The sequence below is a fragment of the Dermacentor andersoni genome, chromosome 2 (genome assembly GCF_023375885.2).
Source record: "Dermacentor andersoni chromosome 2, qqDerAnde1_hic_scaffold, whole genome shotgun sequence".
Classification (NCBI taxonomy): Eukaryota; Metazoa; Arthropoda; class Arachnida; order Ixodida; family Ixodidae; genus Dermacentor; species Dermacentor andersoni.
This window is the reverse complement of record NC_092815.1, coordinates 171730931-171803019: the sequence shown is the minus strand read 5'-3', so window position 1 is coordinate 171803019 and position 72089 is coordinate 171730931. Positions and strand designations below refer to the sequence as shown.

Below are 72089 nucleotides of genomic sequence, written 5' to 3'. Positions count from 1 at the left end.
GCAAGTGAAACGCTTTAAAAAATTGTATGCACAATGAAGGGACGAGGAAGAAAAATTAATTAAGAAAACAACGCAGTGTTGAGAGTGAGCGGACTGATAAATCCTGAAGCACATGTTGCTGGGCTGGTCGGTTCATATTGCTCAGTAGACCATAAAAGAATTATGATCGCATAGCGCAAACAAGGAAAGACGGAAGGGGACAAGTGGAGCTCTCCGTTTGTCCTCTTTCATGGTTCCTTGCTTGCGCTAAGCGACCATAATTATTTATGAGTGCTCCCCTTGTCCCCTTCCTCCTTCCTCGCTTGCGCTAAGCGACCATAATTGTTTATGGTCAACTGAGTGATAACTGAGTAACAAATTTGAGCTTATTTCTATGTGAGCACAAATTAGTGAGATGCGTATTCGTTGACGAGGTTCGTCTGTACGTTGCACTATTGCGATATCAATTATACGGATGCTCGGGACATGTTCACGCCATTGGTTCTGTCACGGTGCTGTAACGACTTCGACGGTGCATACGCGGCCTGCGCGTGGAGAGCTGAGAGGTCTGCCGAGACACGCGAGGCGCCCAGTGCGTTTGGATGCAAAGTCAAATCGACTCACCGTCGAACTCCACTTAACCAGCTCTGAAGCAAGCTGTGTGTTACTGTTGTTGTGTTACTCTGCAGGAAAGCTGGGGCAGCGTTCCACCTTCCGCTGCTGGCATGAACATTGTGCGTTGGGCTGGGAAGAGTCGTGTACATGAACACGGATATGAATTTCATAGTGGAATGGACAGTGCACTTCTAGCCGCAAATGCTGATGGTATTTTTTTTTTCTCGTTTCAAGTCCTGCACCATGGAGATGCGCCAATAGTGTACTTCGCAATGTCTGCGACGCGGCTGGCGGTGAGAGGAACATTGAGGAGAACGTTAAACAGCCTTCATTTCCCTTTCAGTGAAGCATCCTGGTGATGATGCGACGCAGCCTGCTTGAGTGCTGTCATTGGGAATTCGGTTTTGAGCGTTTTAATTAATGAGAAAAAAAATGACCGTGCAAATTATTCATCACTGAAATATGGCACAACTTACTTGCGCATTTTCTTAGCCTGTGAACCTTGATCGTTTGTTCTGACGTAAGATTTTACCGTCTCCACCTTGGAGGCCAGAAAGACGGTAAACGCTTATGACATTGTCCAGCATCTCCGTTTCCGTGGTAGACACCAAGTAGCATTGTGACCAAAGGTAGCTCTCAGTAACCAGGGCGTTGGAGAAACGCGCATGGCTGGTGTAATAGATGATCGAATTGTCATAAGAGTAACTAACAAGCCCACAATTTGTGCTTCCGAAGAGTGAGACGTCCTTACGTAGTTTCGCTAGTTTTGACGTATATTTGCTTAGATTCGATTGAATCAGCGAAAACGTTTTTCTAATGTATGAAGTATGCTTCGCGGGTACGATACAAATGTTTGTCTTTAGGTCACGTATACGTTTCGTTTCTTGTGTTAATTCAACCACATGAAGCAAGCTTTTAAACACGATGCGAACTGAATGATAAAAACTTACGTGTATTTAGATTTAAATGCGCAACAAAGAATCCCAGCTGGTCAAAATTTATCACGTGTCCCCGTTTAGGGTGTGTCTCAATATAACGGCTTTGGCACGTAGGAGCCTAGAATTTGTGCTTCATGAGCTTTTATGCCATAGTTCAAATGTGACCAAGGTAGCGCCTGTTTAATATAGCAACAATACGTACATCCTCTAAACAGCATAACAATCGCGCTTCATGTCAAAGTGTCTCCATACCAGTCACAAAGTGCCGTCTAAGGCCGGCACAACTAAACGCGGAAACAAAACGAACGATAAAAAGGGAAGATATGGGTATCAGTCCTTGTTATTCGGCTTGGCAGTATAAACAAAAAACGCGTGTTTCCTTTTGAACGCACATATATGAATCTACATAATGCTTGCCAACCAATGATGAGAAAAGTGCACGGCACAAAAGCAATTAGGGTTGCTTCACACTGTGCGAATAAAAAAAAAAAAGACCTTCGGAGGCGGTTCAATTTCTAGTTGACCACGATTAAAGGCAATTTCTTCCTAAGTGAGTTGGGGATTAGAATTGGGTGGCATCACTGCTCACAGGGCTTTATCGCTAGACCCCTTTCGTGAGGGGAGTAGGAGGAGCGTCGGAGTACTTAATTTTATTTTTATTCGCCATCTCCGCCACCATCCCAAATGTTTGATCAACACGCGCCAACGCGAAAAGCGAACACTTTCAGACTACACTGCCGTCGCGATCGGCAGACATATTCAGACGGCACGATCTCGGGGATCGACTTATATGAAAGCGGTAAGAAGCACACACACCTGATAAAGAAGGCTGAGTGTCTCTCGCAAAGGAAGACACTGTCCTCAAAAAAAAAAAAAGAGGGAAACGATGTAATCGCACGCGTTGCAATGCGATTTTTGCTCACGTCTTACATTTGCCGAGGCCGTTCTACGATTTTAGTTGTTCGGCTGCCCAAGGCGGCTTCCAACTCACAAGGCATCTATTCATTCATTCATTGTAGAAAGCAATATAAAACTATAGGCTCGTTTGCATTTTGATAGATATTTAAAAAAAAGAATATGTTTATTGCCGAGCCTAAAGAAATGCTTCCGAGAACATGCAGTGCGCAGCTGCTTCGAGTGATAGTTAACATTGAAAAGGAAGTACGATGCATGTATGCCAATAGAACAACGACTAAAACGAAAAGATTACTTGAGCATGAAAATTAATACGCCGCCCTGCAATACGAGTCCCTCGTAACCAACCGTGCAGTTCAGGAATATTGAGCTTCTCAACTTATTTGAAATAATTGGCATGCCTGTTCATTTGTCCATGTCTGCAATAACAGTACGACGCCTCACAGGCGTTGGGGTTCTCAGAATCTTCAGAACGTGCCTGTTTCTACGTTTGATATGCTATACAGAACCGAGTAATTCGCAGAAACTGATGGAGAAGGAATAACCGGGCGAATCCATATATCTTTAGGATGGGTGAAGGTAGTGTATACATGGTTACGAAAGTGTAATATAGAAGTGAAACAGGCGAATACAGTTTTCTTTACCTTCATGCACTTACGTGTAGTTTCAGTCCTCAGTTTCAAGACACGAACGGTATAGTCAAACATGGCAATGCTTGCCCAATAACATTTACAGAAGCAGCAGTCATAGGCATATACGGCCTGTAATAGACAGGACGTGTATAGACATAGACGTCCTGTCGTTGTGCGCGCAAAAGTTTAATAAAAACCATAGACATATAGGTTGACGTGAGAAACTACTGAATTTTCTTGTTCAAAACAGAACTCCCATGGAGAAAAGTCCGGCATGCAATATTCTTTTGTTGGTATCTACGTATGTTTTGCTTCTTACATGTTGACTTGCCGTCATTGCTCTTTTGTTACACACGCATCTTGCAACTATCCCTCAGGTGTTCATTAGTTCATACTACGCAGACGGCAGTCTACAGCGTCTATAGATGGCAGTCAACTGTTGCAGCTGATGGAACAAACGACCGTAATTTCGCTCAGCCTGCTGTCGCATGCTTTTTGCCAGCGTTCGCTCGTCCGGGTTTTGTCATCAGTGGTCCCATCACGAACCCGAAACCCTTGTGCGAGCCATATGAATAAGTTCCGACCGGGGTTGAAATTAAGTGCACTTACTTTAAATGGTGGTGCGACAAAAAAATATTCTAGGGTCGAATTCACGGAATTTTTTCTTACTTGCCTCGGTGGGTTAGCGCCTAAGCACGAGGTCGCGGGATGAAATCCCCGTCGCGGTGGCCGCATTTTCATCTTTGCAGTATGCAAAAAATGCCCGTTAACCATACATTGCTTGGACGTTAAATATTCCCAGGTGGTCAAAATGAATGCCGAGTCAACCACTACGTCAGGTAAAACTTCAAAAATGAATGAATTACACCAAGAGAGCTTCCTGTTTTTAAGTGCTTTCTGGTATTTCTAGGCCGCCTTCCGCATAAATATGCTCGAGAGCAAAATTTGTTGATACAAATGCGTGTGCGTGCGTGCGTGCGTGCGTGCGTGTGTGTGTGTGTGTGTGTGTGTGTGTGTGTGTGTGTGTGTGTGTGTGTGTGTGTGTGTGTGTGTGTGTGTGTGTGTGTGTGTGTGTGTGTGTGTGTGTGTGTGTGTGTGTGTGTGTGTGTGTGTGTGTGTGTGTGTGCGCGCGTGTGTGTGTGTGTGTGTGTGTGTGTGTGTGTGTGTGTGTGTGTGTGTGTGTGTGTGTGTGTGTGTGTGTGTGTGTGTGTGTGTGTGTGTGTGTGTGTGTGTGTGTGTGCGTGCGTGCGTGCGTGTGTGTGTGTGTTCGTGTTTAAATAACAATAAACAGTAAATATCCTCTACCAGTAACTTCTTCCCTAGCTGATTTAGCCCTAAGACGCGAGCTGTGCCAAGCCCCGAGACAATGAGATGTACATTGCCTTTTAGAGCATTCACTTTTTTCACTCATTCATTTTTTTAATAAACCTATTCCACATTCATTTATCTTTATTTCCTTTTAAGCATGTTATGTTTGCTGAAAGTACACTTTTTTTTTCGAACATTGTACTTTTACATTCTCTTTTAAATGAGGGAACGAAGTTTACTTAGGGGCCCTGATCTACGCCTCGCTAGTGTCGGTCCGCCTTTGTGCGTCCCAACTCTCTCTTTGCACTGCAGTCGCTGTCGGCAATGATGGCCGACTAGCCCTGTAAATATGACCTGTCCTGCTTTAAGTCGACTCCCACCTGTCCTCTTCCGGTACGACGAGAGCAGATCCTCGGCGTACGCGGAGGGTGGTTCGTAAACGACAGCCACCGGCCACTCGTTAGGGAAGGCGAACCGCGCCGGGAACAGTCTTGCCGTCGTGAAGTTGCCAAGCTCGGAGGGCCTCGGTGCTATGCGGCCCACTTGGGTGAAGCAAGCTACGGTGGCCAGTAGCTCAACGATGGAGGCACACCAGTGCCTGCGGAGCATCTGAATAGCCACACGATGCCACAGGACGAGCCGCGCCTGGACGAGGAAACGCTGCATGGTCTCTGCATTAAACGAAGTGTTTTCCGGCGTCATTGCAACTGCTAAACAATTTCGTCGTCCTTAGGGAGAAGTTACGCTCAGTCTTCACGGCCTTCCCCGCGCCTTCCGCACGCGTGCGGACGAGTGGAAACGTTACTGCATATCTCACACCAGTTACGGTTTGCACGGTGGTGCACCAATTACGGTTTACATTGAGTCCATACATGTCGCAGACACGTGAAAACAATTCGGTTTACATTGTGTACGCACGGCGCTACGTAAAGCGAAATTTGTGCGTCTGTGTGCGAAATATACGGTAAGTTTTCCACCCGTACGCACACGTGTGGAAGGCGTGCGGAAGGCCCTGATGATTGAGACCAAGTTGATCTTTAAGGTAATAAATAGCTTTAGATTAGGAGAGGAAGGCAGCTTGCGCATCCAAGAACAAAAGAACTCTGCTTGGGTTTTCCTGGCACGCATGCGACTTGCGTACGCAAAAGAAACGCAAGCCTCTTGCGTTCCCTGATGTGAAACTACTGAATAATACTGCAAGAAATTTTCGTTATTGATTGATTGATTGATTGATTGATTGATTGATTGATTGATTGATTGATTGATTGATTGATTGATTGATTGATTGATTGATTGATTGATTGATTGATTGATTGATTGATTGATTGATTGATTGATACTCAAGTGCATAGCCCTATTTAGAGCTATTGCGCGAGCGGGTACAAATGTAATGCATCGGAAAAGAAAATGAGGCAGTATAATCAACCTAAACACATTATTGGGCTGCTCACATCATTGCAGTTCCTTAAAGAATTCCACAGTGACTCTAGCAGACCGATTGGGGATTGCGTTCCAACGTTCCTCAACTTCCAGAAAAAACAACTGTGTTTGAAGCTGTTAATGCGTGCAAGGAAAGGAATGAGAGTGAGGCTACGGTATAGCTTTGATCGAAAAACACTGACCAACGCGAAGTGAGCAAGAGCAGATGTACAAGTGCGTCAATAATGGATCGAAATTGTTTTATACATACAACGCGCAGCCTAGTGGGGCGAATACAAAGATGTCTGGCCTGATGTCTGGAAACAAACCGCTTTCCTCTGTTCATATTCAATTTTGTGGACGCTACAACACATATTCTTTTTTGGCCCACCAAGGAAGGTAAAAATATGGCGAATAAGTGATTTATGCATTGAGATTGAGTTTTGCAATAAAGTTCAATGTCAGTAACAAAATTTTTAATGCTTTTTATTTCATAATGCAGAGAGTTTTGCATCGTGTGTGTGGAGATAACCACTAGGTAATTGTATTCAAATGCTGGATGCAATACCACGTTTTTCACCGTGTACTGATGATGCAAATGAAAATAGCTGTTCGTGAATGATATTGCAACGCCTTTTCTTGGAGGTTATTATGCATCTGCTAATCCTTTCACAAGGCGCAGAATAACAAGCTGAAAGTTGGTTATAACGCAGCGCGCTGAAAAACCACATTGGGAAACGCTTTGATTTCCAAGCAGAAATGACGTCGCCAGGTGTTCTTGGATGTGTGGGACGACCCTGGAGATTGGCGACGCTTGATTGCTTGAAGTTGCTAGCGCGTCGGTGAGCAAGACAGCTGCTGGGAATAGCGTAGCCATGTAGAAATTGAACATAGTCGATGGAGTGCGGCTTTCTCCCAGGACAAAAAAAAGAGAGAAATGCGTTTGAAAGTGAAGCAGGTTCACTTAGGATGAAGGACTACGCATCCCAAATCCGGAACATTTCAAATGCAATCTCTTCTTGAGAGGTCCCGCTTTAAGTATTGCCGAATCGCGGCACTTACCACAGTTTTACGCCTTGTGATGTTTACACGCTGTACCCGCAGCAGCATCGTCAGCGCCGCGAGGGCATTTATGCATACATAAACAGTTGTCATGCTTCAGTTGTATCAGAGTAAACACTCATGCCAGGTTTTACCGATCCCTTTGAGTTCCCATTGCGTTTCGTTGCGCTATCAATGATGCAGCAAAAGCCTGTAATGCAAACTGAGAAGCCAGCGCGGCTTTGCTCCCATATGCATAGGCGGCGCACTAAAAGACGCCATTTAGAGTTTGCCGTAAGAGCTCGGTCCCCATGAAAAGCTACAGAAAGTTTCTTATTGATGGCAGATGGTCCCTTCTCATGAATAACTCCTGTAACTTCAGCAAATCCTGTTCACGAAAAGCGTGCTGTGTGCTTCAGAGATTAACAAACATTTACTTTCCTAAGCAAGCACTGTGGAGATCTAGCGTATCCTTCAGTCGGCTAGCGAGTTTGCATAAGATTTTTACCAAAGAATGCACTTAAGATCAGTATCTTGCTTTATACGTCAAGAACACATGGCTAATATTCACATATAACTCGCAAGCCGAGATCCCATTCAAAGCAAGCATGACTGTGACGAAAAAGAACTAATTCCATGACGTGTAAGTACACTCCAAGGCGCCAGAAAACTATGAATCGTAGCGCAGATGAATTTCGGACAAAATTGATCGACTTCACGTCATCTCACTTGTGTATTCTTCGATTTTAAAACACGAAGCAACGAAAGGTAGGGGGCGTTCCATTTCGGCCTATGAGAATTTATTTTCTTGCTTACGAGAAATATTTTGCCTAATGTATATTGTACGCCTACGATGCCAGCATATCTTTTTCTGCTACAGAGTGTGAGCAAATCAGCTACATAGCAAACTCCGCTCTTGTAACACTTTGGGAATAGTCTGCAGGAAATTAGTTAGGGACTAACACCAACAAAACTAAGGCTCTGCTATTTAGACCGAAATCAAAACAGGTAAATATGAACATACATCTTATTTACGGTACCAGAAAAATAGAAATAGTAAGTAGTATTCAAATTCTTGGGTTCAAGTTTTCGCAAAATATGCTATGGGATATTCATGTAGTTTCTGTTCGCACTAAACTGTCAAGTGTCGTTGGCATTTCATCGAGATGTAGGTCGATATTACCATTCAGCGTAAAAAAAGCCGATACACTCTTTTTTACTCTCGCTTCTGTTACAGCTTTTTAGTATGGGGATCTACCTCACTAACTCACTTAACGAGGTTTACATCCTACAAAAAAGATAGTTAGGCTTCTTTTTGATGTCCCCTACAATGCTCGTACACATAATCTGTTCATTAAAGCAGATATAGCGCTTGTCTGGAAATTATACAGCTATAGACTAATTGTTGCGTTTAAGCACGAATTAAAAGAAGATCGCAATTTTTTCGCAACCTAGCCAAGCTGGAAATAAAGCCCACATCCTATGCTATAAGTCAGTCTGAATACTGGAAGGTGGTCACTCCCCGTGCTAACCATTCTATGGGCAGACTATCGTATATTTTGCCTAAACGTCTCAATAATCTTAATAAATGTGGAACTTATTTAGGTCGTACTACAGTTCGCGAACTGCGCCACGTGATATGTTATGTCTTTAAAAAATGTTACTATTGATTCCCTTGTAATGCATTAGATCGAATCAATTTTGCGTTGTCTTTTGTTAGATTCGTGTATGTTTCATGTATGCTGCTGTATCCTCCTGCTCCTGGGGACCGTGGGCTCTAGTCAAGCTGTTCAGCAGCTTTTACCGACGGCCCCTACATCGCTTTGATGGAAATAAAGACTATTATTATTATTATTATTATTATTATTATTATTATTATTATTATTATTATTATTATTATTATTACATTCAGTACTAAGAAGCACACGCATGTTATCATGCAAAAGGTAGACATTGCCATGACAAACAGAAGAAACTGCGTCGCTCTTTCAAGAGAATCATGCGATTGGTTTTTCGCCCGCTGAAATTTTTTTTCAAGAAATTTCTTGACTTGTGACTAAATAAAGCATCATGAAGAAATGCTCTTCTCTGGGTCATAGTGATAAAGAAATGTGTGTAATGCGGTCGTTCGTCAAGCGTCATTGAAGCCTAAAACAATCTGATCGCCCGTTACCTGCTTAGGCTCAGTAAGCTGCAAGCAGCAGATCAGTATGCGAAGACATGCATTGTTACATTACTTGTTGTTTTTAGGTAAAACGAGTCACAATATGACACAGGTTGTATCGGGTACTCACATCAAAGACGGTGTCGTCGCTTGAGTGCTGAGGCCACTGTTGCTGTTGGCTTAGTGGCAGATATTCCTGCTGATCATAATAATGATGATGATGGCAAAGTCAGTAGGGTAGTACCCACTAAGGGAAATTCGCCAAAAATTATACGTGACGTTCACTATTCTCTTTGCTAGGTTAGCCATGAACTAATGTATTGCCCTTGATGAATAGACGGAAAAAAGCAAGGAAAGGGAAGATAGCATGGTATCATGTTAGCCTCGGTAACTTTCTCCTTGAATGAACAATGACAAAAGAAATATGTTAACAAACAAAATAAGGAAGCAAAAAAACAGTAAGCATCGGATAAAATCTCCACTGATCTAACTTTGTATTCCATATTTGCTTGAGTTGTTCGTTATTTATTTTTAATAATATTTATTAATATTTATTTATTATTACTATTATTCATTCAACGATTACATTTTTACCAGTGCCACTCGCTTCCTTAACAATGGTGTTGGGGGTGGACATTGCAGCTACCCATCATAATATGATGTGATGATGACCATCAAGTTTGGCACTTGTTGCTATGGCGTCTAAACATTGTCCATGCCCACAAGGAGGACTCGCCGCACATGAGTAGATGAAAACTAGGAGTACAAAAATATCCGGTGGGATTCGCAAAGGAATTCATTCATCCAGGTATCAACGTTCAGGGAGAGAGTAGAACATTAGTGTTCAAGGGCAGGCCAAGTCATTGCAGTAGGATTTGCAAAATCGTTCTTATTAGAAAGCAGTTAGGACGACAATCTATTAATACTTGAGTGGAAATGTTCCTATTGCAGTGTGATAGAAGTTAAAGAGTAGACAAGCAAGTTCTGACCGCGTAACAACGATACAAGTAGGCTGCTACGAAGAAACGCCCTTACCATTCAGCTAACTTTTTTTTTTATTTCACGCACGCGCAGCAATAATTGCAGATAAATAATGCTCGTAGTGCGATAAAGGCCAAAAGCAGAAACTACCCGTGTATAGAAAGATTGCCGAGGGCCAAGCGCAATACGAAACAAAACACGACAAAAGACACAGAAAGCTACACTGGTCAACTCAAAAGAGAAAACTGAAAGTGAACGTATTCTCAATGCTGCTCGCCTTGCGAGCGAGCACTGTTAGCATTTGCATCTCTACTCCTATATATAACCGGCCGAAGTGCGTGTGTCGCAAGTTGTCATAAGGAAGGAATAATACATGTACTCGACACTGACCACATAGTGAAACGCCGCTCGTTTATACTCGCAGACTACTTTCTGTAGCAGTCAAGGGAGAGGTACAGGGGCAGAGCTTCCACACGTGTATTACTGCGTCAGGTATCCTGGCAGCTTATGACAGCGCTTTTGATTTCTTTGAAGACATACTCAAACAGCATACTCGCTTTCATGTGCCACTGTTTTACATTTTTCAACTCTCTGAAGAGAAAAGAAGAAAAATATTGAACTTTAATTCTCACTATTGCGTTATTCTTTTATTTGCTGTTGTCAAGAAAATGTCTACGTTCTCTCTTACAGATATCGGACTAACTGAGGTGAGAATAGAGGGGAAGCACCTTGTAAGTCTTCACCTAGTGGACATGTCCATTTCGTCTGTCACTGAAGTGCTGATTGCCGTGGCTTCTGGTTGCAGCGCTGCACAGCCCAGCCCAGCCAATCACAACTTCAACAGCGGACCAAATGGAGATGTCCGCTAGGTGGACTCTTAAAGAATACCTCAACAGCGCTCTCGTGCAAGCTTTGGCTCCGTAGCTTAGCCTTCATCACCGCAGAAAGTTGTCCACGAGTGTAATTACATTCTCATTGTAATAACAAATAGACAGAGACATGCGCGTGCTGTAAGCAAATACCGACAAAGACCCTTTGTGCCGATTATTTGAGATGAATGCAAGTAGAATAAAGGGCGTTACATTAGTGTTATCCTCGTTTGCAACAGTTAGTAGACAGTTTTAGAATAGCATTTTTCGCCTTAGGTACATCAAACGCAAGGACCTTTGTGGGACGTTCCAGTGCCCATGCCTTCAAGACTTAACATGCACGAACGACAACGTAAGGAAGACGTTCAAGATGGTGCGCCGTCTGGTGCCTTGAGCCAAATGTATCAAAGCCAAGGCAATCCATTAGCAATCATCCTCTTGTTGTTATACGGACGCGTCTCGTTTAGGCACACGGACGCCGGAATCACCGAACGATCTCAGAAATTGGACATGCTATGCGCCCATAACTAAACTTTCAGGTGAATATAGAAAAAGCGATAGCTCATTTGCATAGTTACTGGAGGTTAACGAGAACGAGAGCGTAGCCATGACGAGAATTCATGCTGAAGCTGAAGCACTCGGTGCCGGTATGATCAACAACGCTACTTCTTTGCGTACATAAACATTACGAACGGTAAACTAGCGAAATAACGCACGTTATAATAGTGCACGTAAACCACAGAAGCCCAATAACGTTTCAAGCATGTGCAGTGATGACAACACTACTTTCTTACGTACGTAGTGCGTTTACATTTGGTTGCAAACGTTATTCTAAAACTTTTTATTTATTCACAAGTTGGCGGAATTGAATGAATTCAAAATGACGCAAGAAACTCGGTCAAAAATAATGAAATCTTGATTGAGGTGAGTTTAGAAGCGCTGACAATATGACATCACGACAATATTGTTACAATCTGTAATCGCCCATTCATTCTTTATGGTGCAGGCCATTGCGAGTCTGTAGTTGTGCAAAGGAGTGGCAATGGGCACCTACCAATTTCAGCCTTGATTATGAATTGATTGACGTTTCGCCGGCTGTCAGATTGATGTGCACCCAGTTGAACTGTGTCACTCACTCTTTATCCATAAGATGTTCAACTAACGGCGCATACTCGCACAGCAGGACTGTTGTTATAAGCAAGCATTGCCCGAAAAATAGACTTTGTGCCTGCACATAACTGCTTGCTTAAATGCTGGCCCGTTACGTTCAATTTTACCTCGGAATACGTGTTACGAGAATACGATGTCAAGTGCAGATTGGCACACACAATGAGAGACAGCGCGATGTTGTGTGTCAAGATCTGTGAAAAGCAATGAGAACAAGTACTAAACAGTTAATTGGTTATATTTCTCAGTTTGAATGGCCGCTTTTGTTGAATTGCTGTTAGGACGATTTTGAAAAACGTGAGACGCATTTCCTTTATGTTAAATTTCACCTAGGTTGTTGCCAATTTAATACCGAAATTGTAGTTGCAGTCAAATCGCACGCATAGCCTCAACGGCGTTGTGCCATCTCGCATGTACGTAGGACTGGCTTAGTTTGCAACATAAACTTCCTCATGTAGTTAATACACCACCGATTCGGCCAGTGCTATGATATTCAGCTACCGACGATCGTGGTCACCGCTATGGTTGGCAATTTAGTGTTGCTTTTGGAATGAACAGCTCGGATTTATGGAGTTCCTCTCGAGTGGTGCATCTACATCTTCATTGTCACTACACAGAAACAGCATCACTCCATCATGCATCTCTGCAAGAGCACCGCACAAAAGACTGAGGTTCGTGTGCAGGTAGACTGGGTCTTGCGCCACTCGGGTAATCTCGGCAACGAAGCTCCCCAAGTTCGTCAGAGAGCGCGGCCGTGCATTCCCGCTCTTTCGGTACAGTCCAAACTGAATCTGCATGTCCTTTGTACACACACGCGGACCGTAATCGGGCTGAGGCATCTTCCCTTCAGCACAAGAGACTGCGAGAAACCTACACTTCTAACAGGCATGACTCGAGTGAGGTGCACTTGTGTACCTCTCTCGTGCACTCAATTGAAGCTCCCTTGCGATTGACTCACGTGCAAGAAATCAGTATTGCCTATTCTACCCTTATAGGTGTCCAGACTTCTTCCTTGCTTTCTACGTAACTACTTAGTGATAAAAAGAAATGATACCTAATATCTCCATTGTAACAAATATACGTTTGTCAAGAGGAGAATTCCTTCTGTAAAGCAAACCTTTCTAGACTTTTTATGTCTTTCTTTACCATTAAGCTACAATTGCACGTATACATCTATCTTATTAACACAAACTACCTCTTTGAGATGAATGCCAAGTGTTGATGAAAAGAATGCTGATTTCCATGCCATGGCGCATACGCACAATGGGCAATTGACGAAGAAGTGGAGAGCATGTTTGAAGGAAATAAGAAAACATGCAAAAATAGAAGGTAACTGCAAAGCTGTAAATTCTAAGGCAATTGAAACAGTTCCAGCACGGGTGCGCGAGAGAACATGTATGCGCCAGGTCCCGTTGAGCCTAATACACTGGAATGAAATGAAAAAGAAACGCATCGTTTCATTAAGCCCTTCACGTAAAGCTTCGCTTCACAGAGATTTGAAAATCTGTGTTCGACCTGCATAATTTATTTTTCAAATTCAGAGTAATTTTTCTTTTTTGCTCGCCGCCTTGTGTGTAGTGAGCATTTGTAGCTACTAAGCGCGGCCTTTGCTTCGTCTGAGCGTGTTTCCTTATGACAGGCTACAGTTTATTCACGGCTCGATTATCTTTCCAATGTCTATATGCAGATGCCGCAACCTAGTACATGGTCGCAGGAAATGGTTTGAGCATGTTAAAGCACTAAGAAAATTACCAAACATGGCCTGAATGTACGCACAAGAAGTCATATCAATACAGTCGTAACGTACCATACAGTTGTGTGTGGCTCTGGTATTACAGAACGTGGGTATATACAAATTTAATGAAGCGAGGAGCCATCGTAGCAGTCACTGCCGTAGAATGAACGGAGTATGAGGCCAAGAGGAGGATCTCGAACTCACTTTATAGCATAGTCCAAGCATTCGAGCGGGTGTGACAAAGAAGTGTTCATCTAGGCTTTCGCAATGTTTGCATCCACAGAGTTTTTGTGAAGACTATAACTGCCGCAATACACTCATTTTCTCATTGAATACTGTTTTTGGATACTGTTCGTATTCAAAAGTTCTTTCTTTAGCCAGTGAGACGTTGTCTCATGTATATATGTCTCACATTAGCCAGTAAGACATAACATATTTTATAGTGTGACTGTCTGACAATATTCGAATTGCTAAACAGAACCTCTTGCGAGCCCTAGTTGGTTCAATATTATGTGTTCAGGTCTTCATTCCAAGATCCAAGCGGACTGGACTATAATTTTTTTATCTTTTGCTATCAGTCATGTGTGGCCGCTGGTATTCTGCAAGAGTCCAAGATTCGACATGCAAGACTCTCAATTTGTCTATGACAAAGAAAGCAGGAAGAATACACCTTATGACGGTGGCATACATTGTACTGCAGTGCGAAAATACGGATACAATGAGGCAGCAAACACGCGCGCTATTTACAATGGTGCGTTATCGTGTTAGTTCTTTTGGGAAACCTTAACGTCTTCATTGGTCCTTTGTCTCATCACGCTGAAAGCCTGACAAGCCATCACGAGGTATAGTATATTGTGTTACTGACTTAATGTGTTTTTGCGCATACAATTTACCACTGGTTACATCGTATTTGTTCAAATGACACGACTACACCAGATAACGTTCCCAACTAGACGATTTTTAATGCATATGAAAATGGTATACATGTGCCTTCTTGGTCGCCACGTTAATTTCCATGCAGTTACGGGAAGTGGTCACAAGTGGAGCCTATGCACCGCTAGTTAAATTTTAGAGTTGTTTGACAGCATCAAAGCGCATCTCAGAGAGGAAGAGAAGTTGCGTTTCTTGGGTGAAATCAATCTGCCAACCATCAATGATATTTCCCCGAGGCGCGCATTTGTCAAAATCTTGGTTAGTGTAAAACCCTTTTCCAAAACGCTGTGAAATCGTTGACAGCGCGCTCGGTCCTATCTCGTTGCTGCGTGGCAGGCGGTGGTCGAAAATGGAACCGACACCAGCAGAAAAATTTGCGCAGCGTCAATCTGACTGGTGTAGCGCAAATTCCGTTGTTTGGCAATGAGCCGGAATCTGAGGGTCATATACATCGTAGCCACGACCCACATTGTTTGCGTGACTGTAAAAAACTCGCAGACACCTATCGTACACCACTCGCGGCGCTCTTGGATTGCCAAGGCCCTTCTCCACAGGAAATAAATGTTGAGCCCGAAAGCATTTCTTTGTAATGCGCTTGTTGCGCCTTGCTGTACAGCAGCAATGAGCTTGATTCGTGCATGACAGTGATACGCATTTGGCGGGATGAAAAAGTAGCTGGAATCTCACTGATCGCTGAGCAAACAGATACTACGCAGCCCTCCAATCAAATTGTGTCTTGCGGCGACGTCACTATAGTGCTAGCGTAATGGTCTCGCCTGGCGTCGACATCAAGTCGAGGCCATACCTCGTCGAAGCCAGAAAACGTAACAAGCAGCACACGGCACGCAAGTGGGACGAACAAGGCCGTTTGCTTGTTCTCACCAATTTCTTTCTTGCCTGTCTTCCGGTCACGCCCTTCGGAAGTATAGGAACGGAAACGACAATGTCATTAGCAGCAATAGCAAAATAGGCCCGCGGTACGTCCACGATGTCTGCCAAGCGTTACAAGAAAACAATATCTGGATCGTTTGCCCGCCTCGCAAAGCCCCCTTCACCTGGTGTGCTCGCTCACACGGCAGCTCCATAATATTGGGGGCCGCAGAAAACATAGCACAGTGCTATTTGCTTCACTCTCATTTCTATGTCGAACTGTATGTTTTGTTGTAATTATGACATTAAGCTTTCTTGATGATGTGACGTGAACGTCCTAGGTTAAATGGCACCACAACAGTTTGTTTTCATGAGAACTTTGTACGGTTTACGTCTGCTGATTTTGAACGAACCATTTACTATGAACGTGCTGAAGTAGACATTTACGCAATATAATCGGCCTAACGAGCCTGAAGAATAGAAACAAAAACATATTTTTTTTATATAGAGGCCAACAGTAAATATTTGTAAATGTCGCGTACATTCAATTATAGCAACAGAACACACCATCTCTATTAGTACTGATTTTCACAAATAGCCGCGTTTTTCTTCTTTCGCTTTTCTATATTCTTGCAGTATAATTTTCTCCCTGTGGGTAGTTTCAATGCAATTCTATTTGCTTTTAATTTTCCATTTTTGCTCATCTGCTACGTACATTTTAATTAGGTTGCATATAGCTTTGAATGCGCCCTTGCAGGCACAGGCAGATGTTGATGCACACCTTTTGCCAGACATGCGTTGGCCTTGGAAGCACTGTCAACAAAATTATTAAAGAAAGAACGAAAGAAAGAAAATAAAAGAAAACGAAGTCAAGCTGCCGAAGGTTTTACTTGTTATGGTATAGTTGTCTGGATCACCTGAATAATATCTTTAAACATAGTTGATATATATCTGCACACATAAAGCAAGCAAATAATGTCAACATAAACGTTATATTCATTGGAGTTTCTACAGCACAGAAAATTATGCTTTTTTCCACGCATGAAATAATTTGTTCATGTATTTATTCGACTCTGTAAAGGCCCTGCTGGGGCGGGGCGATGCATGTCCTACGGGGCGATGCAGGTAACTAAAAAATAAATAAAATGACACTCAGTCATTTGAGTAGCTTAAATGAATAGCATAAACTTCAAAGAAATTGTACTTTCGCTCGAAGTAGACACAGTGAAACAAATGGCAAGGTGGTGCTCTAGCTCGTTGTGCTCCAGCTTTTCACACGGCCTTTTATCAATATGAGGAGGAGACATGGCGCGACGCAGCACGTGAAATAACTATTGGTGCGCAATAGAAACATCACCACGGCAGGCACCTGGCGTCTCACAACGCCGGCGTGATCACGAATGCCGGCAGCGGTGTCACCGGCATCGCACCTGGACGGAGCAGGAGATGATGCGCCGGCTTTTACTCGAAGGCTTTAAGAGCTTCAGTGCAAATATAGCTTCCCACAAAAAGCTACTTTGGGAGCCTCGTATCAAAAGAAAATGTTCTCAACTGATATTGTTTTTAGAAAAAGAGAGAAACTAGGTGCGAAATTCGGAGAGGTTAGGTGGGAGACACGCATCCAGTTTGCCTTCCGGTGAAGGTTCCACAGAAACACAGGACCTGCGTATGGCACTTTGTAGCACAGGTACGAATGGCAGTGATGTGTCGATTCTGCAGCCATATGTTCTCATCCTTGTTCGCTTTCTAACTTTCGCGAACAAAGCAGCTTAGTAAACCCGAAAGGATGTTTGGGAAACAATAGGCAGGCTCGACCCCTTCCCTAATAATAAAATATATAGGCGAACTTGGCACCTTCAAGTAGCACTTGCTACTGTTCGGGTGGAATCAACACATAGAAAAATTTATTGTCACGTTAACTGCCGCTGATTAGTGGTGGAATAAGTTTACAGTGTGTTTTAGCTAAGTCGTGCCAATTTAAAACAAATCCCCTGCGCGTTACGGGACCGTAACAAACTTACTACTGTTCGCGGTGCTCGAGAGTAACTCAAGTTATTTTACTAAGAGCTCAGCTGCTATTTACAATAAAGTATAACCAACATTTATAGCGTTGATTTAATCGCTAAATCTTCAGTGTAGAAGTTCTAGAACTTATCGATAAATATCAAATGTTTCCCCCCCTGATTATAGCTGCAGTTGCTTAAATTTCTCCAGGTTGCGAAATAACAGTGTGGCAGACATGAAAAAGTACCACGTGTCTACGCGTTTCCGCACAGCGACATCATACTCGCCGATAACTTCTCTTAGATATGAATCGAAAGCTACGGGAGCGGAGTTTCTGCACATGAATGTATTCCCACGCAGTGTAGTCCGGGCTGCGTATTTTGCTTTCCGCGGATGATGCCACACGCGTGACAGAAATAAAGAAGGGCGAGGAAGGCGCGGAACTCCCGCCGGGCGCCCTTGCGCACTACTGTTTCTTGCGACGAGGTCACGTGTTGCCTGCACGGCTCTTCCCGTGACTGCCGGCAACACCGGCAACACCCTACTAAGCAGCTGACGCGCGCACGTGGTTTTCGCCGATGGCTTCACGCGCGCCCGTTTTGTTTGAGAGTGCGGATGCTGGATACCCTGTTTCGGCGCCACCTGTTTCTTACGCGCTGCTAGTGGATCAATAATACTTGCAGAACCGAGAAGTGCCTTCCGCGTTGTGTTTTTCGTGGAAAGCATTAGAAATCTATTCGTTTCTATGACCAACGGGGTTCCGAGTGGCATAGCGGGCACCAGGACATTCACGGTGCGAGCTGGACGCCAGTTAGAACTGCCCAGCGAGCGTCAAGTGACTCCGTGTTGACCTCTGCACGGCCCAAGACGCGTACGAATGGATCTCCAGCTACAGTCAGACTACCAATACGACATGGATTGTCGACTGGGAAGGATTTGCTAAATGAAAGTGAAGGTGTTATTTTCTTGAAAGTGAACTAAGCAAATTTGCTTGAAAGTTCGAATATTCAACAAGCTAACAGGCCACGCAAGTGTCGCATGAGCATCTGCCGTACAACGTAAGCAAAGTACACAGAACTTTAGAAGCAGCATGCTAAACCCTAGGCTGTCGACACTATTTCGCGTACGAAATCCGCTTGTGATCACCATTTTGAAGGAACATTGGCTGGAAAATGTTCGTATGCTGATCCCATTTACCGATTTTCAATTTAAAAAAAAACACGCTTTATTGTTGATTATTCTAATCAACTGAGGAATTTTATTTGGGTATCGTACGTGTGAGGCCGATGGTGGAGCCGTGCCAGCTGATAACGTGGGACAAGTTTTATTCTTCCTATTCACGCCCCGCAGCATTCACGATTAGATAAGGCTGATTATTCCCCAGTGGTCATCTAGCTGCATGGAATTCTTATCAATTTTAAGCAAACGTTTTCCTTTTTCAGTTGCATTGGGGCCCGTGATGGCCAAATCATAATCGCGCTACTACTAATCAATTCTTAGCCGTACTAAGTGCGTAGCAGTGCCGTGCACTGTACTCGTCTGAGCGACGTCGTCTACCTTGATAGGCTCGTTTCGGTCGTCAATTCCCGAATCCGAGATATGGTGGCACAGCGTTCAATTTATTAAACCCCCAAACTAAAAAAATAACAGATTCCTCTCATTGTTGCTCCCAGTTTCTGAACGCGCCTCTGTTTTATCCAATACTAGTACACTGTGCCTCGACAACACATCGTTTCTTCATTCGCCGGTATTGCAGACTCAAGCATACTTGCCACCCGCAGAGACTGCACCATTCACATACGTCGTACGGTGGCGTCCTTTCTTCGTCGGCGCGAATGCAATAAGAGCTATCCGAATCGTGGCGCCAGTTAATGTACGAGGAACGATGTCGACGAAGGGCGCTTCGGCGATTGTGAGTTGCTCAGTAGTTAAAATCCTGAAAACTTCACGGCATTAAATTCACAAACTGGCACTGGGAGCGGCGCGAAGTGACACGAGTGGAAGCCACATACGCGAATCTCAACGCAACTAAACTGCGAATTAGCGTCGAGTAATGCATTCGTCAAACTGGAATTTGCACCACTCACGCTGCACGTAACGTAAAGAAGTAGCGAAAAGAGCTTCCGTAAATGAAAATTTATGATGCTGCTATCACGAGTTCTTGCCTGAAAGGCTTCATCGAAAGAAACCCGCGGTGCGCGACGCGCCCTGACATCCGCAAACCACGCGCGCGCCACAGTTGCTTAGTAGGCCGTTGCCGGTAGTCTTGGGAAGAGCTGCGCAGGAATACGTGACCTCATGGCGAGAACCAATTTGCGCAAGGGCGTCCGGCGGGAGTTGCGCCGTCATCCTCGCCCTCCTTTCTTTCCTCTCTCGTGCGTGGAATCATCCGCGGAAAGCAAAATACGCGTCTGGGCTGGCTCGGCACTTGTTTGATTTGTTAGACCTCGAACAAATCCCTTTCTTTATTGAAGGCAGAGGCAGTTAACTCCTGCAACCACGGGTTGCCCGTATCACGCGAGAAGTGCGGGAGTACGCTCAGACTCTTACCAGTAACAACCGGTGAGGATTCGGTGACCGCCTGTCCGGCACGCTGGGCACGGCTAAGATGTGGGCCATTGTCCGAGCACTGATAGATCCACCGGGCACCAAGACGCAGACACACAAGCGCTTGCACGTTCTTACTCACTCGTTCCGGGACAATCCCGATCGCCTCCTCCAGAACCTCAACACGCGCTTTATCCCGTCAGGCTCGAGCTCTCAGTATCGTCCGTACCCATATATCACAGAGCCGCCCACCGCGCTAGACGCAGAAATCACAGTTCAGAGGGTCCGTGCCGTGTTGGAGGATATCCGCAAGAAGTCGCACCGGGAGCGGACAACGTCCGGTACGCGAGTCTCCCCAATCTCAATAATGAGGATCTTGAGCGGTTGGTGCACACGTTTAACGAGCATTGGCTGAATGGCACGCTGCCCCAGACATGGAGCAACGCGGATATATCCCTCATCCCAAAGCCGGGGAAACCTATCTCCATCAACAATCTCAGACCTGTTTCACTTACGTCCTGTATAGGCAAGCTCATGGAGCACGTGCTCCTGCGGCGCCTGCAGCTGTTCCTCGGGCGCCAGTCCTTTTTCCCGCATACGCAGTTCGGTTCTCGTTCCCACCTGTAGACACAGGACGTGCTACTACAAATAAAGGAGGAGGTTCTCGGTCCCAAAGCCCAAACCCGCGCTTTGTTCGCGCTCGACCTTAAGTCGGCCTTCGATAATGTGGAACACGACCTCATCATCCACAACCTCGCCGAATCGCGCTGCGGCGTCCGGGTATACAACTACGTCCGAGCCTTCCTCCGCACAGCAACAACCGGAATTGGTCCTCACCCCTCGGGTATCATTCAACTAACAGGACCTGGCACCCCCCAGGGATCGGTGATCTCACCAGCCCTCTTTAACATCGCTATGGCAGGTCTCCCCAAACATCTGGACCAAGTCGAGCATTGTCACCATGCGCTCTATGCCGACCATATAACGCTGTGGACGGTTTGGGGCTCCGACGGAGCCATCCAAGACCGGCTCCAACAGGCGGTCGAAATCGTGTCACACTACACCCGAACTCGTCACCTTCAGTTCACGTGGCCAGTCTCCCCCGGACTCCATCACAATCCTCGTCGACGGGACACCCGCGCCATGGGTGTCGCAAGCGCGCGTCGTCAGACTTTACGTACAGAACGATGGCAGCACTGGACACACCGTCTCTCTACTTGCGCGACAGACGGAGCAGATCATCGCTATGCTGTGCCGCGTTAGCAATCGTCGCTCGGGATTTAAGTAAAAGGACATGCTCCGATTCGTAGACGCATGAATTCTTAGCCGCTTCAGTTATAATCTCCCCTTTCACCGTCAAACGCGGGCACAACGTGACCGCGTTGACACGGTTATCCGCAAAGTCGCCCAAGTCGCACTCGGGGTTCCACACTATAGCTCCAATCAGCGTCTTTTATCTCTCGTGGTACACAATACCATCGACGAACTGCTAGAGGCCCAGTGGATCAGCCAGCGCCAACGTATTCTCCTCACTCCGACGGGTAAACAGCTCCTCACAAGCTTGGGCCACCCGCTTCCGCCTGCATCCCCGCGCATGCAAGAGTTCTTCATACCGGCCAGGATCACTAGGATGCTTCGGGTACATCCCGTACCACGTAACATGCATCCCGAGCGCAATGTCGGCCGATGGCGGGCATGGGTGAGTTACCTCACTCGCACTCTTGGCGAACTTGACGAGAACAGTCATATACACGGACGCGGCTTCTATGGCACAAGGGCATACAACGGTGGTGGTCGACGGCACCCACGAGGTCATGAGCACTACCTCTATCCTCTAAAGAAATTGCTGGCCCTCCCGTAATCGAGAGTAGCTGTAAGCATGAAATAGCAACCGGCATAGCAGATTGGTTGGAGGTGCTACGAGCCACAATCTTAAAATTCGTATAGTGCATGTTTGCAATGGCACACACCACCCCCCCACACCGCATAAAGCTATACTTAGCACCGGTCCATATAGACGCTGCCTAGCCAGAACAAGAAAAGAGCCTGAAGGAGGCGACGCAAAACCCGCGCCGCGGAACTCACGGACCGCTGACATTCAAAAGTGCACAGGCAACCCTGTCCCAGCACCAAAAGATGACAGTGAAGTGAATGGTTACCAGTACCTGCCTTTCGTACGCCGCTATTGGAAATTATAAATAAAACATTAGCGTACTATAAGTCACAGCTTGAGTGATATCGCGGACAAACATTAGGGAAAAACTCGGAAGCAATATTTCTTGCATCTGTTTGCGCAATAACTAGCGTATTTAATGCGGTGCTGTACAAAAGGTTGGGGGCGAGAGACCGCATTTTATTGAGTTTTTGATTGGTTGCCCGGATGATCTCGTTTTGTTCTCGCAACTTGCGCGAATGTTCTCGTTCGAGTGCCTCGATAACGGCTCGGGCTTTTAGCTCAAGGTCACTTGAAGGTCGCCAACAGCGGCAGCTAAAATCATTTTATGCTTAAAGTTAGTGCGTTCTATTGCTTGACATCGTTTTACTGTCATTTCAAACGGCGTACGATTCCATCGGTGTGCGGGTGAGCATAACCAAACATCAAGTTTCTGCTGAAAGCTGTCGGCTTTGCTTGTGTAGGCACAGGAATACCTTCGTCGTGGCCTAATGCGGGGGTGAGTTACACCGGCAGCCCAAATACAGGTGCCTTCTGCATGTATCGATAGTTGCAGTTTTTGTGGCAGTGACTCCGAACGACCGGTCAGCGCAAGAATGTAACATGTAGGACTCAGCACCTCCGAGGGCCCAGCGTTACACCACGCTATCTCGAGTAGAACGACATTACTGCATGTTTAGTCATGACGAAGAAAGATATTGGCAGCTGCGTATCCAATTGTAAATGTGATCTCCGATTCCTCAGCCTACAAAGCGCCCATTATAGCGTGATGAGCCTCGCTACCGTACGCTCATTTGACATCTAGAAATAATGTCGGGGATAATCGTTCATAGCGCTTCTGGTGTTGTGGCGTCGTCACGAGATCAATCACATTGTCTATTGTTGATCGACCGCGTCGGAAGCCAGCTATAGTTTATGGGATAAACGTTGCATCTTTCGAGATGCCATTCAAGGTGAGTCATGGCAATCCGCGCCATCACTTTCCCTATGGAGACATTGCCAGGCTTCAGAAGTGAGGCAGCGTGGCTAGACTAATCCCATGTGGTGAAGGAGGACCGGTTCCAGTGCACCCGAAAACACTGCAGCTTACCGTGCCCAAATCTTGTCATGCTTGCCCAAAGCGCGGCCAAAAAAACTTTTTCCGCTCAAGCTGAAACTTTCGTTGTGCAATTTCCTTTCCTTTTTGTGTGTGTGTCTGTGGGCGTGTGTGTTTCGGTGTCGCAACTATCATGAGCCAAGATTTTGAAATATTCAAATACCACGAGCTGGACAAAACAAAGGTAATGTTTACCGTCGCTTGGATATACTTAGTATACTTTGTTCCATTCCGCCTAATTTCATGATGACTATTAACTAAACAATAAGCCTCTCAAACAATATAATAAAATTAAAAGTGTCAATAAGAAAATTATAGCGCAACATGAAAAGCTCTCGATACCGCTTTCTGTTTTGCCGTGTTTTTCCGGGAGTGAAAGAAGACCGCGAATACACGTAAAGTGCCTTGAGCAGCCATTTGCGCGGCAATATTGCGTATATTTGAGGGCTACTTTCAGGCTTGGAAATGTCTTGCACGCTCGGACAGCAGCAACATGTCTTGTATAAAACAAAAGAAAATCGGTGAAGACGAGCATTTAGTAATTATTTTCTAAGCACATATTACTTTGCACACTTCCAACTTTCGGAATATGTCTCCCACAGAGTGTCCGACGTATTCTGAAGCTGTAATATTTATGTGGTTTCGGCGCTCTCAGGCAAGCGGAGAAATTTTTCAAGCGTTTAATATAACGCATCTAAACGATCCAAAAGTTACAATTTTGCAACTTTTCATATATCGGCTTATTGAAACGCACACACACAAACACGCACGCACGCACGCACGCACACACACACACACACACACACACACACACACACACACACACACACACACACACACACACACACACACACACACACACACACACGCACACACACACACGCACGCACGCGCGCACACACGCACAGACACACACACGCACGCGCGCGCGCGCACGCGCCAATATTTGTCTGCATAATATAGGCTTCATGAATTATCTAGTACCCTCAGAAAACCGTTAAAACTAACATATAACGTTTTCGGGCGCTTCTATAGTCACATTAATAGCTTCGCTGTAAAGCGGACAACTGATCCGGGAGTTTGTCAAGGTACAGCGGCACCTCCAAGGGCTTCTAGCATGCCATAGAACAAGCAAACCAGCAAGCCAGCACAAAAGCTAAGCAAACAGGCAAGAAGTGGCAGCGAACATCATCACCAGATCTGCCCCGTTCGAGGCAGCGCGCGCATTCCTCGAGCACAAAAGAAAAAGACAGGCTAGCGCAGGGACGTCGCATTCGGGATGCCGCCTCCTACGCAGCAGCTAAAGGACGTCGCCGCCGCACAGGCCTCCAAGCCACCAGCAGGCGCGAATGCTGCGGCTGCCGTGGCGCAGGCCGCACCAGTGGGCCCAGCCGCACCAGTGGGCCCAACCACTTCAGTAGAACAGCCGCGCCCTGCCGGCGCGAGAAGGGCTCCGCCTCGACAAGAATTCATACGGTCGAATCCAAAGGCCGTGCTCTTCGGTACTGTGCCGAGTGGCGAGCAAGACGAGGTAGTGGCGAAACACTCGACCAGTCGGACCAGCGCCTTGAAGGACACAACTGAAATCGCAACTGGCGTGTGGGATGCGGAAATCGGCGCCCCTCTGTCTCCCAGCCAGGAACGCAAGCGTCACCACGGCGTCCGGAGGCCTGCGGAGTTGCCCATACTCCGTCTTCCTAAGGTCAGTTGCTGAAGCAGGGATTAGTTTCGGTAGCGGGGCGCTAATCTAGGGCGGCCCCTGGCGCACACTTCTCTTTAGCTCGCGTGCATCGCAGAGAGATTGTATTCACAAGTACGCGCGAGCGTTTATTGACGTTGCACCCCTCTTCACGATTCGGAAAGCGCTTTTTTCCACTACCCCATTGTGAATCCGGCGCATGTGAGTGAAGTCTAGCTTTCGAAAGTCGCGCAGTTTCGGATTTTATTGGTGCAGCACATGCGGCAATGATGTTTGATGCTCCTTTAATGATATGACGTATATCTCATAGCTTAGTAAGTTGTTGCTCATTCAGCACTGGAGTGAGACCGAGATAACCTTGTTGATAGAAGACAAAGCACAGCTTTTTAACCGTCGATAGCGAGAAGCGGGGAGCAAATGCGGTGAAATTTTATTCTAATATGTTGAACGACTTATATAGCAGGCCTAACACCGATTCTCGATGAGACAGAAAGTTTACCGATTGTCATTGTCTTTGCTGTTCAAACCTACATAATTTCCTTCGAACACAAGAGTTCCTGCCCTTGGCGAAGCCCTCTAAATTGTGTGCAGCGCGCCAAATACACAGTGTGTTGGCTCATGAGGTGTGGTTTTCTCTAATAGCTGTTGATCTTCTGTGCTTAGAAAGATGACAATTGGCACATATGAAGTGTTAATGTTTGAGATCCAGAGCTGCGTGTATTGTGCGAGGTTGGGGAGAAGTGAAACGAGGTTCAGGAAACCGAAATGAGCTGTAATCAAGGACCAGACGGAAACATTCTCGCGAGAACTGCTTGTTCCTTCCGGCTTATTTATTGCCTAAGTGGATGCGCAACGGTCCATTTCGGTATTTTTCTGTATACAAGCGCTCAATACAACCTGTGCTTGTGGGTTGGTTGATTTTCCACAAGAGCACGTGCTCTCGATTGTTTCGTCAGCTACTATGGCGCGAGACATTATATTGCACCTCCATCTCTCGAAAAGAAAAAAAAAATCTCATCCACTCGCCAGTAAGCAAGTAGCTACAAAGAAAACCATGATGGTTTCTCAGAAGAAGAAAAAACTTCGCAGTTGAAGAAACATTCCTCCTCGTTCGGGACGAATTTTTTATGCAACTGCGAAGCTACCTTTCATACAAACCCTTGTGGCTTTTTCTTTGTATTTTCGTGCTACAGTCATGTGAATAACACTCTATCTTTCACCAACTTTCCTCCATATTGTGCGCCCCCGCAGGAATGATTTAACCTCTCCACTTCTTGCTTTGTCATCAGATTTCCTTCACAAGCTCCAATTATTCCCTTCGTTCGTACCCTAGCAGTGCGAAAATGCACGACAGCTATGTTTTTGTCACATTTATAGTCTAGATATAGTGAGCGTACCTTTTTTTTAGCCTGCAAGTACATGAGCTTGGTAAAGCGAGAAAGAGCAGGCTACAGGGATTTACAAACACCTCACGCTGGCCCGCCCTTCCGTAGATAAAAAAATCAGTGCCCTTTCACTCTGTGACCAGTGAAGCTGTGCATGTGGGCCCTTTAATGGCGAACTGCACATCCGCCGCGGCCCAGCCTGGCATCGCACCATCTTCGGGATCGGTCCACGTATGGGAAGTTTCCTATCTACACAGGCACACATTCACACACACGCACACGTCTTCGTCTTATTATTAATTATACATTAATAATTTCATTGAGTAGCAATAATTTAAATTGTAATAGTAATTGATCTCATTATTAATAATTAAATATGACGACGACGATCGCGGAGCAGTGGCACGAGCACATTCGCGCGGTAGCGCAGAGGTGCGCCAACGAGCCACCTGTGGAAGAAGAAGACAATGCTGGAGCCAATACTGATGATGATAGTTTTGTGTTAACACACGGACGCGATCCTGGGGAAAGTGTCGTTTAACAGTGTTGCTATAAAAAAAAAATGAAATGGGAGATGACAATGATGATGAAAGACATTTTCATAAACAGATAGAGCCGGCGATCTCGTGTATGCCGCCCTCGGGTGGGTGGCTTTCTTCGTGCGGGATGGCACCATTCTCTGCTGCCCGCTTTGCTCGGTCTATCAGTCGTCGCTGGTCGTCGGGGTCAGCGCTGATCAGCAGCTCCTGCCACTCCTTTTCTATCGGCGCTCTATTCGCTGGCGCTTCCGCGAGACCGTTGCATTTCCATACCATGCGATGGAGGGCACGGTTATTGCACAGAACTGACAGTTGTATTCGTGTAGTATCGGATGTTTCCTTTGCAATAAAGTGGTGTATGGGAGCGCATTTGTTTGCAGTCTTCGTTGGGGAGGCTGTTAGGCCTGCTGAATGCTATGCGTGGGGTGAAGTGGTGGGTATTTTTTCAGTCTAATGTGTAATATTCTTGGATGCCCCTGTGTCGTTTTGGGACTGGGGCCAGAATACGATCGGTTCTCGCCATTACCTGGTTGGTATGACCTCGGACTGCATTATTAGCCGCTATATTCGCCGCAACGAAATAATTGAAAATACAGTATTGGCAATAATTATGTACCTTCCCATAAAAGATAAACGATACAGCAGCACCAGTACATGCTTAAACAAATACGTCAGTAGGCAACAATGTACACAGTGCATGCAATGAAAAAGATATGTGATACACAGCATTCATAATTTGTGAACAATTTCTTTAGATTTGAACATTACAAAAGCTCGCTTATTGGTGACAGTCCGATAGTGTCTTTGCACCAGGGTTACATAGATGGGCAGGCAGACCTCCCACTGCAAAGTATAAGACCAGTTGGCTAATAAACAAGAAGTAACTTATCAACATTTTAATTTCTGCGCTGAAGTCATACCTTTCGGGGTCAATTGCTTTCTATCAAGTGAAAATTTTATATTTTATACATCGTAGCGACAAAAAAATACCAATATTTGTTAATATTTTGGCTTTGAATGGGAGATTTTTAACGTAAACTGCCATCAACTAAATGTTTTAAAAACAGGGTAGCTTCTTTAGATTTCTGAATTCACTATCATAACGGCATACATTATGACTACCCATTATCTAAAACCGTTTTCCTGCTGCGGGAGGTTTGGTAAGAAATTTGGAAGAAGGCTCCAAAGATACCGCACAAGATTCTAAACTCAGCAACCTTACAAAATATCAGGAAAAGCCATCTTTACCTGCGGCACAGGGTCGGCGGATAATGTAGTTGTATTGCTGACGCTGGTATTTTTCTTGAAGGCAATGCTTGTTTTTCTCGAGGTCGAATGCATCCTCTAAAGCATTGCGATTCCTGCATAAATCATTCTACCCGAAATGGTTCAAGAACAGTAGTCAAGTTTACCACACTGTAGCGCCATTCATCTTTAGTAAACCTTTTCTAGTGCGCTTATGCGCCAAGGTACTACTTCCTCATGATAATATGGATCGTAGCTACCAAATCACGCTGTGGGAAAGAACAACTCTCGCTTGGACATGCGTATCCGGTTTGAGAAATGTTGAGGCTGGCCAAAAAATTTCCTTGCAGAAGGCTGCCCTTTGCTGCCAGCTCTGCCACCTGGCGACCCAGCAACGACGCGTCGTTCACATCATACGGTGCACCACCGGCGTTAAGCTTGCAGCAAGACGCACGATTTGCTGATATTAAGCTAGACTGTTAGCGATATTCTAAACGAGAATTTTTTATGCACAAGCGTCCCGTAGAAATATCAAGGTCGATCCAGATATGTCGCAAAGCTTCACGCGAAGAGCGGTTGAGAACAAATTTGTCACTAAAATCAGCAAGGGCGAGTATTTGAGCAGCGATTGAAGGGCGACGATGTGAGGAGGGAAGAAACATTGGAAAAGAAAACGTTTTTTATTTAATACGATAGGCAGTTTGATTTATTCAGCGAAAATTAAATTCATAATCTGTGTTTTACTTTATCCTTACTAATAAATAGCATTTTTTTTTCAGTGGCCACCATAAGAACGGCGCTATCATTTGCGCTGCAATGCAGCTCTCGAACTGTGCAGAAAGGCACACTCGTAAAGTTCATGTGTTGCAATACACCCCTCTCACTCGATGTGTTATTTTGCTTGTCGACGTTTGAATTTGATGGCGTGTGCAGTTTGATCGTTGCTTCATCAGTTCATTCAGTAGTAATCATTTACGAATGCCAGATAATTGCTTACTTAGCTGTTTTCGTGCGGCAGCGCTGGGCGACTGGCTTGGCTTTCGACGATTGGACCAGCACTATCCACACCCAAACCTTTCGTCGGCCTCCGAAGAACGTATGTTCTTTGCACGGCTGCAATTTCTACACCCTTGCGGCTGGCATTTTTCTGCATCGCATTCCGCGCCGAAAGCTCCAAACTCCCATCAAGTCGAATGGCGGGGCATTTGAATATACAGCTCTAATGGCTGGCCAACAATCAAGTTTCGTGGCTTTGCGAACAAAATGACGCCACTTCTGTTTTTAATGGAAACGGGGTCACAATATTTTTTTTTTTCTGCCAGGAGTGTTCGATCGTCACACAGACGGTGCTAAGCAACATGAACCGCCGCTAAACCGCGATGTTTTGAACGTATGGGTTCCTGTGGAAGCTACACTACCAGTTATATTTTACCTTGGAAATCTTACCAAGCATGTTGACATAGAAGAACCACGCGCTTCAACTTTGCTGCGTGAGCTCTAAATTCGGTATATTTATGTTAGACTATAGTCGTTTCTTCTTACTCATCTAATTTACTAATGTAGTGTGTGGCGCATGCGTATGCGTGAATCCAAATCACTGTACATGCGCGATTCCGCTTTCTTAAACAAGCAGGGCTTAATAACTTCAAATGGGGTTGAATCAATACGGCGCGCATTAAGTCTACATTGTCGCCTCTTTGCCTGCAGTTCATGCTATTGTGGGCTCCCATGAAAATCATTGGACTTCTGCGACCACAACCCACACGTGCCCGCCACGCTCCTACGCTGCGTCAGCTGCTGCGCGAAGTGCAGCACCAAGAACAGGAAGCTTTGGTAAGTAGCGCCTTCGGCAGCTCTAAGAATTCTTGTCCACAAGGATTACGTGCTTTATGAAAAACTAACCGATTGCAACTAGCCACTTCCAATTTCTCTCTTGACCCGATATTGTGTTACGGGTCATTTCATTGCGATAGCAATTATACGGACACTGCAGGCCCATTTTGCCCATCGCCATTGCCGTGAGGTTTCGTTAAAGTTCAAGGGCGATCAAATCGTCGCCGAGCGCCGTATTCTGTGTGTTCCTGTTAAACGTGCGAGGGTGAGCCGGCGATCGTGTCTCAATCTCGCGCACGCAAGCGACAAAGGATGGATGTTACGAGCGTCCCCTTTGGAACGCGGTGATGGGTTGCGCCACCAAGGTCTTCCTATTGTCTAATGTCCTGCCTATGTTTAAAAAAATGAAAAATAAAAGATTTGGAGGACGCTTAAGCTTCGCCTTTAAGAGTGGAATGCGATAGCATTAAAAGATCCTGACTGCTTCTCACGCTTCACGGCAACTGCAGCGTGTGTAACCGTAATGTTTACCTGGAAACGCTCTCGTCGAACGATATGCACGTTGGCAGGCTTTCTGGTAGAATCGCGGCCTCTTGCGTGGGCCGCGATGAGGTGGAGGCGAGCGCCTTCTGGAAGTGTTTGAACGAAGCGGACGCGCCGCTCCGTGGACTCCGAGATATACACGCGCCGGCGCGCGCGAATGGCGAACCCCGTCGCCAGTCTATGAATGGTAGAAACGCCGGAAAAGGGGTTTCAGTTTTCATGTAACAGAATTTTATTTTCTCGTAAATTAAAATTACAATCCGAAAACTATCATGTCTGTAGGTTGTGTGAAAGTCGTACTTAACGACTTTTCTACGTATTTTAGCTTGAGACACAAAATCAGTTCAGTAACTTCCTTGTGACACATGGAGGGCGTGTGTATGGGTGGTTCAAATATCCTTTAGCCGAAACAACCTCTGACGCTGGACGCCCACACCTGATCTTCTGCGACACGGGCACCTTAACGCAATCGCGTTCAAAAACAAAACCCACGATGAATTTCCACAACCAATGTTTCTGAACTCCTATTGTGAACTTTGTTCATGTATGCCTCAGTTTGTCGTTTCGCTACTTTTCTTCCAAGCGCGGAGGAAGCGCGCCGTCTACCGTCGAGCGCAAGGTTCCGGGGCGATACGGGGGGGGGGGGGGGGGGGGTTGCGTTCTACTCCGGGCGGCCCGGGTGGCCGCACCCGCCCGTCTGGGTCTCTGTATCTTGAACACCATCTACGACGAGGACAGAGTCGCCCGTACGCTCTGTTTTGGTGGCTTAGATTGCGTTGTTGCAAGACGCAGCACGAAGGTCAATTTGCTTGCTGCTGCTGTTGTACTTCCTCACTCCAGCGCTTTGAAAGCGAGTGTCCACAGTTATCGCGTGAGATGAGTTCGTAACTGCCTGTGCGCTAGTGACAATGCTTGTTAATTTGTTTAGTAAGTGATTGTTTACAAGCTTATACGGCCGATAAATCTATTATCCTTACTTCGTCTAGATGTATACCAGTTTGCTATCCCAATCTATGTTTCGGCTTTTGGCGATACTGCGACTTTTTTTTATTATTCTTCCAACGAAACTGTTGACAAATCCGTTCGCGCCATCGATACGTTACTTAATCCATCTTCATGTCCCTACTCCAAAGAAATAAAACAAAAAGGGCCCGTAACTTAAGGCGCATTGCAAATAAGGGTGAGAACTTTCATCGCTGACGTATCAGAAAGAACATCTTTCAGACTTCAGTTGGTATTCGCACTTTTTAATAAGAGCAAAAACACACTTGTAAAAACTAATATTTCGCTGATGGTTGGTGCGTTACAGCGTTAATATATGCACATGAGTACCCGAAAATCGGACAGTTTCATTAGGATTTCTCGAAGATTCACAGTAATGTTGGATTCTTGCCAGTGCTAGTAAATGCCATGGATAACAACGTTACCCTCAAGGCTGTACGAACATCTTTTTTACTGTACATGACAGAGAGCTTAAGGCACAGCAGCGATGAGAAAACCGTTGTTGAAAACTGCGCACTAATTCTGACCATTTGGTTTTTCTCAGTTTTCTGCCTTTTGTTTTTGTGTTGTTATGCTTCCTTGCCACGAGAAGTCACCGTCAGAGAGTTCATCTATATCCATCACTGTAATTTAAGGTTCATGGTCTTATCTACGGCACAAACCAGCACCCGTAAGGGCGCAAATGTTCTGACTTCGTAGCTTTGTTGAGTTATGTTTCTACATTAGGCCGACAACAAGCTGGCCAGGCACGTACGCAGGATTTTTTTCGGGGGGGGGGGGGGGGGAGGGGCCCAACCGAAGGTAACTCTTCTATGCAAATGAGGGAGAGGGTACTTTTACTAGTACAAATGTGAATAATGCCCACCATTCGCCATAAAGACGCATAAACCTGCAAAAGAGAATAGAAATAACGTGTATCCCACAGGTACGCCTGTGAGAGACACCTCTTCTTTACTTGGCAAACAAAGAACCACATCAAATGGACTGGTACATGAAAGATGCGCAGGAAGAACCTTGCCAAGAACAAGTTAACCAGAAAAAGTGCAAAACAAAGATTTCTAGTAGCGTCCTGTGAATGATCTCTGGAAGAATTATAGCGAAATGTATATTTGCGGAACAACCACAGTTCTTTTGGATCCCTCCTTTACTGCTCTACCAAATGCCAAAACCGACTCGTGTTGTTATTTGGGAAGTTGCGTAACGATGCCTGGTCACCAGTCCCGTACAGCCGAGTAGAGCGCCGGACGCTCCTGTTCTAGACGTACTGCGCCCACCACGGAAGGTTACAAAAATAGCCTCATTAGCACAGCAGGGAAGTGGCTACGTCAGCGGCTCGAATGATAAATGTAGAAGAGTCATTCAAACCACACGGAATTATTCTCCACTTCCGGCAGCGTTTTCTCTACTTCCTTTTTAAATAAAAAGATGTTGATCCATAAATATTTGCACAAACAATTTTCGCTTTTCATCCCTGTTTGGCTGCTGCCTTAGCTTTCTTCCTTAGTAGATCGCTTAATTTCTCATCTCCTTGCGACTCTTGTTTCTTGTTGCCAATTTTTCACGAAAAGTGCTGTACAATTAGGGAAAACAAGAGGAGGTATGGGGGGTGACAGTCATATTACTTATGGGTTGAACGGTTATTCCAGGGTCTGATGATCGACGCTGTTTCACAATATACTATTTTCTACCTTATCTAACCCATATCGCGGATTTATGGTTCTAAGGATCTGCCAGCGTCGCGGAGAGCCATTACTCGAGGAAATAATGAATCAAAACGAAAAGTTAAACACAACTGGCGTTTTCTCCGGCCGCAACTCGTTCCATGAGCATACACACAAGCTCAGTATGAACCGAGTTTCTTTCTTGGTCCCTGGATCAGTATAGACAAAGAAGGTTGGACTAACGAAGCAACAGCGATGCGCGTGATCGTTGAATAAATGGTGACATAAAATTGGGTTGGGCATTATAAATAAAATAAAATGTTATATTTAAAACAATAAACTACGCCCTACCTGCTGCAATAGATGTGGACATAAGGGTTGTGTTGGGCAATAAAAATTAATAAAAGTAAAATAATTAAAATAGGAAGCTAAGCCCGGCCTGCAGCTGAATTCATCGTGAGTTAATCGCGCAGGCACCGAATCGATGAGAAAACTGGCCTCCACACCCCAGGAAATGCCGATAACTACCGCCATCCAAAAGAAGTGAAAAACATGACAACCATTCGACTCTGTGAAGACGGAATGGAATCGAAAGCTGACGACAGTCAAAGCTCTCAAACGAAAAGCAAAGTGTCTCACCTCCGTTGTGGGTCGGCCTGAAGATAGTGTTACATCGGGCCAATCCGCGGCGGAGGTGAAGCAGGCGTTAAGCATGTGCACCCCCCCCCCCCCCCACCTATACGTGGGCCGCTCCCGAAGATAGTGAAACATCGGGCCGACCCTGGGCGGAGGTGAAGCAGACGTTAAGCACTACCCATACGTGGGCCCATCCCGAAGATTCCGAAGCGCGCGTTATAGGTCCCCGAGTCCACAGGCGTACGCGCCATTGATCTTGGACCGCTTTCGCACGATCACCAGCATCGGCCCACATTATGATTTTTTCTGTTAAAGGACGCCGAAAGAAACTACGGAAGTTATTCATACACTGCTTTCGCTTTAAAAGGCAGCAGAATGTTGACCGCCAAGTAGATTGATTTGTCGGCATTTTATTAATGTGTGTGAGAAGTGGTGGCGTGGGCGGATGGGGGGGGGGGGGGGGGGTATGTCACTTAACTTCGGGGGGGGGGGGGGGACCGGGGCCCCCCGGGCCCCCCTTGGGTACGTGCCTGAAGCTAGCCCAAATGTCCTTTTAAGAGTTTTATTTGTCAATAATGCCCCGAATAGGAAACGTCTTTCTTTATTCTGCGCCGAACCTCTGCCTTTGCGCGTGCAGAACCGTTACACCAAAGAGCGTCAGCGCCAAGTAACCGTGGTGTTGGTCATCGCTGTGCTCTTTCTCTACTTCGTGGGAGTCGTCAGCGCCTACTTCTACTACGAGCTCACAGACCAGACGCCGGCCGTGCCGGGAAAGAGGCGGGTGCCCCTTCACCTGCTGAGAAGCACCATCAATGGATCTGCAACATCGTCGCCACAAGAGGCCCAGTGGCGCTCGGTCAAGCGTGCGGCTCGGGAGTTCTTTCGAAAGCACCTGATCTAGAAAGTGGTGGACAAAGCCTCCAAGCTTGCATGCAAACAGACGTCGTACCGTTACTACGGTGCATTTCTTATCAATGATAACTTCCCCAATGCGCTTCCCCTTTTTTGTGTGTGTATGTGTTGCAACGACTGCGTTCATTTAGATAACTTGTCATTGGCATTATTGTCATTCTTTGCTCGCGTTGCCTGCCACCTTCGCTGCCTCTCTCGATCACGCACTGAGGGGGCGTACCGAGTGAGCGGCACACTGTTTAGAAACATGGCTGAGGCCCTGTTACCGGTTCAGATAACAAGACTTTCTTAGTGAACGTGTGATGATGAAGGTAGTATTGCCACCGTCCCCATTTTGTCAGCAGTTCAATCAATGCTGAATTGCAGACCCATGTGGGCATGCACCCTCACCTATATGGGCGGCAGCATGGCTCCCGACATGATGTTTGGAGTGAACGTTTCCTCACGTTCGAACTAGATTTTGTCATTGAGCTCACGCAGTAGGTCCCACCAAGTGACTATGACGAAAGGCACACACCTGATCCGCTTATAGCGCCATGAGCAGGAGAAAATATCTGTGCCCCCAAGCAATGACGTATTCAATTTTAACTCGTATACGTTTAGTTTAGACGAAGTTCTCCAGTGATATCGATTTACCCTGTCATCATACAAAATATTGCTTTAGAGGACGCTTCTTTTAATGTACATGTCACTTTCCTCACATATTAGCGGAACAATTTACTATTTTATGGGTGATTTCAAACTGTTTATTCCATTGCATTGCCAATGCTGATAAAAAAGTACCGACACAAAAGTTTTGTGCTCCACTTTGTTAGCTTTTTTGGGCAGCTGTCGGCTCTAGTTACGGTACGAAGCTACGTTGACTCGAGAATACCGCACATTATTATTGCAGTGCCTTTTACCCAACTCGTTTATAACGCTCGCCAAGCGCACCGCAGCTTCGGACGTGGAACAGGAGTCTGACCACGTAATCGAAACAGGGTGTTGCGGTCACCGGGTGCCACTAACAGCATACGTTTCCTTCAATCAATCCGGTGCGGTGCTGGAGTCCATATTTTGACCTTGGCGCCGGATGCTGCCAAATGCGCCTTTCCAATTATTAGCTAGTGACGGAAACGCGGGGGACCACTCCCTCCCCTCTTGTCCCGTACAGTGCGGGATTCGGCTTGATGGCAAGGTGGTGATAGTTTGCTTTTAAGCGTCAGTGGTGTCTGGTTCCATGACACCACCAAAACGGGTTTCGATGACGTGACGAGTCTTTTTTTTTTTTTTTTTTTTTTTTTTCACGTCCTCAGTCGCGCCGCACCTTGCGCGTGTTTTCAAGCGAAGCTTGCATTGGCTCAGAAGTGTGGTTGCCGTGGTCACGCAAAAACGTAGTGGCTCCCACAGTAGAACAGCCGCGGGAAAGGGCGGTTTGATGAGTTGACAGCTGCGCCGGCACCGGAGATTTGAGTCATTGTCAAGTAGTCCAGTCCGGCATCGGAAACTCCGCCGCTTCGGTGGCAAGGCAAAGGTAATTGGCGCCATCCATCAGGCGTGCGCAAAACCAACTTCACCTCCCTTGCACGGCCTCCTAGATTCGCTCTCATTCAGGAGGCTGCGCTCTTAAACGCTCCTTTCCGCTCCTCTCCCCTTGCCCTCCCTCGCAACTCCCTCACTTTCGACTGCTGTCACCGCGCGCGCCCGCCTCCCCGGCGATAGCTTAGCCCGCTGCATGAAGTTTCACATATCGTTATCTGCTGTTATGGGAAAGCGTGCGCTGCTGTGCGTTGACCGGCGTAGACAGTTTCGTGGTCCTCGATAGCTGTTTACTTGTGCTCCGCGATGTTTCACCCGTTTCACGACTCGCACCGCTCGTGCATCGTGCAGTCGTGCACGAATACCGCAAAACAAGCCCTGCAAGGTTCTTCCGGGTGCCTAAACACAACAGCTGAGCGGGCAGACCAAAGGACATAAGGCGAAGCATGTACAGGGAGGTCCCTTATGAAAAGGGACAGGCGAGCGGCGTGTCCTGTGTTCTGCGGTGGCTGCTTAGAGCGCCACCAACAGGCAGCAAGGGGAAGCACGTCCGATGGTAGCGTCATCTATTGGAGGCAAGAGCAACCAGACACAGCTGATAGGCAAGCGGAAGCCACTTGCCTATGAGCCAGGTGAATGCGCAACTGGCGCGGCCTGCAACGTAGTGTGTTATGCTACCAAAGCGTGCTCGGTACGCTAGCACACTGGAAACTTGGAAGGACCAACATATGCCCGCTAGTTAACAGGTACTCCCAGCGTATTTTAATGCGGAAGCATTCTTTGGCGAGTACCGCAAGATCTGTCCGCCACGCGAAAAGTGCAATCCCCTTTATCTGCGCAAAAATGCATAATGTACGAAGTTACGACATTTAATCATTATAATCGCGTAAGTATCGATGATTGTTAGCTTTATAAGCAATAAGGAAGAACTGAAAAAGATTGATTAGATACAGTAATTATAGATATACATAGGGTCCACATAAAATGCACGGGGAAGACTTTAGTAGGGGTGGGCCAGCTTAACTTTGGGGGTGGGGCAACTTGATGTTTCGGGCTATGCTTATACACGCTTTGACAATTATAGTAGAGTTTCCGCGTACATTTTTTGCAGTACGGAGCTCTGGCTCCCCACTAAACCCATAGCGTGAATATTAGCTAATTCTAACAGGCGCTTGCCATGCCTGGTTATTCTGGACGCCAATAGATGGCACTACAAGCGGAAGTGCTTCTCCTTGCTGCCACGCTGGCGCTCTAAGCAGCCTCCGCAGAGCACGGGCCACGCGCTCGCGTGTTCCCTTTCGAAAAAAGGCCACCCTGTACATGGCCCTGTGCATGTGTGCGCTCCATGAGTCTCCAGACATCGTTGCGCCTTGATTGTGCTACACTTTCCTCTTACCGGTAGAGAAAACTGTCAAAAACATGTTCCTCCTCATTGTCACCTGGTCTGTGGCTTGTTTTTCTGTGCCAAGACTCATTCTGCGACTTCAGTAACTCGCCCAGCTTTCCATTCTGCCCTTAGTTCTTTTTCTGTGTGTCACCGTTTCGTGTTTATGTATCATCTCAGTAAACCGATGGGAAAACCTCGCGAGCAACCTTCATGTGTAGTCATGATAAGCTTTCTTTTTTTTTTTTCTGGAAAGCATGAGCATTTCAAGTGTCATATATGCAGATTTTTGCAGTTCGTATTTATTACCCGAAGGAGTGCCCAGTACGTATGGCTTAGTGCATTAAGTGACATAATTTTACTGCTACGGATTGCATTCGTGGCGAAAGAAAAATCGTGTTGTTGGTCTCTTTCACCTCGTCTTTGATTGAATAATGAGACTTTCTCCGAATGTTTTCTGTGTGCTGCTGCAAAAGCTAACTACCTTCTGTTCCTATTGCCACCGTTACTCAAGTTGCGCCAAGTGCAAAATAATGTGATAATGTGTATTTCCGTTTTTAGTACAATGTTATTTTTGTTCTTCCATGTCTTTTTTTTCATTTTGTTCAGTAGTAATGAACATGTCACACATTTCGTATACTTTTCTGTTGGTTTATAAGTAGGCTTTTGTTTTTTCTTGTTATGGCTGCCAGTAAAACAATCTTAGCATTTCATTAAAATTTTTAGGTATTTTGCATGTCATTCTTTTTGCCATTACCAGTTAATTTTCCCTTTATTTGTCATGACTGTCATAACACGTCGTCAAGTTTTGTGCAATATCTCAGTGAGTATATCAGAAGATCTCAGTGCGCATATCGGAATCTCTTCTACACCTTGGTCTTTAGGGCATTATACAAAAATGTTTCGTATGTGTGCATAAAAAATGATTCTCACGTTTTCTCGAGTTTTCTTTTTTTGCATTTCACTGTCTGAACTTTTGTGTTATTTAGTTGTCATGTACATGTCATGCATTTCTCACTTTGTTTATTTTCTGAGCCTGTATCATTCCAAGTAATGCGAAATTATTTATTTTCGGAAGCGGAAGTCAATGAAACGAGGCCAAAGTTTTGTTGTGTTGGAAGTGAAACTTATATATGTTCTGGCATATGCTGGCACACTCAAAATATGGACCGCACTGCCTGCGTGCTAAAGCATAAAGAATCCACGGCGCACTGCGCACCAGTTCACAAAAAATGCCTGGGGTACTGCGGGCGCGCGCGATCAAAAAAAAAGAACGAGCCGAGGCGCTGCGGATAGGCAAAAAGATAGCAAATCTGAAGGTGCGCGGGGCATGGCGAAGGGGGAAGAGGAGCGGCGCGAGCCGTCATAATAAAAACAAAGAGAAACAAAGAGCTCAAGGGTGAGGAGGCGCCGCACAGCTGCTGGTCCTGGTGTCATGACAACGTAACAATTGTGTGCGCCGCCATTTCGCCAAGCTATCGCGCCCCTGCTAGGGCCGTACTTGGCGCTAGCGTTGAAAGAGCGTCTGCTTAAAAACAGCCAATGGCAGCCACGCGGAGATTCACCCCTGGGGCCCAGCTGCATAGGCGCGCGTTCACGCCACTCGAACAACCAATTACGAGCTCTAGCTTCTGCAGGTGAGGGAAAGGGCAGGAAAGTACATCGCGGGCACTGCGCCGGCTTCGTTTCAATTCACTCAGGTAGGGCTGTCGGCCCATCCAGTTATGCACGACTATAGCCACAGCCGGTACAGCATAATGTATTGACGCCTTAGAATCATAGGCACTAGTACATATTGAAGTCCGTAACCAGGGAATGTACGCGACTTTTCGTAGAACTTGTTGACAGGCCAATGTAATTCGCGTTGCTGACGCTCTATTTCTCTTGATGATATTGTTTGTTTTTCTCGATGTGGGATACATTCTCTGAAACATTAAGATACCTGCTGGAATCATTCTACCCGAAATGGTTAAGCAGCAGTGCTAAAGCACGTCACAGTGTAGTGCCACTAATTTTCAGCAAACTTTTCTATTGCACTTATGCGCCAAGGTACTAATTCCTCGTTGTAATATGCATATAAACTGTCAAGTGACGCTGTGGGAAAACAAACTCTCGATTCGACGTCCGTACTCGATTTGAAAAATATTCAGGCTGGCCAAAAGATTTCCTTGTAGAAGGCAGCCTGATAGCGTCGCTGTCAGCTCCGGCACCTGGCGACCCTAGAGCGACGCGTTGTTCACATCATACGGTGCACCACCGCCGTTAAGCTTGCAGCAAGACGCACGACTCCTTATATTAAGCTAAACGGTTGGCGATATCCGAAGCGAGCATTTTTTATGCACAAACCACCCGTACAAATCTCAAGGCCGACTCAAATAGGTCGCGAACCTTCGGGCGAAAAGTGGTGCAGAACAAATTTGTCCCCGAAATCAGCAAGGGCGCGTATTTGAGCAGCCATTGAAGCGCGACTATGTGAGGCGGGATAAAACATTGCTCGAGAAAAAAAGAGTTGCTTTTTATTTAATACGAGACACAGCTCGTCCTGATCTCCAGGGGCCAGGCGGCTAGGGATGCATATGGGTCCCGTGATCGGGAAGCATATGGGTCCTGCCATCGACGGCGTCTAAGAAGATGTCGAGCTCGGCTCAATAAAGTTGCTTCTCTCTCTCTCTTGCTAATATACAGCTTTCTTTTCCGTTATGCACCATAAATAGGGGAGCTGACGCCGCTATGATTTCCATTGCAATGCAGCTCTTGAACTGTGTACAAAGGCGCGCTCGTATAGTTCATCTGTTACAACACGCCACCCTCACACGTTGTGTTGTTTTGCTAGTTGACGTTTGACGGAATTTGATGGCCCGGGTAGTTTCATCGTTACTTAACCTGTTCAGTCAATATTATAACGAAGGCGCCCAATAAAACACGTGGTTGACCCGTGTCGCCTTCCTTCGTGCGTTATTTTATTGGGCGCCTTCGTTGTGATCACGTATAATCAACTCGCCCACCCCGTGGCCAGTGACTGCTCAGTTAAAAGTTGTGTTACGCGTGCCAGATAATGGTTTACTTTAGGTGTTCTTGTGCGGCTGCGCTGGCCGACGAGCTTGGCGTCCGACGATGGGACTAGCACTCTACACCTAAACCTGTTGTCGGACTTCAAATAGAGTATCTTCTGTGCACGGGTACAATATCGACACCCTTACGGCTGAGCATCTGCATGCTGCATCGCATTCCGCGCCGGCGGCATTTGAATATACAGCTCTAATGGCTGGCCAACAAAACACATTTCGCGCCTTCGAGAACAAAATGACGTCACTTCTGTTTTTAACGTATATGGCGTCACAATTTTCTTTTTCTTTTTTACCGCCGGAAGTGTTCCCTCGTCACACAGATGGCGCTAAGTCCCATGAACCGCCGTTTAACCACCATGTTTTGAACGTATGGGATGCTATGGAAGCTTCGCTAAGAGGTACATTTACCTTGCAAATTTAACCAAGCATGTTCACATGGAAGGAGAAGGCGCTTTAACTTTGCTACATAAATATAAGCTCTAAGTTCAGGAGACATATGTCAGACTAGTGGTTTAGTCTTAGTTATCGAATGTATTAATGTAGCGCGAAGCGCATGGGAATGCCTGATTCCAAGTCACTGGAGATGTGTGATTCCGCCATGTCACACAAGAAGGGCTTATCGTAAGAAGCCAACACTGACACCAAGGACAACATAGAGGAAATAATTTATGCTTAATAAATGAAACAAAGAAACAATAAATTAATGAAAATGAAAGTGGATGAATAAACAGAGCATCGCACGCGATGTGCGATGGTTGTGGGATCGTTCCCCACCTGCGGCAAGTAGTTTTTTCATCCACATTCATTTCCATTAATTTATCGTTGCTTTATTTCAATTATTAAGCACAAGTAATTTCCCCTATGTTGTCCTTGGTGTCAGTGTTTGTTGGCTTCTTATGATATGACTAATAAAAATCGGGCCCCTCCGTTAAACCCCATTCTTCTCGTTTATTACATAACGAGGGTCTCGAATCCTGCAACATTGACGCCTTCAGGTAGCACGTGTGGGTTTATTGACCGCTTGCCTTCACCCAAAACGATCACGTTCTCGTGACGCCTGCGGCAGAAATGATGTTCCACGTCCGCCGCCAAGGTCTGTGAGGGGTGGCGCTGGCTAACACTCCCAGGGTTCTACAAGGAAACATAAATACCCGAGAAAGCGGACGAGGAATCGGTAGAGTATCGCACGCGAAATCCGAAAGTTTTGGGATCGTTCCCCGCATGCAGCAAGTTCCTTTTTCATCCACTTTCATTTCCATTAATTTATAGTTTCTTCATTTCATTCATTACGCACAACTAATTTCCCCTATGTTGTCCTTGGTGTCAGTGTTTGTTGGCTTCTTATGATATGAGTAATAAAAATCGGGCCCCTCGGTTAACCCCCTTTGTTCTCGTTTGTTACAAGAAGGGCTTAATAACTTCGAATGGGGTTTAACCAATACGCCCTGCATTATGTCTATATTGCCATTTCTTTGCGTGCAGTTCGTGCTGATGGCTCCCATGAAAATCACTGGACTTCTGCGACCACAGCCCTCAAGTGCCCGCCGCGCTCCTACGCTTCGTGAGCTGCTCCGGGAAGTGCAGCACAGAGAACAGGAAGCTTCGGTAAGTAGCGCCTTAAGCAGCTGCAATACTTCCTGTCCGCAAGCTTAGCGCATTTTTTTAAAAATGAATCTATTGGAACGCGCCACTTCCAATATCTGGTGACCCGACACTGTGTTAGGGTCATTTTATGGGTATATCAATTATATGGACACTCCAGGTGCATTTCTGCCGTCGCCGTCGCCGTGAGGTTCCGTATAAATTGCAAAGGCGATAAAATTGTCGCCGCGCGCCGCATGCTGTATGTGCGAGTTAAAGCGCGCGAAAGTGAGCCGGCGATCGTGGCTCAATCTCGAACACGCAAGCGAGGAGACCGGGGAGGAAGCGCGCCTTCTTCCATCGAGTGCAAGGCTCCGGGGGCAGGCGAGTGAGGGTAGGGGGGGGGGGGCGAGCTCTACTCTAGGTGGCCCAGGCAGCTGTGCGCCCTCTCACCCGTCCGGCTGGACCGCTGTATCTTGAAAGCCATTTGCGACGGGGACAGAGTCCGCCTGTGAGCTGTGTTTTGGGCGCTTAGTTCGCGTTTTTGCGAGACGCAGCAGGAAGGTCAATTTTCTCGCTGTTGCTGCCACGCTTGCTCACTCCAGCGTATTTACAACGAGTTACCACGGTCATCGACTGAGATGTGTTCATGTTTGCTTGTGCATCCGTGACACCATGCTTGTTATTTAATTAGTGGGCAAATGTTTATAAGCTTCTACGGTCGATGAATCTACTATCCTTTCATTCGTTTAGCTGTCTGCCAATTTGCTATCGCAATCGATGCTTCGACTTTCGCGCGAAACTGGTACATTTGTTTCCTAATGGTCCAACGGAACTGTTGAGAAATCCGTTCGCGTCATCCATACGTTACTTTAGTGCACCTGCATGTGCCTACTCTAATCAAATGAAACAAAATAAGACCGTAAGTCAAGGCCCATTGCAAATAAGGGTGACAACTTTCGTCGCTGACATATGAGAAAGAAATCTTTCAGACTTCAGTCGGTGCTTCCACTTGTAAAAAGTAGTATTTCACTGCTATATGACGCGTTAATAGCGTTCATTAATTCATATTAATACTCGAAAACTGGAGGAGGAGGAGGAGGAGTAAACTTTTATTGTACAACCAGCACTTTATGATGGCCGGGCCTAAGCCTCCCATGAAGGGACGTCGAGGGCTTGTCTCGCCGCCGCCTCACGGACGTGCTGGGACGGCCAGGTCACTCATTATGATTTCTCGAAGCTATACACCGTAACAAATTTTGCATTCTTGCGAGTGCTAGTCAATCCCATGGATAAGAACCTTACCCTCAAGGCAGTAAAAACGCCTTTTCTTTACGGTGTTATGGTGCACAATACGAGCGGGAACGTAAGAGGGCGTGTCAGATAGCCTCGAATCCTGCTATGGGCGATACGTGGCGGCTGCCGTCGGAAACAAAGTGGAAAATAGGACGCTGTTCTAATCTGTGTATGCGTATCCATACAAAGTGCGGATCGTCGCATCGCCAGCGCTCATTGGTAAAGCTGCTTGATATTGCGGTTAGTGATAACTTTGTTCACCGAAGCGTGGCCAATAGCAGCACTGTTTTGAAATGTAAACATTGGAGAGTTGCTTCCCTGGGAAATGTGTGTGTCTGTCTGGAAAGCATGACACGATGCGCTCCATAACACAGGGTGTCCGGCACAACTTGAGCCAAGAATATGAAAATCAAGGGCGCCTCGCAAGCGAATCGGACTGAACGAATACTATACGCAATTGCCTATAATAACTTTGGCGTTTTCCCCCCATAACTCACTAATTAAGTTTCATTACCCAAATTTTTAATTATTGGCTGAGGACCCCAAGTATGATACGCAGATTTGTAGAGCACCTTCAGAAGCCACGATCGAGTTGTTTCCTTTGCGATACGTCTAACGCAGTCCCTTTATACGGGTTGCAAACAAGATCCGCGAAATATAAAAAGAGCAAGGTGACGGAGCGGTTGCGCAGTGCTATCGTGCTGCTCTCAAGCGTGCGTTCTGTGAACATGTGCGGCTCCCGTCGGATGACGGAAAAATGCATGCTGCTGGCCGAGCGCTCCAGATAAGATAAAGAATGTCCTGCCGCTCCTCGTCGCCAGTCAGGATGCAGCCGACCTTGTTCGCTGAACGCGCGCTTGAGAACATCACAATTCTAATGCAAACCCTCCGCCAAGTGGCTTTCTCAATATCTCCCGGGCTTTCTTTGCAACCCTAAAAATATCGGTTGAAGAAAGCTGAATAAAAGGGTGAAAAAGGTATACGTGAGACGTATCGTTAGCGGAACAACTCCATCGGTGGTTTCTGAAGGTGCTCTACAAATGTGCTCATCATGCTTCGGGTCCGCAGCGAATAATTAAAATGTTGGATAACTAAACTTAATTAATTAGCTAGTTATGCCGAAACGAAAAGAATTGTCTGAGTTACTATAGGTTATTGCGAATAGTATGCGTTCGGTTCAGCTGCAACCACAGCATGCAATAGTATTATCGCTTAGTTCTTTCAAAACGTACTACCCACGCGTTTTAGTTTGGCATCGTAGCGTAGATGAAGAGGCCATTACTCGATCATGCATGCCTCACGTGCACAGATGGCCCCACTGTCGTGCCGAGCGTGACGCAATCGGGGCTAAATTTAACTTCTCACTCGACGTTCAGAGATGCATAGCTCGGCAGTACGTTTGTCGATGCAGGCGCGAATGGTCTCAACTTGAGAGAGCACACTCTGCCATATTGAGTATAGTTCATCAAGTTCAAACCTGTGCTCATCTAGATTTAAAGGCTTACAAATGTGCAATTTCTTGCACAAATTTGACTTGTTTCGCGGCTATGTCGCCCCTGCTTTAGACACGTGGAGTCAAGAAATGCGTCGAGAGACTCTTGCAGCAAGGCAGAGGAGTGCCATTTCGCGGCGACCACCTATGAGCAGGGCACGCCCACTATGAATATGGAACGAGCTCGACTGCAAACTTAGACCGTGGCACTCCTATTCGCCGTTTCACGAGTTAAATATGTAAGCTGTTAATTATGTTAAAACTGTCACTCAAGTATTTAGTTGAGGACGACGCAACGAGCTATGGAAAGAAGACTGATGTTTGTACTCTTAAGAGGAAGCTTTAGCTCGGGTGCTCCTATCTAAATACATGTAAACGGCGAATTCGTTTTTCTCAGCAACCACAGCACAAAATTTGACGAGGTTTGTTGCATATAAAAGAGAAACTTAAAATCTAGTGACTGTTGGTTTCGAATTTTTTTTATTTAAGTCCTCAATCATTTATTAAAAATCGGCAAAAAATGAAAATTTTCAAAAAACGAAACTATCAAGTTTACAACTTTGTAACTTAGCAACCAAATAAGATAACAGAATTGTGTCAATTGCATATAATAACAAATTTAAATAGCACAAAATTGACATGTTACACATGAATATAAAAAATTGAGTAGTATGGAGATACAGCTTTTGCAGCGCGCTTGTAAACAACGTCACAAATTCACGTAAGATGTAAAATGACATAAAAAATTTGTCCACTTTCAATGGTCTAATGAATGTCGTTTACAGAACCGCGATGTCTGTTCTTGATGCAGGGCTACGAATTTGTAAACATCGTGCTCGTATTTCTTTCAAACTTTCGTATTTTTGAAAAATCTTGTAACAAAATTCAGGGCCTAAATTAAAATTCTGCTTGCAACAGTCACTAGAATTCAGCTTTCTCTCTTAAATGGCATATATTTCATTAAACTCGGTCCAGGGGTTATCTCAGAAAAACGTTTTTGTGTTTTTACATGTATTTGAATAGGCCGCGTCGGAGTTGGGCCCGAGCTAAAGCTTCCCCTTAACAATGACTGAATGCATGCCTACATGACAGTTGTTGCTCTTTCTATGACTCGTCCAACATTTCAAAATGTCTTTTCTATTATTCCTTTCCTTCCTACACAAGCCTACAACGCTGCAGCGTGCGGGTGACGCCAGCAGCTACCGACCCCTGTCGACGTAAAGATCCATCACCGTCTACACGCTGGCGCCTCCGAAACGCTGTGACGACAGCAGTTCTGCTTGGAAGCCACAAGTATGTTGAGGCTTCTGAGATTAAGCCAACGAACTGGTGACATCTAGTACGCGAGGTGCAAGCGGCGCTCGTTTCACAATTGTTTCAGAGGTGGCGGTAGCAGTCTGCGGCGCGCCCTAAGTCGACGAGAGATTTTTTGTTTCCCGATTTCCCAACGCAAAAAGTCCCCAGACAGAAACGCGGGGTCTTTTTTTCTGAGGAATCTTGTCTCACTTGTGCCTCAAAATGTGCTGTCGCGTAAATACTAAGAAAGACGACGCGCTTAGCTTGCTTTGCTTCCTCGGCCGCCTTAACCTCCGTCCAAACAGGATCATAGTAGCCAATGGAGCTTTTTGTCGTCAGTGGTTGGCCCGTGTCACTGGGGCGCCCTTAACAAGGTTCGCCACTTCGCAGTGCGGCTTTAGTGCCTAGCCAGTGGCATGGCCGTCGGCGACGGCACACGTACGTGTCATTAATTGTTGATCTGCGGCCGCTAAAGTGGCATATTGGACCTTTTCGAACAATAGTTTGCTCTAGGGGAGCGAGATGGGGCTTTCGGCGACGCGCCACACTTTGCTTCCGCGAAAGCGCACGAATACGAAACTATTGCTGCGTCTGCCCTGCTACTGTGCGACCAGCTGTCGGAAATGCAACTGCGTGTTCGCAAACACACTGTGCTCAACACATGCTGCAAAATACGGAACGATGGAGGCAAGACGTGCTCGGTAGGTGGCTGCAAAGCACTGACTCGCGTGTTAAAGAATGGCGTCAATCTTTGTGGCCGCTGCTACGCAAGGACTGCCTACGTTGCCTGCACTTCGCCATGCGTTCCATGGATGAACCTCGAAGATAAAAAATCACTCATCTGGCAGCCAGCGCTGTATCGCTAATATCCAAGCAAAGGACTTAAAGCCCGGAACTTCGGCAATTAAGAGTGAGTACCGCTCGTATCAAAAGGAAGTAGCCCCATTTACTGGTATACTAAGTTTCTGGGAAACTATCTAGACATATCCACCCCTACTCACACGCCAATCTACGCTCGCTCTACCGCCGACGTATCAAGAATCAGTGAATGGGCGCACAGTTGAAGTACGTCGAAGCATGAGTGACGGCGACGACACCGACAACAAATGAATGTTCAAAGCTGTATATTTCGTAACGTTTGACAGAACAACCAAGTGACTAGCGACAATCCGTCTTTGCTACAAGCTATCACAAAGCACAGAACGTTTACGTTCGAAGCCTTGCGCGCAGCAAGAACAAATCTATCGCAACTAAGTACACATGCCAGCGATTAGGCTGAAATTAAACAATCAGATAGTGAACGCACCGAGGTATTTTACTGAGTCACAAACATGACAAACCTTTGCTTCAAAAGGTGTTCCAAATAAAGAAGGCAGAATAAAACACACTCGTGCTGTTTTCATTCATAATCGGAAGGTTTAGACAGATTGGAATACATTTTAAACCGCGCTTTTAGTACGAGCACTGTATACGCTGCTCACGCCGTTTGGACAAGACGTAATGAGCTCTGAAAGCACTTGCACGTCCTCTAAAGCTGTGGCCAAACTTCGTGTCGTCCACACATTCAGCTTCCACGATATACGTCGAGACGGACGTTTCCTGCGCCGTGCCGGCGTCATGCGCATGCATTGTAAACACGGAGGCAACTGAAGTGACCAATCGACGCGTTACCACATGATCAAGCATGGCAGCGGCCACAGAATCGCCAGGAAAAAGGTGAATACGTAAGCCTCCACCCGTGCGCTTCGCGCCTGGTCGCTTTGTTCCCTTTAGCAGGAACCCTCTGTGTCAGGCGTAGTAGAGAAACATAACGAAAGAAAGACTACAAGTGAAAAGGGGAAACAATGCAGTAATGCAGAAAATCTTAAGAAATGATAGTAAGAAATGTTTGAACACGAGATTCAAACATAAGCCCCCTCAGTAATGAGCCGAGGGCTTTGGCGCGATGCCACGATAGCCAAACTGAATGCGAGCTTATACACCCCGGAGCACTTATCCGGAATATGTAACTCATCTGGTCATGATGGTGGTTAATCTAGTTTGCTATTCATGCTTTTCATTCTAGCATTTTAGCATACATCTTCTTAATCTTTATTTTCTTTCTGAAAACTTGCCTAACTACCTTGTACCGCTACATATGCCTGTAACGGATCCGGTCGTATCAATCTCTTCCCTGATTTTCCTCCACCAATACCCTAAACGTCTCTTGCTTATCTCGAATGCTGTGCGGTTGATGCTTCCGTCCACTTCATATCCCATCGCTTCTGGAAAGTGTGCGTTGCCCAAGGGTCTCACTGGTTCAATCCTTTCGCATTCCAATAGGATGTGCACAGTGGTCTCTGGATTTTCGCTGCAGTGGACACATGCCTCATCGTGTTACGAAGTTTTTGTCCTTCGACCACGGTTAACGCGCCGAGGGCCATCACGTGGTCTTAGGTGACGTGAGATGTTGCACTGCGCTGCACTGCAACATATGGAATTACATAAACTGGCCTGGAGTGCGGCTTGATCCTGGTGACCAGAACCGGTAACGCACTCCCTCACCAGAGCACGATTGGCCACCCTCGTGCAATACTTGGCCACAAACTCCTGTATGAATACAACAATCCAACCGCGGTCCTCAGTCCCCAGCAGCTGCGAAGCAACTGACCACGGCGACGGCCAGACCTGTGACGCAGCAGAGGGTGCTAAGAATCTCTGGGTCCGGACAGGCCGCCATTGGAATCTGAACCTGGCAACGTTTAACACTAGAACGTTATCAAGTCAGGCGAGTCTAGCAGTGCTATTGGAGGAATTATCGGGAACTAAATGGGATATAATAGACCTCAGTGAGGTTAGGAGGGCAAAAGAAGCATATGCAGTGATAAAAAGCGGGCACGTCCTGTGCTACTGGGGCTTAGCGGAGACACCAGAACTAGGAGTCGGATTACTGATTATTAAGTATAGTATATATGTGGTAACATACAGGAATTCTATAGCATTACCCAAAGGGTGGCAGGTCTTGCTGTGAAACTTAGTAAGAGGTACAAATTGAATGTCGTACAGGCCCTACATCCAGTCATGATCGCAAGGAACTCGAAAGCTTCTATGAGGACGTGGAATCGGCGATGGGTAAAGTAAAAAAAAATACACATACTGATTCGCGACTGCAATGCCAGGGTAGGCAAGAAGCAGGCTGGAGACAAGTCAGTGGAGGAATCTGGCATAGGTTATAGAAATAGCAGGGGAGAGTTATTAGTAGAGTTCTATGAACGGGATAATTGGCGGATAATGAAAAGTACCTTCGTCCGCAAGCTGGATAACCGAAAGTGGACGTGGAGGAGCCCGAATGGCGAGACTAGAAATGAAATGGACCTCATACTCCGCGCTAACCCTGGCAACATACAAGATGTGGACGTGCTCGGCAAGGTGCGCTGCAGCGACCATAGGATGGTAAGATCTCGAATTAGCCTAGACTTGAGGAGGGAACGGAAGAAACTGCTACATAAGAAGGCGATCAATGAGTTAGCGGTAAGAGGGAAAATGGAGGAATTCCAGATCAAGCTACAGAACAGGTATTCGGCTTTGACTCAGGAAGAGGACCTTAGTGTTGAAGCAATGAACGACAATCTTGTGGGCATTAAGGAGTGTGCAATAGAAGTCGGTGGTAACTCCGTTAGACAGGATACCAGTAAGCTATCGCAGGAGACGAAAGATCTGATCAAGAAACGCCAATCTATGAAAGCCTCTAACCCTACAGCTAGAATAGAACTGGCAGAACTTTCGAGGTTAATGAACAAGCGTAAGACAGCTGACATAAGGAAGTATAATATGGATAGAATTGAACATGCTCTCAGGAACGGAGGAAGCCTAAAAGCAGTGAAGAAGAAACTAGGAATTGGCAAGAATCAGATGTATGCGTTAAGAGACAAAGCCGGCAATATCATTACTAATATGGATGAGATAGTTCAAGTGGCTGAGGAGTTCTATAGAGATTTATACAGTACCAGTGGCATCCACGACGATAATGGAAGAGAGAATAATCTAGAGGAATTCGAAATCCCACAGGTAACACCGGAAGAAGTAAAGAAAGCCTTGGAAGCTATGCAAAGGGGGAAGGCAGCTGGGGAGGATCAGGTAACAGCAGATTTGTTGAAGGATGGTGGGCAGATTGTTCTAGAGAAACTGGCCACCCTGTATACGCAATGCCTCATGACTTAGAGCGTACCGGAATCTTGGAAAAACGCTAACATAATCCTAATCCATAAGAAAGGGGACGCCAAAGACTTGAACAGTTATAGACCGATCAGTTTACTGTCCGTTGCCTACAAAGTATTTACTAAGGTAATTGCAAATAGAATCAGGAACACCTTAGACTTCCGTCAACCAAAGGACCAGGCAGGATTCCGTAAAGGCTACTCAACAATAGACCATATTCACATTATCAATCAGGTGATAGAGAAATATGCGGAATATAACCAACCCTTATATATAGTCGAAACCTGAGCAGTCATGCAGGCATTGCAGAATCAGGGTGCAGACGAGCCATGTGTAAAAATACTCAAATATTTCTATATTGGCTCCACAGCCACCGTATTCCTCCAGAAAGAAAGCAACAAAATCCCAACAAAGAAGGGCATCAGGCAGGGAGATACGATCTCTCCAATTATATTCACAGCGTGTTTACAGGAGGTATTCAGAGACCTAGATTGGGAAGAATTGGGGATAAGAGTTAATGGAGAATACCTTAGTAACTTGCGGTTCGCTGATGATATTGCCTTGCTTACTAACTCAGGGGACCAAGTGCAATGCATGCTCACTGACCTGGACAGGCAAAGGAGAAGGGTGGGTCTAAAAATTAATCTGCAGAAAACGACAGTTATGTTTAACAGTCTCAGAAATGAACAGGAGTTTACGATGGGTAGCGAGGCACTGGAAATAGTAACGGAATACGTCTACTTAGGGCAGGTAGTGACCACGGATCCGGATTATGAGACTGAAATAATCAGAAGAATAAGAATCGGCTGGGGTGCGTTTGGCAGGCATTCTCAGATCATGAACAGCAGGTTGCCATTATCCCTCAAGAGAAAAGTGTATAACAGCTGTGTCTTACCAGTACTCACCTACGGGGCAGAAATCTGGAGGCTTACAAGAAGGGTTCTACTTCAATTGAGGACGACGCAGCGAGCTATGGAAAGAAGAATGATGGGTGTAACGTTAAGGAGGTGGGGCAGATAAGAAGAAGAGAGCAGATTGGGTGAGAGAGCAAACGCGACTTAATGACATCTTAGTTGAATTCAAGAAAAATAGATAGGCATCGGCAGGGCAGGGAGGAGGGATTATAACCGGTGGTCATTAAGAGTTACGGATTGGATACCAAGAGAATGGAAGCGTAGCAGGGGGCGGCGGAAAGTTAGGTGGACAGATGAGATTAAGAATTTTGAAGGGACAGCATAGCTACAATTAAGACATGACCGGGGTAGTTGAAGGCGTATGGGAAAGCCCTTTGCCTTGCAGTGGGCGTAGCCAGACTGATGATGATGATCATCATCATCGTCAGGTAAAGAAACGAACACTGCAGCATCATGACAGCGTAAAAAGACAGACAGACACAGACAGATAGAACGTACCCAAAATAGCCAAAAGATGCTTCGCATTAATATATCATGGCTACATTCTACATGCACATGTAGACTCACACGAGAAAGTATTTTCCTGCCATATTGGGCGCTCTCTGTTCCTTTAACTTACCTAGCGAATTGCGCTAAAATAAAAAAAAAATACATCAATCTTTCATTATCTGTAGCTATAGGGTGTAGCGTATTTTGGTTTAAACTGAAAACATCAAGACCAAGAAGTACGCTCAACTTCTTCCAGAGTGTGATATTATTTAAAGATGGACAGTGAAAGCAAACTTACAAGACAATCAGGCGATCAGCCTGTAGGGTCTGCAGGCACTTCGAAGCACAGCATCGTTAGGTGATGGTGACGCCTCAGCCGCCACCTCAAGCTACCGCCCGAGCAAAAGGAGGAGCGGCATGGAGGAAAGAAATAAAAGAGGAGAGGCGCTGACGTCACATTTTTGAAGCGAAAAGTGCAGCCATGTTAGTGTGTCGTATCCCTTTGTGTCTCGAGTCGTATCACCGCAGCCGATGGGCGCGAGCTTTGAACTTGCATAACTTGTATTACTGCGAGCCGCCGGAAGTCTGTGCTTTTGATTCGCTTGCGAGCAAAGCCTACATAATTTCTGTAACAGCTGTAAAATTTTAAAGTAAAATTTGGGGGCTTTATGAGGCAAAACCACGAACCGATTATGAGGCACGCCGTATAGTGGGGGACTAGCGAATAATTTTGACCACTTGGGGATCTTTAACGTAGCCCCAATGTATGGGAAATAGTCGTTTCTGGATTTCATCCCCATGGAAACGCGTCAACCGCGGCCGAGATTTGATCCCGCGACCTCGTGCTTAGCAGTGCAACACCATAGCCGCTAAGTCACATAGGCGGGTGTGTAACAGTTTTAGTGAAGCAGACGCGCTCCTGTGTTTCTCTATGGAACGTCGAAGAAAACGGCGAAGACCTTCGCCGTGATTACGGAAGTGTCTCTGTTGCTAGCTGACAATCACACATCCAAAACACGACTTTTCAAGCTTACACGCCACACTGCAAACTCAGCTTCTCTCGCGAACAGAACGTGCTTCGAGAAAGACGCGAGCCGGAAAATCTTTTCCCACTTTTCAGAGGCCGTGAGCAGCAGCGAGAGCTTCAGGAACGTGGTCGCTATGGCAACGTTGGTGGTTTTGGCACACCAGTCAGTTATCCTTCGAGCAAAAAACCGCGTGACTTCCGCCACGCTTTCCTACATTGATCCGAGCTTAGCCGCGACCTCTCCTACGCTTTCCTTCCTCCATAAGACGCGGGGGGCGGATCAATGGCACCGATAAAGCAGTCTTCTCGCTGTGGCCAATGCGATCCATAAACCGGGGAGGATCACTGATAGAAATGCGGGCTCTGATCTAGCTATTGCGCTTTATTTCACAGATGATGTCTACTAGTGCCCTATTACCAATAAATCGTTATTTTATTTGTGTTCGAATAATCAAATGAGCTGACTCATCATTCCTGGACAGTCACATCTCTGTATGCGCTTTGTCTCTTTGCTAGATTGATGATCTATAACTGATATTCTCTGTATTGAATACAACCACAGTGATGCAAAACAGTATAAGCAGTTATATCACACTTTCTATCCTAGAAGAAAATTTTCAATTAGGTATATAGCTAATGTAATTTGTAACCTTAATGCGAAAATGGACACAGTGACAAGGTCAGTGAAAGTTCGTCTGGAAAATTAGGTTTGCGAACAAAAAGCCGACTTTTCGTGTGCGATTGCAAGCGAAAAAAGCAGGCCAAATTTCGGAAACGTAAAAAAAAAAAATATATGACGTCCAGGTCTGTCATAACTATAGAATAGAAGAATTACCCAAAAATAAAATGTAAAGTATTCGCTTCTCTTTCTGATAGATGTTGATGGCCTTGTGCTGTAGCTAAAATCTCTTTTCTACAATACCTTCAGCGAGGACAGCGTTGCCCGAGTCCCCTCGCTCTGCGCTATACTCACTGTCTCCTATAGACAACATTTTTTTTAATTCTACAGTTATACGTGCCAAAACCGCGCCCTGAATATATGGCACTATATATGTTGCGTGTCATTCACAAAACAAATGAATACAACAACAATTAATTTCGCCTCACTGCTTCCCGTGAACCACGAAATATCTCAATTTATTTCCTTTCCTTAGTTTTTCTTTCCTTTAGATCACCGCTCTAGGTTAGGCGCACTTAAACGTGACGCAACGCGACGCCATTAGTGCATAACGTCACTCAGCAGGAATGTTCAGAGCAGATCGCGCCAACTCTTCAAATTACTTATCTTAAAGCGATCTTTTCTTCTGTTATCTACAACGCTATTTCAAAAACTTGACATTTTAGTGCAGATAGTCGCATAGAAAACACGTAGGTGTCGATGCGTTTGGTGGCGTGTAAAGACACATGATTGTATAGTAAGGCATGACTGCTCGCATATACAGGTGAAGAAAACTTAAGCCGAAAACCTTATATTCCCCTGAAACGAAAAAATCCGGCGTGCGTCCGGCGTTGTCATCCGATAGCAAGAAAACCCACGTGACCAAGTGATGACGTCACGTTCCCGGCGCTGTACTTGCTGTAGCTTGCACTGCGAAACCTCACGTGACCAGCCACGGCGTGGGACGCACACCGTGACCCACGCCCAAAAATATGACACCCATTCCACTCTGTAAATATGGAATGGCAGCGAAAGCTGACGGCACTCAAAGCTCTCAAATGAAACGCAAAGTGCTTTCTCTGTTATTCCACCTTCACAGAGTGGAATGGTTGTCATTTTTTGCGTTGCGAGTCTGGCTTCGTTGCTCGTTCGGAGTTAGCCGGGATCACGATTGTCGCTGTCGTTCAGCATCGCGGGATATATATATATACATATAAAGAGGAAAGGCAGGGAGGTTTGCTACCCTACACTGGGGATGGGAGAGAGGGGTTACAAAGAGGACAGAGAGGAAAACGTTAAAAAAACACGCACACTCGGAGGCACACACACAAGAGGCTTTCCAGTTAGAGACGTTCACAAAGGCCGGTAGATCGCAAAAAGCGCAACACAGCATCCCAGGAAGTTTCTTCGTCGGTGGTCGTTCCGCGCCGGCACTGTTTACATTCTCGTCGCTGTTCCCTCCGGCGCTCCTCGTATGCATGCTGTTCTTCGGGTGTACGAACTATACGCGTCTGCCCCATCCATAACGCGGCTGCTTTTAGGGCCCATACCTCTCTTGCTTATATACTGCGATAACCTTGACGTCACACTATTGTTCACGGGGAGCGTTCTATTCTGTTCCGAATTTTGACATCTGCGCCGCCGCACTGCACCGGTATGGGTTTGTCAGAAATCTGCAAGTCCGTTTCTGTTGCCGGACACCGAAAAAACTACGGAATGTTTGTCATATACAGCGTTCACTGTAAAAAAAAAACGACCTGGCACACTCCCAAAATTGGATTAAGGTGGATTAAAGTTCATAAAGGTGGAAAAAAGTCGATTGAAGATGTTTTGTGTTGGATAAAGGTTGATTAAATTGGATGAAGGTGGATTACGGTTTGGTACACATTATAGCAAGGTGGATTAATGTAGAGTTTTAATTTAGGGTGATAATTTAGAGAATTCAGTATGCTTTCGCATTCAAATCTCGTAAGGATGTTTAAGTGACTGTTAGTTAATCATCAAGCGGTGAATAAATCAACTTAGAACTAGTGCGGGCTTCCTATATGCACCCTTCAATGGCATACCCAAGAGGGTATGCGGCGAAGACGAAACAGATGCCAATTTGGAAAGTAGTAGGAGACGTATTAAGAAATATTCTCGCTTAATACAAAACGTAAACTGACAATCTTTTCTCAGCTTAAAAACAATGCAAGGTGCCATCATGAGTGCTGTTCAAGATATTTTAACTAGGAACGCATAAGCGTTCGAATGTCGGCTAAACATAGGCTAAAAATGTTTTTTTTTTTTTTGTTTATTATTGCCTGTGCGCACGGCTCCACATTATATCAGCCTAAAGCCATGTTTGACGTTAATTATAAGTCGTAGCGCTTAACTTGTATAACGTTGTGTTTTCGCACGGAGAAATTTTCTAAACATATCCCAAATAGGGTACAATAATTTCCATATTTAATGGCCTATATAAAGGAGAGGATTGGTTAATAATTGACGAATGCAGTTTTAGGGTTTAAGCACTCTCTTTAGTCTCCGCAGAAATCTAAGCGTTAATTTTTTGAAACTGGAACGCAGTTTCTAGCAGCATCTTTCGTGGCGCATACTTCCGTGCCTTGCATTATGAGCAGCTGAAGAACAGTTTTTGGGGGAAAATATGTCGTAGAATAACTTTTCGTGTTACAGTAAACTCTCAGTTGTACGAACGTCGGCTTATCGAATATTTCAGGATAACGAACTTTTTGCAAATCCCCGGCAGTTTTCTTATAGATTCTATGCAAAAATGTTTCACTTAAACGAATTTCGGAACAGTCAATATTTCAGTTTAACGAACTCGCTCAGAGGACATAGGCTTATTTTTAAGACCCACGTGGTGCGTTTTTCATCGACTCCGTTCAGCCTTCCAGTTTTAAGTAACAACGGCAATTCGCGCGCCCACTTTCGAGATAAGTGCGACGTAACGGAAGCGGCTGTCTCTCTCGGACAAGCTGGAAATCCTTCAGCGCCTGGACAACGGCCAAAGACAAGTGGACGTTGCAAAGGACTATGCAATTGTACCATCGACGTTGTCAACGATTGTGAAACAAAAATCGAAGCTTGAAGGAGAAACTTCGATGAATTCCGCCAGGAAACGACTCTGCACGGGGTACTTCAAAGAAGTAGACGATGTCGTTGCGGTATGTCTTCGCGACCTACGATCTCAAAACATTCCAGTGTCCGGCCCGATGATGCAGGGCAAAGCGAAGGAATTTGCTCTTCTTCAAGACGTTCGCGGCTTCGAAGCAAGCAGTGGATGGCTTACAGGATTTCGGGATAGGCATGTGATCGCGTGGAAAACCATTTGCGGTGAAAGCAAGGATGCCGACCAAGAGGCAGCGAGAACCTGGAGGGATGAGGTTGTAGCTGAGGTTGTAAGGTACATTGGAAAGTTGAGAGACTTTGTGTCTCAATAGCAAACTGTGCCAGAAGTGTACAAAAACATTGACTTTTTGGACAGTTTTATTACTTCCTGTGCTTTAAAAGTACAAGTGCAGAAGAAGATTACAGATTTTTTTTTTTTTTTTTTTTGCTAAGTGAGAAAGGCAGCAAGGGGCAAGGTGGCAGCAGTACGAGCATCATGCTTACCCGCTGCCTATTTCTTACGCAGATCGCCTTCCTCGCTTGTTGCCACTTCGAATGTGCTGCGGTCATCTCTCCTGACGTCACAGCTCTCGTGCACTCGCCGCCATCGTCAAGATCCCTGGGTGATTCCGCTGGCAGCTGTACGAACTGTCCTATCTCCCTTCCGGATGACTCTCTTGATCTGACCGCCACCACACGTGCCCGGAGCCCTGGCATAGCTGGCACACTGAACCGTCCACTCACAATCAAGCCCAGTCCCATGACGTCAACGATCGTGCCTATAAATTCCCAGCCGGATCCTTCCTTCTTCAGTGGGCAAGGTGGCAGCAGTACGAGCATCATGCTTACCCGCTGCCTATTTCTTACGCAGGTATGTTACTTTCAGAATGCCCGCTGCATTCGCTCTGATGACCGATTCTTACTGCTGCTCCCTTGCCCACACCATTCTCGCAGATGCTTTGCTTATATTTCTTTGTACTCGCAGCTCGCGGTTTGTATTAGTAGATTGTTACAGAGTGGTGACATTGAAAGCAATCTTGGTCCTCGCTCCCAAAAAAATCCGAGCCTTTCGCAAGGTTTTGACGATCAACCATCGGTGTCTGAAATGCTCGCTGAGCTTTTGAACGGGCAGAAAAGATTAGCTGAGGATATCGCCGAAATGAAAAACTTTCAATAATCTGTTAATACACGTTTTGAGACTATCGAATCGCGTCTGGCCGCTCTGGAGTCCTCGTCACATAAGCCTGCCGTCCCAAGCGACAGCCTTAACAGTGAACTCGCACGTCTAACAAACGAAATTCACAACCTTTCAACTAAAAATGATGAATTGGAAAACCGTGCTCGAAGGAACAATTTAATCTTACATGGTCTGCCAGAGTCCTCCGATGAAGATAATGAACGCCTGTCCTCAGACATTGCGAAATGGTTTGAGGATAAACTTAAAATGAGCTGTCCTCAAATAGAAAGATGCCATCGTCTTGGAAGGCCTTCACGTGACCGTCCGCGACCCGTGATTATGAAACTTCTGGACTATCGGGAGAAAGTTTCGGTATTAAAAAGTGGTCACAAGCTAAAGGAAACTGATTACCGTATTTCGGAAGATTTTTCACTACGTGTCCGGAATATCCGCAAGAAACTTTGGGAAGAGTCTGAGAGTTTTAGGAACAACGGATGCACGGTCCGCATACGGTTTGACCATATATTTATTGATAAAGTTCGCTATAACTGGAACAGCACTTCTAATACATTAGAGAAAGTACATCGTAATACAGCACTAAATAGCGTTGCACCTGCCTCTCCGCCTTGACTCCTTCGTCGCAAAACCAATGACCTCAGTGTATTAAATATTAACGCAAGAAGCCTTCTCAATAAATTTTCCGACTTCATCTGTCTAGTAACTGCTCATTCCCCCCATATTATAGGCATTACGGAAATATGGCTACATGACGGCATATTCGACTCCGAAGTTGCGTTAAGTGAATACACATTGGTAAGAGTTGACAGACCAAATGGTAGAGGTGGCGGTGTCGCCCTCTATATACAGTCCCACCTGAAGTTTTCAGTCCTTGAAACCCCATGTGAAATTGAATTGCTTTTGTGCAAGATTCATTTGGAAAGGTCATCCGCGCTAATTGGAGTGTTTTACCGGCGTCCTGGCTCTTGTGGTGATCAGTTCACTTTTCTTAGCAACATTCTGCATGATTTGAAATCATCAAATATAATACTTATGGGAGATTTTAATGCACCAGGCATTCACTGGCCCTCTCTCACTATTACCAGCGGCGACGTGTCACTCTCAAGAAAATTACTGCGCCTTTCCCTATCACTCGGTCTTAAACAGATTGTCCACGAGAACACCAGGGAAACGGCTGTCCTAGATTTAGTTTTTCTTGGCTCAAGTCTTTTCGAGGGTGGCTTCCAGTGCTGCGTTACTGACTGGATTTCTGACCACAAAGCCGTACTGTTCTCGGTTTGCTGTATTGTTCCCAAACCGCGGATTGAGTACTGCACTTTTCGTGATTTTAGCCGCGCCGATGATGCTGCAATTACCGACACACTTAGCGAATCGTTTGAAAACTTTCATGAATTATCTTTGAACAATGACGTCAATGTTGCCGTACGGTTTTTTGAGAATATTGTTGAAACATGTATTAACCAATTTGTTCCCCTGAAAACAAAAAAGAAAAATATTAATTCACCGTGGATGACAAGAGGACTACTGCATTTATCTCGTCGTGTTTCGCCATTGCGCAAATCTAAAAGAAATGGTAATCCTGACAAAATTACTGAGTTCAATGATGCGTAGAAGGAACTGCGCCAGAAACTAACATCTGCCAAGGATTTCTACTATGCTGTTACTTTGCCAAAATTAATGAAAACAAACCCTCGTATGTTCCGGAAATCGATAATGCCAAGTAACAGCACAACTAACAGTTTAGTTGTTAAGGACGTGGCAGTTTCAGATTCACTCACGATTGCTTACGCTTTTAACACGTATTTTCATTCTGTGTTCACACAGGATAACTCTTCACTTCCACCTTTTAGCTGTGACTCATACCCTCCTATTGAAGACATCGTCGTCTCTAGCTCAGGTGTTCTGAACATGATTCTCCATTTAGATACTAAAAAGAGCTGCGGCCCAGATGACATACCCAATTCTTTCCTCTTTCGCTACTCCCTTTGGACAAGCAGATACCTTTCCGTTATCTTCCGTAAATCATTATCCACCTCCACTGTTCCCCAATCCTGGAAGCTTGCTACGGTCATTCCGATATACAAATCCGGTAACGCTCAACTTCTGCAGAACTACAGACCCATTTCATTAACTGCCCACTCATGCAAGTTACTCGAACATATAATTTTTAAACACATCACGGAATTTCTTGAAAGCCACAATATCCTATCCAATTACCAACATGGTTTCCGTCGCGGATATAGCACCACTACCCAACTAATCGAATTCACGCACGATATTTGTCAGTCATTAGATTTAGGCGGACAGATTGACGGCATTTTTGTTGACTTATCCAAAGCTTTCGACACCGTCCCACACCCAAAACTCCTCTACAAGCTTAACTCCATTCTAAATAACCCTTCTCTGGTTGGTTGGATACATAGCTTCCTAACCCAGCGTTCTCAGTCTGTGCAATTTAACGGCTCTATTTCCTCTCCTGTTAGTGTTTCATCCGGCGTCCCACAAGGTTCCGTTTTAGGCCCGCTTCTTTTCTTATTATATATTAATGACTTGCCGCATTGCGTGTCCGTTAGTATTCGTCTTTACGCTGATGATTGCGTCCTCTATCATATTATTAACACACCAATGGATCATGATTTACTTAATGACTCCTTTGCAAAATTTTGTAGGTGGTGCAAGAAATGGCAAATGCACATTAATTTCTCTAAAACTGTTTCCATGTCCTTCTCCAGACGCCCATCTCTATCACTTTTCACGTACACTTTCCATGGTTAAGATTTAAAAAGAGTAACAGAATTTAAATACCTTGGTCCTCATTTCTCCCATGACATGTCATGGTCGAAACACATTGACATCATATGTAACAAAGCTTTTAGACGTCTCGGTTACCTCCATCGTTCACTGCGTAAGGCTCCAAAGGATACCAAACTGATGACGTATAAAACACTTGTCCGCCCCATTCTTGATTATGGCTGCATCATATGGAATCCTCATAAGAAATCCGATATTAAAAAGTTAGAATCAGTCCAAAAGAAATCAGTGCGCTTCATTTTTCGCAACTATAGCCGAGATTTTTCCGATTCTTCCCATTATACAGCTACAGGTCTTACAGTTCTTTCATCTCGCTGCCGCTTAGAATGCATGAAATTTTTACACACGCTGATTCATTCTGAGCGCCTTGATACACTAAATAATTATTTGAACTTTAGTCCACCTTCTATCACTAGGAGTTCTCATAATCTCAACCTTATCCCTTTCTTTTGCCGAACGAAGATGTTCAAGCACAGCTTCTTTCCACTGTCCATTGAACTCTGGAATGCACTGCCTGGATGCATCCGCTCTTTACCTATTCAAGAATTTTTGAAAGCAATTACATATACTTGATATTCATATTTTTTTGTGCCTGTATCTCGTTTTCTTGCTTTCCTTCTTTTTTCACTACCCACTCCTGCAATAGCCTCACCGAGGCTGCAGTACGTATAAATAAAATAAATAAATAAATAAATAAATAAATAAATAAATAAATTATAACTGTTATGAACCTTGTACTGGTTGATATGTAAAAATTTCATTTCACACATTTCTAACACTATGGATGGCATGTCTTTTGATCCATCAATTGCACTTCAAACTTTTGACTCTGTAGGCCATGTCTTATGTTGGTCTAGTGAATATTCAGTTTAGTGAACTTTCAGTTAAGTGAACTATGTCCTTCGGTCCCGTGAAGTTCACTCAAGTGAGAGTTCACTGTATATGCAAGCGCGTGAAGCATTTAGAAGGAAATCGCAGCTGGTCGAGTGTCAATGTTGGTACAGATGGCGTGGAATGGCCTATGTAATAAACAGATTGAGAAATATGCATCTAATGGTCCAAATCCTCTGTCGATACCATTGGTCGTAGTAAGCGAAGAAACAAAAACTGAACAGCAGCTGTTACCACCTATGAAGGCGGCTTTAAAGTGCTCCTAGGAGAGAGATAGAGGGCTAAATTTATTATAATAGGAAAGCTCAGGGGTTGCATTTCCGAAAGAGGTGTAGAAATTGCTAGCCTGCCATGTTCAAGGGATCGAGGCGTACACACAGGACGCTGACTGTGTGTCACAGAGTGCATGCCCGCGTCCCTCTCGGCATGGCCGCCAGTGCCGCCCCAGCTACAGCGCCGCTTGCACGGCGATGGGAAGAGAGCGGTCCCCATTGTTCCCGTCTCGCCCGACCGTTTGGTCACGTGGGTCGCCTGAGCGCGACGGAGGGACGAGGCAGCTCGGGGAGCGGCAGAGTGGCTTGGAAGACGGAGCAGGGTGGTCGTGCACCGGGAGACAGCTGAAGATGTGGTCGGCAGGCTGAAACCTCCAGGCCGAAGTCTTCGCCGTTCGACCGACAGACGGTGCAAGTCCGTCAGGATCTTCGGCAGCGAGGTGCCAGCAGCCCGACGCTCTTCAGACCGGGATCTCGGCAAGCACGCCACAGTTAAGCCTCGTGTTCCAGCCCGCTCTCAGAACTTTCCGCCGGACTGTATTTTTTTTAATCGCGTTTAATCTTTCATTTATTTATCCATCGCGTGTTTATTTTTGTATGTTCTGTTAGTGTAGTGTTGGCCCTATTTATTGTCGCGTGTATTTTTCATTTTTGTCGCGTATATTTTTTTTTTATTCGCGAGCCTTAGCAGCTCCCACGTGGTGGGCTTAGTGTCGCGCGAGTGGCGTCAGGGCGTGTGTTGTGTGACCCGCACGCCTTCCGCGAGCTAGGCCCCACTACTGGAAGTTTGCATGTTTTTTTTCCATTATGTCTCGGACATGATTTTATCTTATTAAATTGAATGTGTGTGTTTTACGTCGCCTCCCGTCTCATGCCTCTGGTTCACGGTCGATCAGGCGTGGACCTTATCGCCGGTCAGCAGTCGAACCCTCACTAAACGCACGCGGGGTGGGTTTGTTGTCACCCCATCCCCTCCGGTTCGGAGAGTGCGAATTACCCCACCACCAATCTTTGACACTGTGGGAAGGAGGTTGCGTATGTGTACATGTTTTGCGTCAAATTTAAGTTCTCAAGATGCGTCGCTTGTTTTAGCTTGTTTCGTCAAGTAAATGTTACATGTATTTGGTTACTTCAAAAATATGATTGAATTATATCGAGGGTTAGAGACTAAATAAGGTAATCGTGAAATTATAAAGCTAACTAAAAACTCAATTGATTGCAACTAATTACTTACATGTAATTCGTTACGTATAAATCTGATTTGTACACACACGAAATTCGGAGCAGTATCATCACCGCCGCCACGCACGTCATCAAACAGGGAGCCTACGCACAAGCGCAGCGGCTATAGATCGGCCGGCTCAGCAGGTGACCGATGAACACAAGCTGGCTGAGCAAGTTTAGGCAAATTCCCTCCTAATTACTACGTGTCCCTTCAATTGCGTCGCTCATGTGGCGGTTCCTACAGGCCTCACCAATCTTGCCAATCTGAGTATGCGCTGCGCGGCATGGGGGAGAAGAAGAAGAGGAAGAACCAAGTCCCCGCCGCGTAGAGAAGCTTGCTGCTTCTGGGTTGCTGGGTCCATGCACGCCACGACAACGTGAACCGGTGAGTTGACAACGCATGTAGCAGGCTACAGCTAACATGCCGAGTGTTTGCCTTTAGTCACAAAGTGTCTGCCTGTCAAGAGCAGCACGACCACTGCTACAAAAAATGCTGCGCGAGAAGTTTGTTTACAACAGATGTCGTACATGCATACGCAGCTAGGATTACGTACTTGTAAACTTCTACGAAGTAATGGAATAATCACGCTCTATCATTGTACCTGCATCACCGAATAACCATCAAAGACACCTGCTTCATATCAAGTGTGTCAAACTTCTATATATGCTTATGTATACAGAGTTACTGATCGGTGAACAGCACTGCAATGTAAGCACGGTCTCGCGAGAGCTCTTCGCTTCAGCATATTGCGCTAACGACAACGCGAATATCAGTTCAATTTAGTAGCCTGTGGGCGGATGCATTTTTGAAAGCTCACTAACGAAGTTGTTTGCAAATGTTAGTGAACTTTTTTTTCGAGGTGATGTTACATTCCTCGCTCCGCTGCACACGGCTATAGCGCCTCAAAAAGAATCGCGATGGTGCGAGCAGCAACGATACAACTCGTACACCAAGGGGCGCGTCCTGTTTAGTTTTCACAGGTCCGAACGTCAACATACACACACACACACGCACACACACACACACACACACACACACACACACACACACACACACACACACACACACACACACACACACACAGAGAGAGAGAGAGAGAGAAACAAACAGGGAGAGGAGAAAAAAAGGAGCCACTTTCGTCCTGTTACTCGCCAGAGCAACACGAGCTCGACAGCTGCCATAAAGATCAGTGTACAACAATGACAATCACGACGCGAGTGGTCGCTTCGCTTTTCGCTGGTATTCCCGGCTACATAATGCTGCTTTAACAGTAATTAACTTGTTTAGTACGCAGCTTCCTGGCGTTCTTGCAGAAGAAGAAGTGATAGAAGCATGTCAGCGAGCGTACTTCACCTAAAAAGCATTGTGTAGACGTGACTCTGTGCAGGAACGCTAGCCTGAAATAACATCTAAAGGGAGGGGTGCGCGAGAGCTATCCCAGCGTGTCTGACTACGAAATGATTCCTACACGGAATAACGCGAGCGGTTCGGTTAGGCGTCGCTACAGCCCGATTGTAACGAGCCCTCAGCTGAGAAGCTCTGCAACTTACCGTTGCGGAACAGACCACGTGACGTGAATTTCCTCCTGCACTCTTCACAACGTTTCATTTTTGTTGACCATAGTATTTCCGTTAGTAGGAATGATAGCTGGCACAGATACGTAGGTTGAACTTTCAAAGCAAGCTTTCGTTTTTGTTGGGGAGAAAGCGGTTTCTTCTTCGTTACGCAGTTACTTTCGTTAAATTCGTCTCTGACAGACTCTGTCACAGTGAAGACGCTGAAAAAGAAATTCATATTGGCTTTTCCGACAGCGTGGAACACATAAATTCAATAAGGTTGCGTTATTTTTATAGCTTGTACATTTCCTCATATGCCGCTTGATATTTCGAGCTTGATGCTTGGAAACCTAGAGTGCACTTCCTATATTGTGAATGGTGTAGACAGCGCTCATAAAGACTTCCATATTTCTTAAGCAAGGGGCAGGTGCAAAAGGCCCCTCGCTTTAATACCACTGGAGCTCAACTTCGTGGTTAACACGCCGCAATCGGCAAGTGTCATAACGCCTCTAATGTGCATCACCCAGCACATTCCTAAATACGTAAAAACGTCCGCGCGTCACACACTGCTAAAAGCAATCCGTTAGTGAGTGGGTTAAGAAATTCACTGTCTCGTTGCGCATTGCTCAACACTATGACGTGGTGTTTGCGTTTTCGCCGAGAACTGCGCGCGCTACGGTTTAGCTTGCAACACAGCGCGATCGTCACGCAGTGTGAAGAGCATGCTTCAGCGCCGTGCGACATGGCGCCGGTAAAGCGTCGGAAGATGCACTACGCATAATGGTTTCCGTTTACCCGTGCTTTGAGCGCAACGAAGGCATTCAAATTATATGTAGAGTGCACTGTAACGAGGCAAGAAAGGGCTACACTTTTGTTGCAAACGACCAGGTACCCAGTAGGCCTACAGCAAAGGCTCCACGAAAGCAGGAGTCAGTATGTTCAGTTTTGTTTCTCGTACGTGCGCACTCAGCACCGCAGGAACACCGGCCCGGTGGCGGCGTGGCCATGGCTGGCAAACCCAGCGCACAGGCGCCTATCCGGGACAAAGCCTTCCTGACGTCGGTGTTCGAGTCGATGGACCGCGACCGCACGGGCTTCATCAACGTGTCCGAGTTGCAGCGGGCGCTCGCCAGCGGCACCTGGAAGCCGTTCTCCGAGGAGCTCGTGCTGCTCATGGTGAAAATTTTCGACCGCGAGTTCAACAACAAGATTAACTTCGACCAGTTCTGCACCCTCTGGTCGTACATCACAGAGTGGGTCAATGGCTTCAAGAAGTGAGTGAAGTACGCAGACACAATCCTCCGCTCTTATAGCTGTGGGACCCAGAAATAATATTGCAGGGTAAATTTCAATAAGGAGGCCCCAACTTCTCGAGCCTCTGAGGACGCCGTCATAGAACTTTAGGGCAAAGCTCGCGTTCCTCTATCTCTCCGGCGTCTGGCGTTCCCTGTGTCCCACTTAGTATAGTGGGCCCGGTTCAGTACAGACAATATTCTCTCCGAGAAAGCATAATATTAAACTGGCCTAACCCGGATGAATAAAAGCTGTGTCGATTAAGTAGACTGCGTAATTGATAGTGGTTATTTGGCTGGCCGATCCTGACCACTGTACACAATGTGTGACCTCGTAAGTTTTTTTATTGTAGTTTATTACGCGGGCTGGTACCAAGGAAGCGCAACCAAAGTGGGACAATCGACTGTGATGCTATAACTCAAGTGTAGCATGTGAACTAAGCTTCATTGCTCCTTTCTCTGTGTTTGACGTCAGGCTCTCGCTGAGTCTATTAGCTAAACATTTCTAATTCACAACTTCTAATAGTGAGTTATCGAAAATAATTCGACTTGAACGGCAAAAATAAATTGAATCGTTGTTGAAATTTACAATATTTCCACATCACTATTTATTTTAAAAGAATAAAATTCAATAAAGACGGGCATTTGCCACTTGCACACTCATCGGCATTAAGCTTGAAGTCCAGAATTGCTTGGAACAGTGGGTGAAAATGTCGAACAAGTGTATTGACTCTGACGCAGATTATGTTGAAGGGAGCTAGTTGCTTTGTGTTTTTGGTCGCAGCCCGGGTTCATCTTATTTTTCAAGGGGCAAGGACGGGGAAGGGCTGGTGGACTACTTTTGTATTAGCATGCTTCGAAACCGTAAGGTTGCAACATGCAGGACCTCTTGCAGAATATATGCGTGCCATGGTATAAGGTGCTTACCGCAAGTATCAGGTTATTAATGGTTAAGCTGTGTTTGCCTTGAAAAAAGCTATTTTCAGGCCAACATAACTAAGAGTCCACAGTGGTGAAATTTGCTACGAGGAATAGGGGACTCTGCGAGCAATGTACTCATAGTTGCAGCCGTTACGGCGGTAACGGGCAAGGACACAAGTCGGCGCATAAAAGCGACGAATGAATTAGTGTGAAGTCACGACAACTGCGCCGAGTTAAAATGCTGCTTCAGCACAGCGTCGCCTAAACCTCCTTTCCAAAAATGCATCTTAACTTGAAGCCCACACTTGACTTTATCTAAATGAGGCCTTGCGCGTACGTGGCCAAGACTCTCATTTTGTTTCCTTCGGCGCATTCACTGCAGGCGTCATTTAAATCATGCGTAGCATGGGCATGAATTTAAGATGCATTTTTGAATACGGGGATAAGGCTCCGCTTCAGTCACAGTTAATGGCCTCAATCAGTGTACTGGACGAATTAATAGCTTTGCACAGACGTTATTTATGCGTTTTAATAAACACTTATAGGAAAGACATGAGCACCGTGCTACGAGTGGGCATGTGAAATAAAAGCCACACAGGCGCGCCATGAAGTTATCTCATTAGGTTGGCCGATGGACTAGCTGCGGTCCGTTTACCGCTCACAGTGGGAGCGTTGTGCCTGCATCTGTTATAGGGAGCTTTGTTACACACACGCGCTCAAGTGCCGCGCGCAGTCATGTGTACGAAAGCTGCACAATGTATCAGCGTTCCCTTCGCGTTTGCGCTAAGCGCATGTGTCCAATATGTAGGGAACGGCACCTGCGACGAACAGAGCGGCAGCATAAACTACAAAACGCTTCCAGCAGCCATCATAGTCACGCGAACGTTTGTCTTCACATGCATACACGTGTAGGAAACAGCCGCAGCTTTTGACTTTGCGTCGCCAACTTTCTACGGGCCCTGTTTTTGGCTTGCAATTCAACCTGAGCCTTCATGTTTCGAGCCAGGGGCGGTATTCTCGGACAGTAATTTTCGAAAATACTCTCAGTTTCGCGAGATTTCGCGAGACTAGCGCCGGCTGCGTTAGGCATCTACCAGCCACGCCGTTCCAGCACTGTGTCAACTGGCGCTACTCTGGCGCTAGTCTAATGAAATCTCGCGAAAGTATTTTCAAAAAGAACCGCTCGAGAATACTGCCGTAAAGTGCAAAAGTGGGTACCGCATATTCAGAAGAGACAGATGAGCCAGAAGGCTGTCAATTTCTTGGGCCACAGAAAGACGCCGGCATTTTCAAAAGAAGGAGAAAATCAATCTCTAAATAGAACAGGTTGTAAAGGTTTCTTCTGCAGAGCACGAAACCTCGTCCACCATGCCATCGCTATTGCCCTCACAGTATCACCTCGCTGCAGTATTGATGATATCGTCACACACATGCTCACGTCACATACACATTCACTCGTCCCACACTAACACGTCGGCTCCCATGTGACAGCGCTCTGAAAGAAAAAAAGAAATAGTGATGGATAGCCAACCACCCGCCAAGCGCTTCTCATGACCTCCATTCCCATGGTGTATGAACTTTTCGTATATCAATGGGTTCTTATTTTTCTTACTATAACGGAACATAGCCAGGTTGTATCTTAATAGGCATTGATAATTACTTCGGCTCATTTAGCGGCTCTGGTAATGGCATCTTATTACAAATTGATTGATACTGTAGTTAACAGAACAGACTCTTACATATAACAAATGTAGTATAAGAAAACGCATTTTCAGCCTACAGACGCCAGAGCGAACAATTGCACCATTCGCGCAGTGCAACTACTTGTACAATAAATTTAGCTTTTTCATGCATACATAATGCCAACTCTTGACACTGGAAGTTATGTTAATACCTTCATATTTCAGTAAACAGCTTCCGTAACTACATACTTAAATTCAGCATGAGTAAGAGGAATGAGGTGATTGGAACAGCCAGATTTTTGGTAAGTTACAGCCCTACAAATGAAACACGCAGCAAAGCCGGGGGATCCGCGAGATGCGAGTTCGGCTTCCCTCCGGCAGAAAGTTGCGCTTGTCCCCATTCGTTTCCAGTTTTCCGATTATTTCCACATTGCAATTAAACACACCAAATATTATTCCCTAGGCCTTCACTGTCTTCATCGTTTCTTTTCTTTCTAGGTTTCTAACTCTTATTTAGCGCGAACGTAAATATACTCATGAAAAAGGCCCGCTATGAATGAAGAGGCAAAAGTTGGGTGTTTAATATCTTGTTACGGAAGGATGAGAGAAGAGAGAGGAAGAAAAAGAAGATGCGAGACGCGCAACTTCTTGTAATTGACGTCAAAATAGACGGCGTACCTGTCCAAGCACTCGTCGACATTAGAATCCACGTGTCTGTGATAAGTGCTAGCCTACGTAGACGTTTAAAGAAGGTCCTCACGCCAGCAGCTGCCTGAGTACTTCGTGTGGCCGAGGGCGGCGTGCTGGTTCTTCTTGGAATGTGTACTGCGCGTTTAAATATAGCCGGCCGCCCTACTTCTGTTCTCTTTGTTGTGATCGACAACTGCCCTCACGACGTTATCCTTGGATTGGACTTTTTATCCACTCATTCTACTCTCATCGACTGCATGACCGGCGTTCTTCAATTAGAACTGCCTCAACTCGCCGATGCTCCGAGTACCACCCCACCGCGTTTGTGCTCGCTTCAACATGTGCGTCTGTCACCCGAGGCAGTTACTTACGTCACTTTAACCGCCCAGCCACAGGCTCCTGACGGTGAATATGTGCTTCCCCCCATCATCGGCGTGCTTTTGAACCGGAACGTTGCTGTTCCGCATAAGTTGGTCACGGTTACAAATAACGACGTCGTTCTACCGCTTGTTAATTTCGGCCTGTGCCCTCAAGTGCTTCCGGCTGGCATGTTCTTGGCCAGCGTTTCTAGTGGCTGCGAATTAGACATTGGGAGTGTGAATGCCGAGAGTGCCTTATTGGCGCCAATTGCAGCTGACAGCTCTGGTTCCTTAACGGATGACTTCGCGAAAATGATTGCACCTGGCCTCACCTCTGCACAGGCCACGGAAATACGACTCCTGCTTGAATCGCACAGTGACATATTTGATTTTTGCGACAGGTCATTAGGCCAAACATCCGTTGTTCACCACCGCATAAACACTGGAGATACGAATTCTATTCGTCGGCGTCCTTATTGTGTATCGCATACTGAACGTCGAGTCATCCAATTAGAAGTGGACAAAATGCTCAGCAAAGGGGTCATCGAGCCATCAGCCAGCCCTTGGGCTTCGCCTGTTGTCCTTGTGAAAAAGAAAGATGCTACCCAGCGTTTTCGCGTCGATTATCGCCACTTAAACAAGATCACGCGAAAAGACGTCTACCCACTATCACGCATCGATCACACCTTGGACTGCTTGCACGGAGCTAAATACTTCTCGTCCATCGATCTTCGATCCGGCCACTGGCAGATTTCAGTTGACGAAATGGACCACGAGAAGAAGGCCTTCATTATGCCGGATGGCTCAAAATCAGTTCAAGGTCATGCCTTTTGGCCTATGCAATGCTCCTGCGACATTTGAAGGTATGATGGACTCTATTCTGCGGGGCTACAAATGGACTACCTGTATTTGTTACCTTGACGACGTTATTGTTTTTTCTCCCCCATTCGACAGCTACTTTACCCGAGTCGCTGCAATTCTTGCGGTCTTCTGAAAAGGCGGCCTTCAACTGAACTCCACGAAGTGTAAATTCGGGCGCCGTCAGATCACCGTGTTGGGACACCTCGTTGACGCATCCGGTGTCCGACCAGATCCGGAAAAATTTCGCGCTGTACGCAGTTTCCTTGTGCCACGTTCTGCCTCTGATGTGCGCTGCTTCGTCTGGCTGTGTTCCTACTTTCGCCGTTTCGTAAAACTTTTGCCGACGTTGCTCGGCCTTTGACAGATCTTCTAAAGAAGAACACGCCATTCTCATGGGGCCCGGAGCAGGCTCACGCGTTCGCTGCTCTCATCGGGTTTCTGACCACCCCTCCCATACTTACCCACTTTGATCCGTCTGCACCGACCGAAGTCCACACTGACCCAAGCGGCTATAGCATCGGCGCTGTTCTCGCTCAACACCACAATGGTACCGAGTGCGTGATAGCTTACGCCAGCCGCCTGCTGTCACCTGCCGAGAGAAATTACTCCATCACCGAGGGGGAGTACTTGGCTTTAGTTTGGGCTGTCGCCAAGTTCCGGCCATATATGTGTGGTCGCACGTTTTCGGTCGTAACAGACCACCAAGAACTCTGCTGGCTGTCTTCCCTCCGGGACCTGACTGGACGGCTTGGTCACTGGGCTTTGCGGCTCCAGCAAGTTTCATTTAGTGTCCATTACAAGACTGGATGCCTCCACAAGGACGCTGACTGCCGCTCGCGTCACCCCGTGGATCCTCCCGATCCTGTTGCGCATGATCCGGTGACCTCCGTGATGGCTTTGACTGACATGACCAACATGCGCGCTGAACAACAACGCGACGCATCCTGACAGTCCATCATCGCCGGAGTGCAATCTGGCGGCACCGACCTCACGTGCCGCATGTTCGTGCTGCATGACGGCATCCTCTACCGCCGCAATATGAACCCTGACGGCTCTGAGTTGCTGCTTGTCCTTCCTCGTCCCCTGCGATCCGTCGTTCTCGATTAACTTCACGATGCACCAACGGCGGAACACCTTGGAGTTTTGCGTACATACGACCACGTACGACGCCGGTTCTTCTGGCCGGGTCTCTACCGTTCTGTGCGTCGTTATGTCGCAATTTGCGAATTGTGTCAGCGCCGAAAGAAACCTCCCTTGGCACCTGTTGGACGGCTCCATCCCATTGAAGTCCCCTCTGAACCGTTCTTTCGCGTAGGCCTTTACCTGCTTGGCCCTCTTCCGACAACGACTAGAGGGAACAAGTGGATCGCCGTCGGTACTGATTACGCGACACGCTACGCGATAACAAAGGTGTTGCCGACTAGTTGCGCAACTGACGTCGCCGACTTTTTCCTTCACGACG

General features: G+C 46.0%; 2 protein-coding genes and 1 pseudogene across 2 annotated transcripts in view; all 3 read left to right on the top strand.

Moving 5' to 3' along the window:
• Window positions 1-24659: 24659 nt before the first annotated feature.
• On the top strand, window positions 24660-35620 carry LOC126540080 (uncharacterized). The gene is made up of 3 exons (XM_050186879.3): window positions 24660-25088; window positions 29962-30087; window positions 34567-35620. The coding sequence occupies exons 1-3, from the start codon at window positions 24666-24668 to the stop codon at window positions 34828-34830; spliced, it is 813 nt and encodes a 270-aa protein (XP_050042836.2). The 5' UTR covers window positions 24660-24665; the 3' UTR covers window positions 34831-35620.
• Window positions 35621-36912: 1292 nt separating this feature from the next.
• LOC126540878 (uncharacterized) lies at window positions 36913-59797 on the top strand (annotated as a pseudogene).
• A 3582-nt stretch (window positions 59798-63379) lies between these two features.
• Window positions 63380-72089, top strand: part of LOC129387419 (programmed cell death protein 6-like) — a 14095-nt gene continuing 5385 nt past the window's right edge. Inside the window, exons 1-2 of the mRNA XM_055076344.2 lie at window positions 63380-63650; window positions 65793-66096. Coding sequence (XP_054932319.1) covers window positions 65828-66096 — 269 coding nt within the window. The 5' untranslated portion in view covers window positions 63380-63650; window positions 65793-65827. The remainder of the gene's footprint in view (window positions 63651-65792; window positions 66097-72089) is intronic.

Excerpts from the sequence above, each read along its gene's own strand:
- LOC126540080 (XM_050186879.3), top strand. The coding sequence starts at position 24,666 with ATGCCGCCTCCTACGCAGCAGCTAAAGGACGTCGCCGCCGCACAGGCC. Across the intron at positions 25,089-29,961 it reads CCATACTCCGTCTTCCTAAG|TTCATGCTATTGTGGGCTCC; the intron begins GTCAGTTGCTGA and ends CTTTGCCTGCAG. Across the intron at positions 30,088-34,566 it reads ACCAAGAACAGGAAGCTTTG|AACCGTTACACCAAAGAGCG; the intron begins GTAAGTAGCGCC and ends TTGCGCGTGCAG.